Source organism: Anolis carolinensis, chromosome 3 (genome assembly GCF_035594765.1).
Source record: "Anolis carolinensis isolate JA03-04 chromosome 3, rAnoCar3.1.pri, whole genome shotgun sequence".
In the NCBI taxonomy this organism is placed as follows: domain Eukaryota; kingdom Metazoa; phylum Chordata; class Lepidosauria; order Squamata; family Dactyloidae; genus Anolis; species Anolis carolinensis.
The window spans coordinates 288026666-288097958 of record NC_085843.1 but is presented as its reverse complement, the minus strand read 5'-3'; the positions used below and the strand labels follow the sequence as shown (position 1 = coordinate 288097958).

Here is a 71293-nt window from a genome sequence, read left to right as displayed (position 1 = left end):
GAAGTCACTCCGCATTTTATCCGTCAGCCCTGCAAGAGAGCGTCCTTTGATGACCAGAAGGCTTGGTCCAAGGAACAGTGAAGACGAGGGCGGCAGGAAATGCAGTCTCTTCCCAAGAGAGCCTCCCTCCCTCCTCCCCCCCCCCCCCCAGGGTCCCTGCCAGAGGCAGAGAGCACACAGAGGGGTGGGCTCCCTTCAGCGCTCAGGCCTGCGCCTCAAGGGCTGCCTGCCCAGGCATCACCTGCCTTGACCAAAACAGGCACAGGAAAGCTCCCTTGAAGGCACACCTCACACTCCTCCCCCCCAGTCGGTCTCCTCCTCATCCCCCACTTTCCCCTCCGGGGTGCCCCTCTTTTTCTAAAGGACCTTGGGTCCCAGGCTCCTGCTGAGCCCTCCTGGAGGGAGGGGAACCACGACCAAGGCCGCCCCCTTCCTTCCATCCTTCCTACCGGTCAGGAAGCAGAGCTCGGGGACGAGGGCAGCTGGGCCGGGCACTGCGCCTCCGGGGCCCCTCTTCCTCTTTGGCTGGCTCAGCAGCAGAGGCTGGTTCAGGTCCTTGACTTCCTGGTTGTATTGCTGAAGGGAAAGGGCACCGGGAAGCAGGTTCAGGGGCTTCACTTGCAAGACACTGGACTCGAGCAGGGATTTAAGGTTTTTTTTTGGGGAGGACGGGATTTTGGGATATCCGCATTTGCATATATGCACATTATGCAGATGAGACCCAAGCCTAAAAGCAAACTATTTACACTGCACATGCATCGTAAACACATATTCCTGCATTGTTTCTAATTACTCTGAACCTCCACCAATTCTGTGGGCAAGTTTGTCTTCTGATTGGGTTCAGAGTTCTGGCTGAGGGAGGACCACTTGGCCTACATTCCTGGGATCAGAGGGGAAGAGAGGATTGTCCGGCGGGGGGCGGCATGGATCCCTGGCAGAGCAGCCCTCCTCCAGCTCAGGCCGAGCTCCCCCAAGGCCCAAAGGGAGCTCAGAGAGAGAGACAAGTGTCCTGCATAGGGGCCTGGGTGACGGTCCCAGAATCTGTGCCAGGAAGGCTCCTCATATTCCCACAGAACAAAGTGGTGGGGGTTGTGAGGCCTCTGGCTCTTTCTGGGCTGAAAAGACCCCCTGCAGCCCAAGGGTCTGGAGAGAGGTCGCCTAGAGCGCATGGACGAGGCCTCTTCCCCGCCATGCCCTGCTCCAGGTGTTATGCTAGGAACCGGGAGCATGGAAATTCACCTTGAGCACCAAGGTAACCGAGATCCCCGTTCTCAGAGGAAGCCAAACCTCTTTCAGGCCCCCTTTTCCTACTTTTGAGAAGGAAGGAGGGAAGATGCCTCAGTGGGGTCGCAAGAGTTTGCTGAGAGGCAAAAAGGCATCGTGCAAACAAAGCGTTACCAAACTGACACAAACGGGGGAAATCAACGGTTTTGTTACCTCCAACCCTTGCTTTGTTTACAAAACCTAGATGTAGTACCTATTGGAAGGAAGCATTTCTTACCATTTGGTAGTAATCCACAAAGCTGATCTCTGACCCATCGGCCTTCTTGAATCTATCCTTAGGACTGGAATCCCAAGAAATGTCATCCACACGATACGTTTTGTTATTATACCTGCAAGTGTTGGATGTTTGAGTATTTCTTTCCCAAGAAAAATATTCAAAATACTGTGAATAAAAACTCCCATCCAGAATATTTAAGCCTTCTATTATGAAGTGGGCAAGGTTGAAAAGGGGGAGCAGGCGTTCCCTCCCTCCCTGTGGGAGCCTCTTCAGCAGGAGGATCAGGCCCCACTCCCTCCACCTTCTTCCCTCTGCCCTCCCGTCTTCGTTGCTGCCCTTCTCTGGACCCATTCTATACAGAGCAGTTCAAGGACTGTGAGGTGGCACAGAATGGTGGTGGGGAGATGTGAGGAGGGGGCTGTAGGGTCTGTTCCTTGCCCCTCCTCCCTTGGAGTTCCCCCTCTGGGAGGAATACAGGGTCCCAGAGGAAGCAGCCCCCTTCCTTCCCCCAAAGGCTTGGCAGCTACCTGAAAGGCGAGAGGGATGGAGAGGGGAGACCTGGGAGCAGCCCCAAACCATACCCTACCAATCTCTCTGGGTTCCTCCCCATCCATGTTTGTAGGACAAAGTGGCTCCGCCAAATAAAGAGGCTCCAACACGCTGCAACTACCCGAGAGAGACGCCCACCCGACTCTCCTGCTCTGCACATCCTGCCTCAATCAACACTGGTATGACTGGAAACCCACCCAGGTGGTTTTACCTCGTGAGGACAATCAGGCCGACCAGTTCCTTAGCGCACGCCTCCTTGAACCTCTGCTCCCCCACTTGCTCATACAAGGAGTACATGAAGTCCAGGACGGTCTCGCTCCGGAGGACCTTGTGGCTCACGTCAGAGCAGAGCATGACGCTGGTCTCGTACTGCAAGATGGAGGTGGTGAAGCCCGGCCACACCATCAGCCTGTGGTTGCAAACAAGGCACAGCCCTTTAACCCATTACTCTAAGAGAGCGGTCACTGCATGTGGACTCTCAGAGAGGCTACTCCTTTCAAGCAAATGAGAACCACAACATGACAGAAGATCACAATCCCAGGGCCGTTGTTGTCTTACGGCTTTCTGTCTCCGGATGCCTCCTCTGTTCTCAAAGAAAGGCCACAGAATGTCTCCCAAGGCCACACATTCCAATCACTATATAGACCACTTTAGATTATGCTTATTATGCCTTAACTGATGACACAGAATGTATTTTAATACGTTATTGTTCCTCACTACAATCCATGGGCAATAGTCATAGCAACACAACACTTTATAACAAAGGGACAAAGATTCCCAAATCTGTGGCCCATAGAGGCCACGAAGGCAGAGCCCATTCCTTTCTGCTCCACATCATGTGGAGACAGTGACTCCCGCCTCTGGATCTATCCTTAGGGCCCGGTCGTCATCTCACGTCAAGCCCTCTTCCACACTGACCCCCCCCCCCCCCCGATCTGACGAGATGAAGACCTCACTGGAGCTATCAATGTCATTCTGAACTCCAAGACACAAAGCACCATCAGACACATGTTGTAAGTACGTGGTTCAATAAAACTCAAGTATGCTGAAGCCTGCCTCTAGTGCAAATGAGGTGGAACCGTGAGTCCTGGGAAACTCCACTGCCTTAAAGAAAGACATTTCAATATTAAACTGTTTTAAAATCTTATGACTGAGGCCCATTCATTACCGGTGTTTTGGGACACTGATGGGGTCACTGGGATTGTAGTAATTCCGCCCGATTTGTTGCAAATTCATTATTTTCAACACTCTGAAAAAGAAAAACCACAAAGGCTGGTGTTATCACAACGTACCACCACATCCAACGTAACAGGTATGGAAAATGCTTGTTTGGTTAAGGCTTGGCTAAAAGTTTTTGCCCGTCCCTCTATGACAGGAAAGGCAAAAGGCCCTTGGGAGGTCCAGAGAGGCCTCGTGGGAGGGGAAAAGGCGGCGAAGAAGTGGCGGAGAGGTGGTCTCTCCTGAAGAAAGAGCATGAGTGTGCAAAGTGGAGGAGCCTGGCTCTATGGCTCTTGCCTCCAACTGTGAGGCAACCCTCAGGGCTGAGCGCGGCTGCATCTCCAGAACCATGATGGCCTTGAGAAGTGGCCACAGTACGGGGGAACCCAACATGCACAGCAGAACTGAATAAGCCTTTTGGAAACATTAGGTTGGAAGAGGGGCAATAAGAGCAGTTGACTCTTTACTCAATACTCCTCACACAGTTTTTTTTAAAGGAGGCATGCCTACTTCCTGCCCTTATGCAGCCAAGAATCTAGGAAGGCAGAGCTTCAAGGTCAAAGAACATTCACTGTACAGCATCCTCCCATGCATATTGTCAAGAGAACTTTTCTTAATAGACATTCTACGCATCAAAGCCAACCTCCTGAAAATAATGTTGTAGAACTGGAGGCACGTTGGTGAGGTCGATGGCAACTCATTGGTTAAGGTGATGGTAATCTTCACCGTCTCTCCCTGCCGGGTCTGGCTATAAACCTCGGTAACCTAAAGAAAATCAACAGGAGTTTCATTGACACTTTGACTAAACTGTAGGAGTTTGGAAGATTCAAAAGGAAGCAAACATAGACCCAGGGGTGCAGCACTCAGCCAGGTCCTGTGTGCTTGTTACCCTTCCCACCTGAAACACAAAAGCCAGATGCAAACACAGGGGCCTCCCTCCTTCTAGGAACACTATGTTCCTGAAATACTGACGTCAAAATTCCTGACCCTCCAGGTTTTGGGGCGCAAGGCTTGCAAGTGCTGGCCTGCCTGGGCACAAAGCCAGGGCCCCCCCAGCCCCCACCAGAGGGTCATGGCTCCAGAGGCCTCAGGAAGAGGTGCCCTTGCCCTGCCTGCCCTGCTCTTTGAGAGCCTGCTCCTGTGTCCCGAGGGCAAGGAGTGCCCGCTCCTTGAGTAGAGGAGCCAAAGAAGATGGTCTCTCTCCTAGAAGTTAGGAGCCCCTGCTTCAGGTGGAGGCTGAGCCCCATGGCTGCACCTCAGTCCCTGGAGCTCTGAAGAGAAACAAGGTATTTTGAGAGGGCATTTCATGGAAGAGAAGGCCTGGGATGCTGTCCGTATGGAATGGCCAATATGGATGCTGAGGGAGCAGTTGCAATGAAGCGCTCACACTCTATGTCATACTTAGGCTGCATAGAATAATGGGAGAAGATGGGACCCTGGCAGTTCCTCCCAATGCTCTCACATTCTTGTTCTACAAAACCAAGTATTCAAGTACAGACCAAAGGAGCATTGGTCAAAGGTATTCCCATAGATGTGCCAGGCTGTCCTGCCCACTTAGACCCCGAACTGCTGAGCAGGCATCCAACCTTGTTCCCCACTTTCTTTGGCAGAAACAAGATGGTCCCGTCAAAGGCGTGTGTCCTCCCAAGGATGTCCTCATGCTGGAACAGGAGGGCGCAGCGCAGGCGCCGAGACTCCATGGGTGGGCTGAAATCAATGTGGTACTGGTACAAGGTCCACTGGGGGCGCGAAGTCAGGCGGAAGTGGTTGGTGCTCAAGGCGATTGCAGTCCCCGAAACACCTGCAGAGACACATCAGCCCCTATCAGCCACCTATGGCTATGCAGCAGCATTTCAACAGCTTTGCTACCAGCTACCTAGGCACCCAGTAGGTAATAGTTTAACTTCTTCCATTCCTGTCTTGGAAAGTATTAGATATACAGTGCCACCTGGCAGATGCCCGGATGTTTTGATGTTTTTACCATCCTTGTGAGAGGCTTCTCTCATGTCCGCCCATGCAGCTGATAGTCATCCACACTGTTCCTGGGTTGGATTCAAACGGGCAGCCTTCAAGTCAGCAGCCCTGCCGGCACAAGGGTTTAACCCACTGTGCCACCAGGCTCCTAGTAAGAGCAGCTAAATTGATAAAAGCAGCAAAACTGGAGAAGAGATGGAATGCCTTGTTGGAGAATTCCCAGAAATGGGCATTCTGGGCTGGGAAAACAGAGGCGTCCACATAAAACAGCCTTGACAAGAGATCAGTAGGAAAAGTGGCAGATAAAAGGAACCTCTCCCCACCCTCTATGAGCAGAGCAGAAAAGGAAAAGAATGCCCCCTCCCTGCCAACCCAGAATGCGATTTTTCACAAGAATCTAGTAGGGCATTCTCCGCTTTACTCGGGAATCACAAGGTGGAAATGCCCAGTTCTCTTATTAAGATGCAAGGGGCAGCTGAATCTGCTGCTTGAATCTCAAACAGCAATAGACTTTTCTCTGCTGCTGGCATGCCCATCCAGAGGACTTTTAAAGCATGAATTTTAAATGGTGTACTATTTTTAATATGCACTATTATGTTTTGCATTTCTAGTTAAGCTTTTTAATAAGCCAGTTTCCCTCCATCGTATTAAACTTCTGAAGTCTTCATGGCAGCAAATCCTTCCACTGTGGAACAGACTGCCTCAGGGTAATCTGCAAATCCAGGCTGGAACACTAGGCCTCGGGAGCACTTTGACGCTGGGACGGCAGGGCTTGGACAAGATGGCCCTCGTGGCCTAGCGTAGAGTCCTATTATTCCACCAAAAAGAAATACAATAGTCTCGAGCATTGCTGCACCTGTCTGTATACATTTAAAATCTTATGGTTAAATAGATTGTTGACCATAAGATTTTAAATGTATACAAACTACTGCAGCAATGGGCAAGACCACTATATTTCTTTTTGGTGTAACCGTACGGGATTGTTATTGAGATTTGTATCTTGCTATTTGTGTTTACAAAAATAACATCAACCTCCCATACATTTAAAATCTGATGATAGAAACATCACATACCTGTCTTAACCTCCTTGACATGCTCAATCGACCGCCGGGTATAAACACCGATGTCATTGTAATTCCTTCTATACCCGCCTCTCTCACCCAATGTCATTTCTTGAAACCCTGCTGAGATTTCCAGTTCTGGAATGGGAAAGGAAAGCAGTTGTCCCTTGCGTTCCTGATACCTCACCCATTGCCACCCTTCTCAAGCAGGAAAGAGAACAGCCCTCGCCTCTTGGCAGCCCAGAGCTGAAGTGTGGTATTTTAGCATAGCAGCACATTATCACCACTTCTAAACTGAGTCCCAGAGAGGGTCAGTGCTGATGGTTGTGAAGGACTTGGCCATGAATGGATAAGCTTATGACGACGATGAGGCATGCGGAGAAGGCCCAGTAGGAAAGCACTTGCTCCATGCAGTTTTTTTCAGCAGAGGCATTGTACAAACTCCGGAAACAAACAGGAGTTTGAACCACAATGATGGCCTGATTTTCATTTTAATGCTTTGAGTTATATAAGGGTATAAAAGAATACTCGTAGACTTTTTAAAAAAGTCTACCTTAATTTCACAAAAACTGGATAGATTTCTTCCCCTATGAGGACAGAACACATTGCGTAATAGAAGAAGCGTTTTTCCTTTGAGAAATAAATTAGTTAAAGCCTCTGAAGATCAGGTGCAAACCCCTACAATGAGTATTAGAAGATCCCTATGGGATACAAGCCTCTCCTTACCCTTGGAGGGGCCCTGTGCAGGCACCCCTCCTCTCTGGCGCCCGCGACCAATGAGTGGCCCTTCTGCCGGTGGCTCTGGCTGAGGCTGCTGCTGCCCAGGCCGAGGGGCTCCATAACCCAGGAGGGGACGAAGCTGCATCACAGGAAACAAGAGAACAATGGCAGACATACCACTGACACGGTGGCCAGAGGGGTTGCCTCTTCCAGCATTTGGTGCACACAAGGCATCAAATGCTGGAAGAGGCATCCCATGGGGGGCAGAAGACCAAGCATTTTATTCTCAGAATCTACAGAGTTTGCTTTTAGGTCCCCCTTAGATACAACGGAGATGCAAAATGGCACCCCTTATATAAAATGACTAAATCAAGGTTCATCCCCCTTGGAAGTTTTTAATATATTCAAGTTGTGGATGCAGAAATCCAACTGTATTGGTTTTGCAGCAGTGTCGGGGATTATGATGGTGGTTTTCCTTCCCATTACTGCCTTCCTTTCCTCCCTTACCCAAATTCCTTGACACATTGTTCCACAGGTCCACATGGAGGCCACATTTTCTTATTTACTAGCTTAAGTGCCTGGTGTTGCCCAGGTTATTTGAAAAAGTCATTTTTAATGATAAAAAATGCTTAAGGTTGTGGGTAAACTACAAGTCACATCATGCCAGGTTCACCCTGGGAAATTCCATCAGTACAGTAGAGTCTCACTTATCCAACATTCATTTATCCAACGCAATTTGCCTCCCACCCCAATTCACAGCTGTTTCTCTAGGCAGCAAGGTTTGAACTTTTTACGAATTTAATTTCCAACCATGTTGCCACTGTAAGTTCATTTTATGCAATTCTATCTTTATTTGTAGTCAATTTGTTAGTAGCCAATTTTTTTAGTCAATGTTTTCAATATATTGCAATGTTTTGGTGCTAAATTCATAAATACAGCAATTACTACATAATATTACCATGTATTGAACTGTTTTTTCAGTCAATTTGTTGTAAAACATGATGTTTTGGTGTTTAATTTGTTAAATCATAACGCAATTTGATGTTTAATAGGCTTTTCCTTAATCCCTCCTTATTATCCAACATTTTCGCTTATCCAACATTCTGCCAGCCCATTTATGTTGGATAAGTGAGACTCTTTGAATGCGTTTTCTTACTTCTTGGCAGGGGGTTGGACTGGATGGCTCATGAGGTCTCTTTCAACTCTACTATTCTGATTCTATGACTCTACCATACTTAAAAGTTTAGTAAGTTGGGCAGGTTTGTTCTGGATGCATCATGGGTGGGGTTCTGTGGGCTCTCTGGTTGTAGGGTAGACTACAACTCCCACTATGGTGAGTCAGTTCCCACAAACCTCTCCAGTAGGCTGAGATAGTCACAGGGGTTCTTTGTGCCAAGTTTGGTCATTGGTGGAGGTCACAGTTTCCTTGGTTGTGGGTGAACTACAACTCCTGCTATTTCTTAGAATAAGAAATATGAATGATCCCATTAGAGAATGTATAAGGATGTGGATGAACTACAATTCCCAAAAATATCGGGTCAACTCTCCCAAAACTCCCCCAGAATTCACAGTTGGCTATGTGGCAAGTTTGGTCCAGATCTGTGATCTGCTTGATTCGGTATTCTCTGAATACAGGTGAACTATAACTCTCCAATGTAATATATGCAACCCTTCCCCTGGATTAGAAACCAAGGAAACTCACAAAACAATAAACAAAAAATAACCTAAAACACATTATTCTAAAAAAAAACACCACGTTTTATTGATTAGCCCATCGGCCGTATCAAAACATTTAACACATAGACATACATACAACATACAACCCGCGGTAAAAAAAAGAAGTTAAAATAAACAAGCTGTTAACAAGACCCCGTTCAGGTCAAATATCTGCATCACCTGCACAGTTTACCCCAATTGATTCCAGATATGCAATTCTCAGTTGTGTGGCTTTGAATAGGAAAAGGGCTGTTTTGTGTGTTATTTTAGGATTCTGGCCGGCCAACAAAAATGAAATTTTAATATGTGGGTCCCAGTGTGTTTTGTGAATAATGTATGGTCCGAGGCATTGGTGTCTCTCTTTCTTATACAATTCACAGCTGAACAAAACATGTGCGATATCCTCCACCTCTGATGCTCCACAAATACAAAATCGTTCGTTGTATGGAACTTGATTAAACCTTCCGTGTTTGACCATCGTATCCAGCTGCTCAAAACGGGCTCTGGTAAATACCCTCCTGAGGTGTTTAGGCATTTCTGTCTTTAGATACCTGGCTGTTTGGAAAGTATGTTTAAAACGGCTTAACCATTTCAATGAGCCAGCTTTACTCAGGGTAGCAATGTCTTTTTGGCCTTCTATATCCAGTACTCGTTCAGCCACTATTTTTGGGTCTAGTTCTTCTAAGAGATTTGGATACAGAATCGGAAGTCCACAACTACTAATGTATTTTGTCAGATGAACTAGCCAAGAGGACTGATGTTGATTTTCTATCTGCTCTAACAGGCACGGTTTTGGCAGTCTATCATTTGCCATGGCAATCAATTTTATCCAGTACTTGTAGGCCCTGATTTTAGATAAGCCATCAACTGTGTATACTCCCAGTTCCGCTCTTACTGCAGCAGCTGGGGTCGTCCTGTGTACTCCTAGAAAACTTCGCAGGTGCTGTGATTGTGATTGCTCTAATAATGGTACCTGGTTTAGACCCCAAACTTCAGCTCCATATAAAAGCATGGGGGTAACCTTCGCTTTATACACTTTAAGAAGTGGGTCTAAAGATCCTGGTTGGCTGTGAGTTGTTAATTTAAGCAGTTGGTTTACACGTACTCTTGCCCTGACTGAGCTTCTTTGATGATGTGGTAGCCAAGAGCCGGTCTCAGAAAAAACAATTCCCAGGTACGTGAAAGTGCAAACTTGCTCTATTGATTCACCATCCAGGAACCATCTATGTCTGTTATGTCGTTTGCCAAATACCATTATTTTTGACTTTGATTTATTAATAGTTAGAGCGTTGTTATGACAATAAGTGTTAAATCTTCTCAGCAGCCTACGTAGCCCGACTTGCGAGTATGATAATAAAATCATATCATCGGCATATAGTAGGATGTTAAAGTGTGTTTTACACAACTTAGGCATATGTACCTCTGGGTCCTTCAGCTGTTCGGGGAGATCATTTACGTATAAGCTAAATAACAGTGGTGCTAATATACATCCTTGTCTAACCCCTTTGTATGTTTCTACACTGTTTGTCATGGCTCCTTGCGTCCCGAATCGCACTTTCAGGAAGGTGTTTGTGTAAAGTGCTTTGATTAGTGCCAGCAGTCTGGGTTCCATATTGAGATCAGTTAATTTTTTCCATAACGTCTCTCTATTTACAGTATCAAATGCTGCACTAAGATCTATAAAAGCAGCATACAGTTGTTTCCCTCTGCTGACATATTTTGCAATTGTATGATTTAAAACAAAGCAATTATCAATAGTTGATCTATTCTGCCTGAAGCCAGCCTGTTCTTCAACAAGGATATGTTTTTCTTTTTCCCAGCATTCAGCTCTGTTCAGGAGATATCTGGCATATATCTTGGCCACAATATCAATTAGGCTAATTGGCCTGTAGGAACCAGGGTCTTTTTTGTTCCCTTTTTTGTAAACCGGGACAACTATAGCCATCTTCCATCCAACTGGAATCTGGCAGATGTTATTTATGTGTGTAAATAAGCCTGCTAACAGGGGGGCCCACCAATCCAGATGTGTTTTAAATAGCTCAGCGGGTAAATAATCTTCCCCTGGGGCTTTATTGGTCTTCAAATTATTTATAATACATCTGATCTCATCTTCTGTTACTGGTGGCCAAAGGGGCAGGGCTTTTATTGATAGATCTTTACCTCGTGACTGTGTCTCTGTAGGTTCTGTGGAGGCAAACAGGTGGGAGTAGTAATTTTCCCAGTCCTCTGCAGGAATAGGTATGTCAAATGTAAATTTCCTTTCCTTCAAAATTCCAGCTACTGTGTGCCAAAAGATAGCTGAGTTGTGACTCTTAGCTGAGCACTCAAGCCCTGACCAGATCGAGACTGTATGATTTTTCTTTTTTGTTTTTATAAGTTTCTTATATTCTCGTCTCAGGGTTAACATTTCTAATTGAGGATTTACAAGATGTTGTCCCTGAGCACGTCTCATTGCCAATCTCAGCTTTGTTCTCTGAAGTTGGCATTCTTTGTCAAACCAGGGCGCTCTGCTCAAGTAAGGACCTTTAGGAGTGGATTTTGTGACAAGATGTTCCTTTAGACTACCACAGATATTTGTAAATGCATTAGAGACTGTCTGCCAATCTGCTGAGTGTGACTGAATTATTGAGTTCCAGTTTGTAATATCCTCTGTTTTGAGGCTATTGGCTATTGCTGTCATGTCTACTTTGGTCCAGGCAAGTCTTTTGTTTTGTATCACCTCAGTGTTGGCCATAATCCAGTTATCATTCCTATTATTGGGTCTTAAATCTGAGGGGCCCAAGAATTTCACACACACTGGTTGATGGTCACTTTCTTCCCTCAAAAGTACTTTGATCTGTGAAAAAAGATTGGCCTTGCCTGTTGAGACACATATAAAATCTAAGGCACTGCTTGTATGGCTAGAATGAAATGTATAGGGGTATACATAATTATAATTATTGTTATTGTTCTTACCTCCTAGGATTTGTAAATTGCACTTCAAGATCAGTGATGCCAGACTTATACCAGACCTATTGATCTTTTTGTCTCTTGAGTACCATTTTGGGTGATTTTTAATAAAATCATGTGGAAGGCCACCATATTGGGCTAGATCATGTATAGATGGGCCTAATTTAGCATTAAAATCTCCAAGTAAAATAATTATTGCTTGGGTATACGCTACTGTTAGTTCTTCCACTATTATCTCTAGCTGTACCCAGGCATCAGGACTGTAATAGGAGGATGTGAATGGTGGGATATAGACATTTATCAATATAAGCTCCATTTCTTTATAACTAAACTTAATGGCCAATATATTGTGGATATCATCCCCCTTGCACAATCTCTCCCCTTGCCACTGTAATTCCTCCTTAATACATATACATAGGCCCCCTGAGGCACGCCCTTTGTTCCCTCTTTTCTGAGCAGGTGTGTGCCAACATTGAAATCCAGGTAATTGTATTGGGTCAACCCCTTCTACCAGCCAAGTCTCTTGTAGTGCTATTATCTCAAAATCAGATAAGAATCTCACCAGTTCACAATCAACAATCTCTTTCCAGCCAGCTACATTCCAGGTTACAATCTGGATTGGTCTTACTGTCTCTAAGTGTTCTGGTTGGCCAGGTTGTATGAGTATTGAAGATTCTGACAGTCAATTCGTGTCTGAGGCTGGTACGATGCCACCAATATCCCCATTGAAAACACAGTTGTTGTGGGGATCTCTTTTCTCCTTTCTGGTTTGCCGCAGATGTTGTAGTTGTTGTATTTCTTCAGCAGTAGTATTGTTCTGTCTTGATTTTGAGGGTACACTCATTCCTTCCCTGGGAGGTAGATCATGGATAGGGGGTCTGCTGTCATCCCTCCTAGGTACCGAGACCTGAATTGGAGACAAGGTGGGGGTCTCGTCCTCCTCATTCAGCTCCAGTAGGTCATTAACATTAACAGGGCCCACTTCTAAGTCCATCTCAGCCTGTGGGGACTCATCAGTGGACATTAAGCCCACCAATGGCTCAACCATGTCCCCTATGGTGGTCGCTACAGTCTCAAGATGATCCAATCCAAAGTCAATGTCTCGCTGATCACCACAGGTTGCACTGCTCAGGATCGTAGACTGATTCTGTGTTGGTTTACTGTCAGCCTTGGCTGGACTGGACTGTGGCCTATTCCTGCCAGAAGTCTCCCTGGGGGCTAATAGGCTGGGTCTGCCCACTTCCACAGGCATGTCATCACCATGCATGGGAGTTATCAGTGGGCTGATGTCCAGGTCACGGAAAACCCTCATGGGAGCTATTTGGAATTTAAGCAGGAAGAGCTTCATCTTCATCAGCATAGATGGTAATGTTGATTGTTCAAGGGTCATTACGATTTTCTTATCTGCAGATACTTGGGGTAGCCACTCAACTTTAAGCAGGTCAACACTTTGGGGGTGTATATGTAGTAACTGACCCAACGATGTTCTAATAGCTCTGAATGACCTCCATCTGCCCTTATTTATGTTGTTATGAGCAATTCGCAGCATTATCTGGTTTGCTTGTAGGATCCTATTACATTTAGTAGAAGTAAGTGAGTAGCCCCTAGTTGCCTTTGTGCAAGGCTTTTCGTCCGTTGCCTCCCTTCTGGGCCCCATGCCATCAGCCTGAACTGTGCTTTCTCTTAGGGCCGTATTCCTCTGGACAAAAGAGTCAAAAGACAGTCTGAGCTGCTCAATCTGATTTGCTACATTCTTTAGTTTATCAAAAATAAATGTCACTGTTTTAGCAGTCAGTAAACATTGCTGCATCAATGCACTGGTGGAGTTCGTCTGCTGCAACAGCTCAGGTTGTTTTAACTCAGTAATTAGTGAGCTTGTTCCAGGCGTATCTCCTCTACACAAATCCAAGGACACTCCTTCTTGATATGCTGTGGAGTTGTTACCGGAGTTTCTGTTTTCTTTATCCAAGGATAAGAAGCTGTTATCGGTAAATAATGAGTTCAATTCTGGCGTACTCACGGTTTCCACAAATAGATCATCTATCTTGAGTTGTTTAGAAGGTTTTTGATGTTTTAGTGTCTCTGGGCTTGTCCTTGTCCGTTTCTTCTTGTTTTTCTTATTCCCCATTTGCAGAGGCAAAGATTAGTTGCGAGAGATGCGATAAAATAAAATACTAATAAAATAAGGCAAACTTTAAAACTTTAAAAACATAAAAACAACAAAGATACCGGAGCTCAATTAGGCACGTCTGATTACTCCGGCGCCATCTATGATATCCACCATGTTAAACAAGGTACAGTAGAGTCTCACTTATCCAACATTCTGGATTATCCAACGCATTTTTGTAGTCAGTGTTTTCAATACATCGTGATATTTTGGTGCTAAATTCGTAAATACAGTAATTACAACATAGCATTACTGCATGTTGAACTCCTTTTTCTGTCAAATTTGTTGTATAACATGTTTTGGTGCTTAATTTGTAAAATCATAACCTAATTTGATGTTTAATAGGCTTTTTCTTAATCCCTCATTATCCAACATATTTGCTTATCCAACGTTCTGCCAGCCCGTTTATGTTGGATAAGTGAGACTCTACTGTAAAATCACAAAAAAGCATACAAAGATTAAAAAATAAACCACACTCCCCTCCCATATAGGCAACAAAAACATGTTCCATACTTCTCATTATGGCGATCAGGGGCTGCCTGTATCTTCACTTCACTTTATTTCTTAATTAGTCGCTCTCCACCAGAGTGCTCCAAGCGACTTACAATTTAAAATATCATTCCACAATTAAAAAAGTTCAGCATAAAAACATTCAACAGTGACTATTTGGCAAATTAGATCTGATTTACTTAAATACACAACCAAACAGCCAAGTCTTGAGCGCTTTTACAAAAGGTTGCAACGCCGACATTGCTCTAACATATGGAGGCAATGAGTTCCCCAGAATTGGAGCATACAAGAATACTATTCAAGATTCCTCTCATTCCCGCTGGCCTCAGCCTCATTGTTCACTAGGAAGGAGTCCCTTATACATCACTTGGAGATTGTTGGTGCCTCTCTTCCACCAGGGATGGGTCTTGGGATGTAACCCAACCCCCCACCACCACCACATACTGCATGAAAGCATCTCTTGTCTAGGATGCTCCAGTTGCTGAGAAGGACTAACATGGGTAAGTTTTTGTGAGAATCGGCACTAAGGTTTTCACAAATGTATATGTGTAAAGAAAGAATCCACATGCAGGTGCATTGCATATGTCAATAAAGGCAAGTGATTTCTCTTACTACAACGGAGTAGGGTGTAACAGAGATTACAGCATACCATTTGGAGCTCTTTACAAACTCTTTCTGTGGGTTCCAAGCTGTTTTTCCTGCAGATAGTAGGTACTATGCGCTCTGGGAAAGACCATTTGTTTTTGCATGTAAGCTCGCAAAGCTAAATCAAGCTGGGTTGCTGTGAGTTTTCTGGGCTGAATGGCCATGTTCCAGAAGCATTCCCTTCTGACTTTTCGCCCACATCTATGGCAGGTATCCTCAGAGGTTGAGGGATCTGTTGGAAACTAGGTAAATTGGGTTTATGTATCTGTGGAATGTTCAGGGTAGGATAAAGGACTCTTGTTTGTTGGAGGCAAGTGTGAATGTTGCAACTGGCCACCTGCACCGGGCTGTGGTGCAGGCTGGAGAGCAGCTGCAATGAATCACTCTGACCAGGAGGTCATAAGTTCGAGGCCCACTCGGAGCCTATGTTTGTCTCGTCTTTGTTCTATGTTAAAGGCATTGAATGTTTGCCTATATGTGTACTGTGATCCACCCTGAGTCCCCTTCGGGGTGAGAACGGCAGAATATAAATGCTGTAAATAAATAAATAAATTTAATGGCCTTACAGCTTCAAAGCCTGGCTGGCTTGCTACCTGGGGGAAACCTTTGTTGGGAGGTGTTAGCTGGCCCTGATTCTTTCTTGTCTGGAATTTCCGTTTTCTGAGTGTTGCTCTTTATTTACTGTCCTGATTTTAAAGTTTTTTTAATATGCTGGACAGATTTTGTTCCTTTTCATGGGTTCCTCCTTTCTGTTAAAATTGTCCACATGTTTGTGGCTTTCAATGGCTTCTCTGTGTAGTATGATATGCTTTTACAGGCTTTGAAGCTGCAAGGCCATTACATGCTAATCAAGGTAGCCAATTGCAGCATTCACACTTGCCTCAAGCAGGCAAGATCTCATAACCCCTGAGGATGCCTGCCGTAGATGTGCGAGAAACGTCAGGACAGAATACTGCTGGAACATGGCCATACAGCCTGGAAATCTCACAGCAACCGAGTGATTCCGGCTATGAAAGCTGCGTTTTATTTTGCGAACTGAAGGACTGTATTTTCTGCTACGTTTGAAGAAGGCTAAATTATTTTATCTGCTGGAAAGAGTAAAGATTTTGTTTTATTCTCTGCAAGCTTACTGCGACCCTCCTGTTGTTGTCTTCAAGGGGACTGCAGTTGGGAGGGGGGGGGGATTGTTTTCCTGACACTAAACACAACACCTTTCAGGGCACAAGGCTGCAGGTAATTTATTTTTACTTATTTACAACATTTTTACCCCGCCTTTCTCACCCGTAGGAACTCAAGGCAGCTTACAGGGCTGGCAAAATTCAATGTCCCAAAAACAGAATTCAATGAAAACAAACAGCACAAGTACATCAATTAAATACTTAATAAAAACGTTATACAAAGTTTAAAACACATAAATAAGGAGGTAAGGCTCCTCCTTCCTTTCCTTTTTGCTCTGCCTCATCGTTGTTGGAAATAGCAACCTTCCAAGCCTCTTTAAATGGGTATAATTGTTAGGCTATATTGTATGTACGTTTTGGTTTGCCAGTTTAACTGTACGTCTTTGGTATGGCAGGGGCTTCAGACACAGGACTCCAAATTTATTATACAGTATGCTTCTAGATGGATGCAGTTTGTCTATATTTCATATGTGAGTATTGTTATGTTACATGTATACAATATAATTTACAATAATATATAATATATTGTATATGCATATAATATTAATACTATTTTGTAATACAATACTAATAATACAATATAATAATACTAATTATGTATTATATATTTACATATATTATTAATATTATCATTATTAATATTATTAATAATAATTATATTAATATAATATTATATATGGACCGGGCTGTGGCGCAGGCTGTTGAGCAAGCAGCTGCAACAAATCACTCTGACCAAGAGGTCATGAGTTCGAGGCCAGCTCGGAGCCCTGCGTTTGTCTTGTCTTTGTTCTATGTTAAAGGCACTGAATGTTTTGCCTCCTAGGTGTAATGTGATCCGCCCTGAGTCCCCTTCGGGGTGAGAAGGGCGGAATACTGTAAATAAATAAATAAATAATATTACAATATATACACATAGTATAATACGGTAATTTATTGCCAGTATTGTGCTATGCTAATAATATAATATTGTATGTAAATTTAATTTGTAAGCCGCTGTGAGTCCCCTTTCGGGGTGAGAAGGGCGGGATATAAATGTATTAAATAAATAAATAGCAATATTGTTGTAATATACAAGGTTTGGGCCAACTATGGCCCTCCAGGGCTTTTGGACTGCAACTCCCAGCATTCCTCACGGGCTCAGGCCCCTTCCTTTCCCCCCTCAGCCGCTTAAGCGGCTGAGGGGGAAAAGGAAAGGGCCTGAGCCCGTGAGGAATGCTGGGAGTTGCAGTCCAAAAGCCCTGGAAAGGGGGGGGGGCAAGTAGGCCTAGGCCTACAATAATACTGTTATTACTGACCGTGGCTGCGCCTGAGGCGGCGGCGGAGTCCTCCTCCGGCTGAGTAGGCCGCGCTCGACCCCTGGCTCTGGCCCTGGCGCGGCCCGACATGGCGACGAGGCGTGAAAGAAGGCCCTCAAACGGCAAGGGAAGGAGCCTGAAGAGACGTCCTCACGAGGAATCCGAAACGAAGGAAGAACCGCCCGCCAACCGCCGCTTTTTCAAATCCTCTCGCCGGCCCCGCCCGGCTTTTCCGCGCCCCGATTGGTCGCCGCGCCCCTCGTGACCGCCTCCGCCTCCCTGAGGAACCTTCTCGAAGGGAGCAGCCGTTACAACGGCGTGGAAGGAAGGAAGGAAGGCGCATGCGCACTCGCTCTTTTTCGCGTGCGGAGTGAGTCTCCTAAAGGGGGCGGGGCCAATGCAAACGAGGCCTGAGTGAAAAGCCTTGCTGGAGAGAGGGCGTGTCCTTCCGTCTGGCCCCGCCCCTTCCAGGCCCCGCCCCCTTCACTCGACGCCGTTCTTCATTTTCTCATTTCCTTCTTCTTCCCGCGAAACGGAAGCCTCGTGTGGACACGATTATTTATTCCGTTATGAGTGAAACCCAAGGCATCTCCAAATGTAATTAAAGTGTTTGTATGTGTATATATGTGTGTGTGTGTGTGTATGTATGTACAGTAGAGTCTCACTTATCCAAGCTAAACGGGCCGCCAGAAGCTTGGATAAGCGAATATCTTGGATAATAAGGAGGGATTAAGGGAAAGCCTATTAAACATCAAATTAGGTTATGATTTTACAAATTAAGCACCAAAACATCATGTTATACAACAAATTTGACAGAAAAAGTAGTTCAATATGCAGTAATGTTATGTTGTAATTACTGTATTTACGAATTTAGCACCAAAATATCACAATGTATTGAAAACATTGACTACAAAAATGCATTGGATAATCCAGAAAGTTGGATAAGCGAGTGTTGGATAAGTGCGACTCTACTGTATATATATATATATATATGTATTTGCTACATTTATATGCCGCCCTTCTCACCCCGAAGGGGACTCGGAGCGGCTTACAAATTAAATTTACATACAATATTATATTAGCATAGTACAATACTGGTAATAAATTACTATATTGTACTGTATCAATATATTGTAATATTATTAGTAATATTACATGTAAAATATAATATATAATATTATATTGTATTACAATATAATATTATGAATATTATATGTATATACAATATGTTATAATTATTATATATTATTGTAAATTATATTGTATATATAAATATATATATATATAAACACACACACATATATGTGTGTGTGTGTATATATATATACACATATATATATACATATACATATATATAAAACTAGCATAGCATGTTCGATATATATACACACACAATATAATATATAATTAATATTATATTGTATTAGTATTGTATTGTATTACAATATAATATGAATATTATATGTAGATACAATATGTTATAATTACTATATTTTATTGTACATTATATTGTATATATATATGTGTGTGTGTGTGTGTGTGTGTGTATATATATATACACATATATATAAAACTAGCATAGCATACATACATACACATACACACACACACACACACACACACACACAACAGGAAACATTTTCCTGAAAAACAATAGCTGTCTTTCGGCCTTTCTTGAGGTAGAAGCTGCCTCCAAGTGAGGGGACACACGCCTCCATTTGCCTCTTCTGAAGTAAAACATAACTTTTCTGAGGTAAAAATAATTTCCGTTGGCCTTTCCTCCAGTTAAGGTTATTTTTGCTGAGGTAAAAATTAATTTTTATGAGTTAAAATTTACGTTTTCTTGAGATAAAAGTTCATTTTCCTCAGGTGAAAATTCTTCCATTAGCCTTTCCAGGGGTAAAAACGGTCTCTATTGGACCTTTTTTTGAGATAAAACATTGCTATTGGACTTTTTGAAATAAAGGTTACTTTTTCTGAGGTGAAAATGGCCTTCATTGGCGTTTTTTGAGGTAAAATGTATTTTTCCTGGGAGAAAGATGGCTTCCATTGAACTTTCTAAAGGTGAAACTTGCCTCCATTAGACTTTTCTGAGGTAAAACATTCTGTCACTGGACTTCTTGGAATTATGGTTAATTTTTCTGAGGTAAAAATTACCTCCATTTAACTTTCTGAGGTAAAAGTTACTTTTCCTGAGAACATTCTGGGGCCTAGTCTACCTGACGGTCATTATATGGATGGAGGACCAAGACTCTTCATTCTGGCCATAGCCTACCTGGCAGGGTCGTTGTATTGATGGACCAAGGCTTTTAATTCCAAGCCTGGCAGGGTCGTTGTATGGATGAAGGACCAAGGCTCTTACTTCTGGGCCTGGCCTACCTGGTAGGGTCGTTGTATGGATGAAGGACCAAGGCTCTTACTTCTGGGCCTGGCCTACCTGGTAGGGTCGTTGTATGGATGAAGGACCAAGGCTCTTACTTCTGGGCCTGGCCTACCTGGTAGGGTCGTTGTATTGATGAAGGACCAAGGCTCTTACTTCTGGGCCTGGCCTACCTGGTAGGGTCGTTGTATGGATGAAGGACCAAGGCTCTTACTTCTGGGCCTGGCCTACCTGGTAGGGTCGTTGTATTGATGAAGGACCAAGGCTCTTACTTCTGGGCCTGGCCTACCTGGTAGGGTCGTTGTATGGATGAAGGACCAAGGCTCTTACTTCTGGGCCTGGCCTACCTGGTAGGGTCGTTGTATTGATGAAGGACCAAGGCTCTTACTTCTGGGCCTGGCCTACCTGGTAGGATCGTTGTATGGATGAAGGACCAAGGCTTTTAATTCCAAGCCTGGCAGGGTCATTGTATGGAGGGAGAAGGACCAAGGCTCTTACTTCTGGGCCTGGCCTACCTGGTAGGGTCGTTGTATGGATGAAGGACCAAGGCTCTTACTTCTGGGCCTGGCCTATCTGGTAGGGTCGTTGTATGGATGAAGGACCAAGGCTCTTACTTCTGGGCCTGGCCTACCTGGTAGGGTTGTTGTATGGATGAAGGTCCAAGGCTGTTACTTCTGGGCCTGGCCTACCTGGTAGGGTCGTTGTATGGATGGAGAAGGACCAAGACTCTTAATAATAATAAAACTTTATTTTTATTTAGCCCTATCTCCCTGATGGGACTCAGAGCGGATTCCTACAAACAATGGTATACATTCAGTGCCTCCAAAGAACAGATAAACATGGGTATAAAATCCCAACAAGACCCCACATATGAATATAGCGTTAAAAACCTAACATCAAAGTAAAACTATTATCAGTGAATTGAACATAACATCAATAACAAACTAATATAGTCAGACAGAATCAGACAAGAATTATATTGTGACATAAAATCTAAATAAACATTCACAGTAATTTACAAAAACCAACTGAAGTTCAAAACGGTTGTGTGGATTGGATTATGTGGCCTATAGTGGCAAATTGGGCTGACCTAGACTAACAGCGCCTGGATACAGCATAGTTCTCAATCAGGATCTGGAAATGGTCTCTCATTAATTAATCCTCCTCTCCATATGCTAATGAGCAGAAGTAGGTCTTTAGATGTTTTTTGAAGGAGGAGGGAGGGGACCAACCTTATTTCTTTAGAGGGAGTTCCAGAGGTGGGAGGCGGCCAAAGAGAAGACCCTCTCTCTCGTTCCCACCAGTTGTACTTGAGATGGGGGTGGGACTGAGAGCAGGGCCTCCTTTACTGACGATATCCTTGGTATTTGGTGGAAAAGAGTAATAGAGTTGGGTGTTGTCCGCATAAATTTGACACCACACTCCAAAACTCCAGATGATCTCCCAGTGGTTTCATGTAAATATTGGAACAGCATGGAGGACAGAATTGAACTCTGAGGGACCCCACAGGCCACTGGCCAGGGAGTCAACCAGGACTTCCCTAGCTCCACCTTCTGGGTTTGACCCTCCAGGAAAGCCACTGGAGAACAATGCCCCCAAGTCCAATCCCAGAGAGATGGCCCAGAAGGATACCATGGTCAATGGTACTGAAAGCCGCTGAGAGGTCCAGGAAAACTTGCAGGGACACATTCCCATCTAGCTCTCCGTAGATCATCCACCAAGACGTCTTTGTCCCATAGCCAGGCCTGAAACCAGACTTAGATGGATCCAGAAAATTGGGCCTACCTGGCAGGGACGTATCCATGGAGAAGGACCAAGATTCTTAATTCCAGGTGTGGCCTTCCTGGCAAGGTCATAGTATTGATAGAGAAGGACCAAGGCTCTTAATTCTGGGCCTGGTCTACCTGGCAGGGTCATTGTATGGAGAAGGACCAAGACTCTTAATTCTGTGCCTGGCCCACCTGGCGGGGTTGTATGGATGGAGCAGGACCAAGGCTCTTAATGCTGGGCCTGACCTACCTGACAGCGTCATTGTATGGGTAGGAAAGGACCAAGACTCTTAATTCAGGCCTGGCATACCTGGCAGGGTTGTTGTATGGGTGGAGAAGGACCAAGAATCTTAATTCTGTGCCTGGCCCACCTGGCGGGGTTGTTGTATTGAGTAAAAAAGACCAAGACTCTTCATTCTGAGCCTGGCATGCCAGGCAATGTCGTTGTATGGATGGAGGACCAAGGCTTTTAATGCTGGGCCTGCCCTACCTGGCAGGGTCGTTGTATGGAGAAGTACCAAGACTCGTAATTTCAGGCGTGGTCTTCCTGGCAGGGTCACCGTATTGATAGAGAAGGACCAAGGCTCTTAACTCCAGGCTTGTTCTACTTGGCAGGTTCGTTGCATTGATGGAGAAAAACCGAAACTCTTAATGCTGGGCCTGGCGTACCTGACAGGGTCACTGTATGGATGGAGAAGGATCAAGACTCTTAATTCTGAGCCTGGCAGGGTCATTGTATGGGATGAAGAAAGATCAAGGCTCTTAATTCTGGGCCTGGTGTACCTGGCAGGGTCGTTATATCCATTAAGAACCATGGCAATCAGTTCTGAGCCTGGCCTACTTGACAGGGCTGTTGTGCAATGGCAAGAGGCAAAGGTGCTTTTTTTTTTTTAGGTAGAAGGTATTTTTCCTGAGGTAAAACTTGTCTCCACTGGACTTTTCTTATTTTAAAAACATCATTTTTATTTATTATACAATAAACAAATTTACAAATAAACAAGCCATACACTGTCAAGATAAAAACCCCAAATACAGTAAACCAGTAGTGATATTCTTCAAATTCCTTCAGCCTGAACTTCTTATGAATTGTGTCACATGTTAATCCCAAAAGAAAAGCTTCCGGTATATATATTCCCACATTTTAAAAATTGTTTTTGAGATCTTTTCTGGCCTTATCTCTTCCCCCTTTGCTCAAGAACAGAGGAAGACAGACTTGACAAAAGGAATCAAGAAACAAGAGAACATCAGGAAGAAAAAATGTTTGAAAGGATAGGAGGAAGAACTGGACCCATGGTACCTACCCCCCCCCCTTATTGGGCAATACACGAGTCTTCATTCCTTCTCTGCTGGAAAAGGGTCCCTGAAAAGGCCTTCTCCGAGGGCGCGTTTCCCAGAGGGGCAGCCCCATGAGCCCTCCATTGTCCCACCTTTTAAAAGGTCCCAGCTTCCCTCTCGGTCCTCCTACCACTCCCCCCTTTGGCCTCGGTTTCATTCAGAGGCTGCCCACCAAACTGGGGCAGTGGGGCATGGAGGCAAGGGGCAGAGCCAGGCTCTTCCTCCCAGGAGACTCGGGCCAAAGCAGGGCTGGGAGTGGAGCCAGGGGCCAGTGTTGCTCCCTTCTAGGCTCTGCTGCTTAGTCAGGGCTCTCCCTTCTTTCCAGGTCCATCATCAGGTGACAGACTAGAGATTGGAGGGGGAGGAGGTAGCACTATATATATGGAAGGCACTCCCCCCCCCCCCCCCAAATACTCCTGGCTGGGCTGGTCTTCCGTGGTGCTGGAAGGCCAGGGCAATCGTAGCAGTTTTTGGGACCATTTTAAGGGGAGAAATCATAGGGTCCTACTGTTCGAAGGCACCCCAAGGCCAACCAACCCAGCCCCCTTCTGCTGTAAGAGGACCAAGCATTCATACCCTGCTGCTGCCCCACATTTCCAGCTGCCTTTAAAATGTCAGTTTCTCTCCTGATCCCCCTTTCGCTATTGGCTTCCTTCCTTAATGGGGATTGTGGTCCAAAATACTTTCCCATTTGATTGGAAACACAAAGGTTGCTGTTGTTGATGGCCTTCAGGGTCCTTTCTGAGTCATGGCAATGCAACCATCAGGCGGACCTCTCTCAGGGTTTTCTCAGCATGGATGGTTCCGAAGGGGCAGCCCTTGCCTTCCCCTGAGAGTGACCCTCTCTTGGTCGCCTACAATGGGCTTCCATGGCCAAATGATGGGGGCTCAAAGCCTAGGTGTCCAAAGGCCCCAGTCCACCACTGGCACTTTCTGTCATGTTCTGGATGGTCTAGCCTAAAGCACTCCTGGCAGCCTCCCATCTGGGTTTTCACCAGGACTGGCCCTGCTCCACTTCGGAGGTCAGAGTAGTTGGAAGAGCCTCTCTCGGGAGGGATTGCATCCTGCATAGCTGAAGGGGCTTAGCTAGATGGCCTTGGGGTCTCCTAGGTTTGGTGCTTTCCTTGATGTGGGGCTGAACCCCCAAGTCAGGGCCAGACAGGATGCCCGATCAAGAGAGCAACCTTTCTTGTCCTCCTATCAGGCCGGACTGCAGCTGTAAAGTTTCCTGACATCCTTTCTCCCCTTTCAAATCCTTTTTTTATTGGCGGCTTCCAAGATAGTGAGACCAGAGGGGCCTCTAATGGACAGTGACAATGACAGAGCAGAAGGGTCTCGAGGGATCAATGACAACAGATCAGAAGGACTTCTAGAGGACAATGGCAGCAACAGACCAGCTCACTCTTCCCCATGGCCTCACTTCCTGTTGCTCCGCCATGGCAGAAACACATTTGTCTTCTTTACCATGATATTGGTCAGTGTCTCATGGGGCTACTCTTCCATCAGCCATCCTGTCTCAAACCTCCTGCTGGACAGCAACACCTCTTAATTCCTTGATAATGGCCATGGCTTCTTTCTAAAGGCTCTGTGGGGAAAGGTTCCTGGCAACGATGTGCCTCTTGATCGCTGCTCTTCCTTGATGAGGCACATAAGGCTTCATTGTGTGGACACTGACAGGCATTCACACCAGAAGACGAGGAGAAAAGGGAGCAGCCTCCAAGATTAGAAATGACACCCAGAAAAGCCAGGAGTCCGCTGGGAACCAAAGCTAGTAAGTTGACAACTTTACTTAGGAATTTAATTTGTTCTGTGACCAAATTCTTAACTCAAAATGCTCTTATCTCAAAACGAAATCTTCCAAACGGACAGGAGGACGAGACATGGAGGAACAAAGCACTGAGGCTGCTCCCTTGAAGCCCTAAGGCCCTGTACTCCCGTGCTAGTGCTCCCTTTGGTGGTAGCTATTAACTCAAAACGCTGCTTGAATGTCAAAGCGAACGCAAGACCGAGCAACAGTTCTTAACTCAAAACACTCCTAAGTTGGGATGCTCTTAAGGCATGGTTCCAATGTATAGAAAAATAAATGTAATAGGTAAAACAAATGTAAGCAATGTAAAAATAAAATACAGTATATATAATATATAGAAAAAGCTATATAAATGTGATAAAGCTAATACTACATATAGAAAGTGATTTTACACAATAAAAGCACTACATGGTTGTGACACAATAATCACATCGATAATTATAATAATGATCATGATAACAATAGTCACAGAGTGACCAAAAACTCCATTTGGGAATGGTAAAATTAATAATGGGATCATAGAATTCAAAGAGTGGGATTCAAAGAGGCGTTTTCTCCCAGAGTTCTACCCCCTCCAATAATAAAAAAAGGAATGTATATGATGCTTCCTCTCATGATTTTAAAAAAATCCAATACAATTAAAAACACACCAAAAGGGAATATTAAACTGGATTAAAATTTCATTTAGTAATTCCATTCCAATGGCAACTCAGTACCTAACTAATAAAACCCACTGATCAGCATTTAAAATGTTAATTGTGTCCATATTTTTATTCAATTTTTAACATGTCTTCCTAATCTTAGATCTGATGCCAAGGCAGTTGCTGACAATGTTCTGAGTTTTGGTTATATTTCTATTATTGTGTATGTATATTTGATGTATTATAGAGGATATGCAAACCAAAATAGATCAAGTAGTCCAGAAATACCTGGCTACTCTAAACGAATTCAAGTTTCCAGAGCCAGATGAACTGCATCCAAGAATATTGTAGGAACAATCAGAAGTCATTTCAGAGTCACTGACAATAAATAATCTCTTTGAGATTCTTGGAGAATAGAAGTCCCAGCAGAAAGCTGAGGAGGGCAAATGTTGTTCCTCTCTTCAAGAAGGGGAAAAGAGAGGACCAACCAATGACCAATATCCAGTCAGCCTAATATCAAGACCAGGAAAGATTCTGGAGCATATAATTAAGGAGACAAACTGTAATTGCTTGGAAAAGGCTGTGATCACTATAAAATCAACAGGGATTTCTCAAAAATAAGTCATGCCAGACTCATCTCATTATCTTTTTTGAAAGTGTTACACGCTTGGTAGATGCAGGAAATGCTGTGGATGTAGCATATTTTGATTTCAGAAAGGCCTTCGACAAGATCCCCCAATGATCTTGAAAACAAACTAATCAGATGTCAAGGGTTTCTCCCCAGTGTGGGTCCTTTGATGTGAATGTAGATGTGAGGTACGAATGAAGCTCTTTCCACATTCCAGGCATGTATAGGGTTTCTCCCCAGTGTGAGTTCTTTGATGTGAACGTAGATCTGAACTACTAACGAAGCTCTTTCCACACTCCAGGCATGTATAGGGTTTCTCCCCAGTGTGAGACCTTTGATGAGTATTTAGAGCTGAACTCTGAGTGAAGCTCTTTCCACACTCCAGGCATGTATAAGGTTTCTCCCCAGTGTGAATCCTTTGATGTGAACGTACGTATGAACTACTAGTGAAGCTCTTTCCGCATTCCAAGCATGTATAGGGTTTTGCCCCAGTGTGAGTCCTTTGATGTGAATGTAGAGCTGATTTTTTAGTGAAGCTCTTTCCACACTCCAGGCATGTATAGGGTTTCTCCCCAGTGTGAGTTCTTTGATGTAAATGTAGAGTTGACTTTTGATTGAAGCTCTTTCCACACTCCAGGCATGTATAGGGTTTCTCCCCAGTGTGAGATCTTAGATGTATATCTAAATGTGCACTCTGAGAGAAGCTCTTTCCACACTCCAGGCATGTATAGGGTTTCTCCCCAGTGTGAGTCCTTTGATGTAAATGTAGAGCTGAATTTTTAGTGAAGCTCTTTCCACACTCCATGCATGTATAGGGTTTCTCCCCAGTATGAATCCTTTGATGCGAACGTAGAACTGAACTATAAGAAAAGCTCTGTCCACACTCCAGGCATTTATAGGGTTTCTCCCCAGTGTGAGACCTTAGATGTATATCTAAATGTACACTCTGAGAGAAGCTCTTGCCACACTCCTGGCATGTATAAGGTTTCTCCCCAGTGTGAGTCCTTTGATGTAAATGTAGGGCTGAATTTTGAGTGAAGCTCTTTCCACACTCTAGGCATGTATAGGGTTTCTCCCTAGTGTGAGTCCTTTGATGTGAATATAGGCCTCCACTCTCAGTGAAGCTCTTTCCACACTCCAGGCATATATAGGGTTTCTCCCCAGTGTGAGCCCTTTGATGTTTACGTAGTGTTCCACTCTCAGTGAAGCTCTTTCCACATTCCAGGCATTGATAGGGTTTCTCCCCACTGTGAATCCTTTGATGTGAACGTAGGCTTCCACTCTGAGCAAAGCTCTTTCCACACTCCAAGCATGTATAGGGTTTCTCCCCAGTGTGAGTCCTCTGGTGCGTACTTAAAGCTGCACTTTTCGTGAAGCTCTTTCCACACTCCAGGCATGTACAAGGTTTCTCCCCAGTGTGAGTCCTTTGATGTTTACGTAGTGTTCCACTCTCAGTGAATTTCTTTCCACACTCCAGGCATTCATAGGGTTTCTCCCCAGTGTGAGTTCTTTGATGTGAATGTAGGTTTCCACTCTGAGCAAAGCTCTTTCCACACTCCAGGCATGTATAGAGTTTCTCCCCAGTGTGAGTCCTTTGATGTGAATGTAGGCTTCCACGCTGAGCAAAGCTCTTTCCACACTCCAGGCATGTATAGGGTTTCTCACCAGTGTGAGTCCTTTGATGTAAATGTAGGCTTCCACGCTGAGCAAAGCTCTTTCCACACTCCAGACAGCTAGATGCTTTCTCCTTCATGTCAATAGTGATATGGATGTTCAATTGGAATACAGTTAATTGACTCTTCTTTTTTTTCTTTCTTATCTGTAAGATAAAGAAATAAGTGAGATCTTATTTGTAAGCAACATCATCACTTTGAGAGGATTTTTTCTCACCAGTGTGAGAAAATTATTAGTTTTATGTATTCCAGAGCTTGCGCCATAGAATCTCTTCTCTGGTCAAGAAAGGAGGAGATCAAGGATGAAAACCAGAAACTTTCTTTACCTCCAAAGTTATCACCCTTTCTCTTCATGTGCCATGTTGAAGATGGAAATACCAAGAAATGCAAATATGAGGGCCTCAAGGCTATATACAAATATTGTTAACAGTATTAAAAATTCAGTTAAAATCCATTAAAACATATTGAAAGCTAAAAATCACAGGACCACCTGACTTGATCTTAAAAACCTTCTTCTTAAAAAGCCTGTCTGAATAAGGTTTTAGCCTGCCACCAAAAGGACAGCAGGGAAGGGGTCATTCTGGCTTCCCTGGGCAGGGAGCTCCAGAGTTGAGGGGTAGCCACCAAGAAGGCCCTCTCTCTCCTTACCACCAAGTGAGCTTGAGATGGAGGTAGGGCTAAGAGAAGGAAGGGCCTTTCCTGAAAATCTCAGGGTCCGGGCAGGTTCGTACAAGGGGGTGCGGTCAGCCAAATAGCCTGGATCTGAACCATCTAGGGCTTTAAAGTTCATCACCAGCACTTTTAATTCTGCCCAGAAACAGACTGGCAGCCTGTAGAATTTCTATAACAGGAGGGTTTTCTTCTCCCTGCAGTCAGCACCAGTGAGCAACCTGGCTGCAGCTCTTTGGACCACCTGAAGTTTCTGAACATTCTTCAGAGGCAGCCACACATAGAGCGTATTATAGTAATTCAGACAGGATGTAACTATGGTATATACCACCATGGACAGAAAAGGAGATCACAGATCTATTGTTGAAGACTTTCAAGGCTGGAATCACTGGGTTGCTGTAAGTTTTTTGGGCTGTATGGCCATGTTCCAGTAGCATTCTCTTCTAATGTTAACACCTAATTACCAGTGCTAGTTGCTTCAAATGCTTTTAAAAGGCTTCAAAGACTTCTACTCCTGTTGCTGTGTGTTAGAGACCTTTTTTTTAAAAAAAAAAAACCAAAAACTGGAGGCCTTTTTGTTACTGCAGCTGCTATTTGCCATCCACTACAGTTACTGTCATTCTCACTGCCCAGTGCTTCCTTGACTGCTCAATTGTCCTCATTTCGGCATCGTTGCTGCCCTGACTGCCTTGGTACCCTCCAGCATTTCCACCTTGCTGCTGTAGGGGTAATCTGACCACTGGAACATCGCTATTGTCCACCATTGCAATTTTGACGTGGCCTTTAAGAACTACAGCTTACCATCGCTGTTGGCAGCATTGGGGTTGCTGTCCACCTTTTACATTGCCTATCCCCCTAAGGACCTTCATTATGGGCTGATGCAAGGCCTGTTGCCAGCTTGACGTTCGGATGCACTGTGTACCTGTGCCCAACACCATCTTGTGGACACAATTGTAGCTGCCTGTTAGAGCTTCCACCCGCTGCCATTGCTGTCTTCACAGGAACGAGAGAAGTTCTCACATCAAAATTTTATATATATCATTTGTTATATGTTATGCCATTTAATTTATTATATTGTGTAATCAGAGATTGAATTTTGGGGTCAGAGTTGGGAATAAAGAGTTTATAGGATAGACTAATTATTGATCCAAAGATAGTGCCAACAATACAGACTAGAAATTGGGGCCAAGAAATCCTTGTTAACATAAATGAGATAACCCTAGGAAGATTAAGGGTGAAGTGTGTCGATAAGAGGGTGTGTGGAAGTTGCTGAAGGAAGGTATGGCCGGAAGGTCTGAATGAGGAAGGAAGTTGGGAATAGAGTGGAATAATTGGAACTGGACTGGACTGTTATTGAGAGGGATAGAGAGGAAGATATTGTAGAATGGAGTGAGAAGAACATGGATAATTTTGAAGAGTTTAGGAATGTGGAGTTATCTAATCTATGTGAGTTATTAGGAAGATCGTTTTCTTTTATTTTTCAAAATTTAGATTCTATGATTAAGAAACCTGATCTTCTTTTTACGGGGATTTCATTATTGTTAAGAAGTTCGACACCTGAATGCTGCTCATGGAACCTAGAAGATGGGCGGGGTTCAAATTCAATCAGAGACAACCAATCCTGGGTTGGTTAGGATGGGACAAGGTGGGGAGGATAGACAGGGAAAGGAGGATGTTGTGCAGTTAGACTGTGAATTGGGAGGGGAGGAACTACGAGGAAAAGGGAATGGGCAAGAGGGAGCAGCTTTAGGGCCCTCTGAGGACCTCCTACAAGAAGAGCTTAAAGGAAATTTTCCCACCTCAGATGGCCAACAACTTGACCTTTTACAAGAACAATGGTCCTTACACCTCAATATGCTGGCAATCCAGGTCTCCGATTTCCAACTAAACAGGGGCAGATGGTGCTCTCACAGATCAGTGAGGAGGTCCTTGGGCCAGATTTTAAGAAAAAGCCCTGCGGAGGTCAAAATTAGTAACATCAATTGGCTCCGTAGAGATTATCATAGCCAGGATCGCTCTTCAATCCTTTTAATAACATTTGAGGACATTTTACTACCTGTAGAGATCCTGGCTCATAAACCTAAATTAAACATCTGGGTCATTTATATTAAAAGAGTGGTTAGAGACCGAATTATTCGCCCCCTTATCCCAGGACTCAAATTAGGCACTCCAAGCACTGGGAATGTAAGCCGTCCCAAAAGCCCACCAGGTCCATCACAGGAAATCTCTGTGAGAGATTCCGTTAGTCCAATACAGGCCTCAACTCCCTTACAAGAAAAGACCCCTCCCATTCTATGGTTATCATCATCGAATAGCTCTCCTCCACTTACTTCAAACATTCGAAATGACATCTCTCAGCAATCAATATATGAATTTCCCCCGTCAGCTTCTCTTTTTAGTAATACCCTTACTGGTTCGTTAGAATCAGAGAGCTGACTAACCTCCTCAGACCCTAGTCCCATCCATGGGGAGGGGGGAGAGTTCCAGAGCCCAAGGAACACTATCGGGGTTGTGTGGGGTAGGAGAGGGCGCGATCAGTTCTATCAACCCAGGGAGAAGCGCACAAGAGTCCTTGCGACCCTGAGGAGAGATAGGTCAGATAGCCTACATGATGGTCCCCCTGGACTGAAGGTCCTGCTGTTAAATGCCAGATCCGTAAATGGTAAAACAACGGCCATCCAGGATTTAATCCTGGATGAAAAAGCGGATCTGACATGCATCACCGAAACCTGTTTGGATGAGTTGGGAGGGGTCAATCTCACCCAGCTGTGTCCTCCAGGTTTCAGGGGTGCACCAGCAGGCCAGATCTGGAGGGCAGGGAGGCGGAGTTGCGGTGGTCTATCGAGATTCCATCTCTCTGACCAGGTGCCCCGTTCCACAATCTTCTGGGTTTGATTGTGTCTATCTGAGAGTTGGAAACCGGGACAGGTTGGGGATTCTGCTTGTGTACCGACCACCCCGTGACACAGCAGTCTCGCTGCCTGAGCTCACCGAGGTGGTCTCCAGCTTGGTGTTGGAGCCTCAGCACCTTGTGGTGCTGGGAGACTTCAATATCCATGCGGAGTCCATCCTTTCTGGCGCTGCACAGGATTTCATGGTTGCCATGACGGCCATGGGCCTGTCCCAAATGATTTCTGGACCAACTCATCAGGCAGGACACACGTTAGACCTAGTTTTTGTTGTGGACGGAGGAAAAATCAGTGTGGAAGAGCAAAACATTCTTCCATTGTCATGGACTGCTCATCATCTGGTCAGTTTTAGACTAACCACAGCTCAAACCCTCTGCAGGGGTGGTGGACCGATTAAGATGGTCCGCCCCAGGAGACTTATGGATCCAAATGGATTCCTGATGTCTCTTGGGGATTTTCCCGTCATGGCGGCTGGTGATCCTGTCGAAGTCTTGGTTGATCTCTATAACACCGAGATGGCCAGGGCAGTAGACATGATCGCCCCTGAACGTCCCCTATCATCTCGCAGAGTCAGGTCAGCTCCTTGGTTTTCTGAGGAGCTGGCCATGATGAAGCGGACGAGACGGAGACTGGAGTGCATCTGGCGCAGATCTCAGGACGTATCCGACCGAGCACGGGCTAAAGCCTCTCTTAGGGCCTACTCCGCGGCATTGCGGGCAGCCAGGAAAGTTTTCTCGACTGCCCGCATTGCGTCTGCAACAAACAGACCAGCTGAGTTGTTTCGGGTGGTGGGAGAGCTCCTCCACCCTTGTGATGGGGGGGCTGCCCCTTACCACCTGACAACTCGATGTGGTGAGTTTGCCCATCACTTTGCAGACAAAGTCGCTCGGATACGCTCTGACTTAGACACCAGCCTTAATGCAGTATCTGTGGAGATGACCGAGGCACCTGCTTGTCCAGTGTTAATGGATTAGTTTCAGATTGTTCACCCTGATGATGTCAAGGGGATCCTTGGAGCTGTGCGAGCGACCACATGCGCTTCAGACCCTTGCCCATCTTGGCTAATAAAACTTGCCAGCGGGGGGTTGGCAAATTGGTTCGTGGGGATAATAAATGCCTCACTGGATCAGGGACTTTTCCCATCTACCTTAAAGCAGGCATTGGTTAAACCGATCCTGAAAAAGGCGTCCCTTGACCCGTCGGTTCTTAACAACTACCGGCCAATTTCAAACCTTCCCTTTTTGGGCAAGGTTCTGGAGCGGGTGGTCGCCTCGCAGCTCCAGGGGTTCCTGACAGAGACCGACTATCTGGATCCATCGCAGTCTGGGTTCAGACCCGGTCATGGTATGGAGACGGCTTTGGTCGCCTTGGTGGATGACCTCCGCAGAGAACTTGACAGGGGGAGTTGACCCTGTTGGTTCTCTTGGACATCTCAGCGGCTTTCGATACCATCGACCATGGTATCCTGGGACGGCTCTCCGGAATGGGTATTGGGGGTGTTGCTTTGCAATGGCTCCGCTCCTTCCTGGAGGGCCGTTCCCAGTTGGTGAAGCTGGGAGACTCCCGCTCGGACCCCTGGCCATTGACCTGTGGGGTCCTGCAAGGTTCTATTCTGTCTCCCATGCTTTTTAACATCTACATGAAACCGCTGGGAGAGGTCATCCGGAGTTTTGGAGTTGGGTGCCATCTCTATGCAGATGACACTCAACTCTACTACTCTTTTCCACCAAACTCCAAGGAAGCCCCCCGGATCCTTGACCGGTGCCTGGCCGCTGTGATGGACTGGATGAGGGTGAATAAGCTGAGACTTAATCCTGACAAGACAGAGGTCCTCCAGGTCAGTCGTGCAGCCGATCGGGGCATAGGGTGGCTACTTGTGCTTGACGGGGTTGCACTCCCCCTGAAGGCGCAGGTCCGCAGCTTGGGGGTCCTCCTGGACTCATCGCTGACGCTTGACGCTTAGGTGTCGGCGGTGGCCGGGAGGGCCTTCGCACAACTAAAACTTGTGGGCCAGCTGCGACCGTACCTCATGAAGTCTGACTTGGCCATGGTGGTCCACGCCTTAGTCACCTCCAGGTTGGATTACTGCAATGCACTCTACGTGGGGCTGCCCTTGAAGGCGGTTCGGAAACTTCAGTTGGTTCAGAGATCAGCAGCCAGATTAATAACGGGAGCAAATTATAGAGAGCGGTCAACCCTCCTATTTAAACAGCTCCACTAGCTACCGATAAGTTTCCGGGCCCAATTCAAGGTGCAGGTTATTACCTATAAAGCCTTAAACGGTTCAGGACCTGCCTATCTCTGTGATCGCCTCCTCTCCTACGAACCAACGGAAACCCTGAGATCATCCGGGGAGGCGCTCCTCTCGCTCCCACCTTTGTCTCAAATGCGGCTGGTGGGGACGAGGGAGGGAGAGGGCCTTCTCGGCAGTGGCCCCCATCCCGGCTCTGGAACTCTCTCCCTAAGGAGATCAGGTTAGCTCCTTCCCTGCCCACTTTCCGCCGGGAATTAAAAACATGGTTGTTCCAGAGCACGTTTGAATGAACAGGCCCAATACAGCTGGCATTAGAATACTTCTCTCTGTTTAAAAGCGTACGGCACTTTATCACTCATTTCCATGACACAGCACTTTATGAAACCTGTCCCCGCTGGTTTGTTTTTAATTCTCTGATTTTATTGCTTGGATTTTAATGTATTGTCTATTATTTATTTTGTGAATCGTTGGAATGTTTTTGGTCAAATGTCTTGTGTTGTTGTTTTCGGGCTTGTCCCTGTTGTGAGCCGCCCCGAGTCCCTTCGGAGAGATGGGGTGGGATATAAAAATAAAGTTTGTTATTATTATTTTTATTATTTTAATGTTACACTTGCTTTGGTGGCTGGCATCTTTAGAGGTTCTGTTGGCCATGAAGCAAATGGAGTGTATATACAGTAGATTCCCGGTTAACCAACTTCCAGTTATCCAACACTCCGTATTATTTGACGCTCCGGACGTGACTTGCCCCTCCCGGCAGGCGCATAGCACATGGAAAGGTTTGCTGTGCATTGCTGAGAAACAGCTGGGGAGGAAAGGGGGGGAAGAAAGGAGGAAAAGAGTGAAGGAAGGAAAGAAGAAAGTTAGGAAAGGGAAGCTAGGAGGGAGGGAAGGAAGAGTTACAAGCTGGGTAGATGCAGGGAACGCAGTGGATGTAGCATACCTGGATTTCAGGAAGGCTTTCCTTTGACAAGGTCCCCCATGATCTTCTGGCAAACAAGCTAGTCAAATGTGGGCAAGGCAAAACTACGGTTAGGTGGGTCTGTAATTGGTTAAGTCAACGAGCACAGAGGGTGCTTCTCCCCAATGCTTCCTCTTTGTCCTGGAAAGAGGTGAGGAGTGGAGTGCCATCAGCAGGGTTCCGTCCTGGGCCTGGTTCTGTTCATGATCTTCATTCATGACTTAGATGAAGGTTTAGAAGGCACGATCATCGCGTTTGCAGACAGGACCAAATGGGGAGGGAGAGCCAACAGTCCAGAAGACAGGAGCAGAATTCAAAAACGATCTTAACAGATTAGAGAGATGATTGGCCGAAACTAGCACAATGAAGTTCAACAGGGACAAAGGCAAGAGACTCCACAAGCAGAAAAAAATGAAATGTAAAGATACAGAATGGGGGATGATGCCTGGACAGCAGGACATGCGGAAAAGATGTCCTCGTGGGGAGCAGGACATGCGGAAAAAAGTCCTCGTGGGGAGGAAGGGGAACCTGAGCCAACTGTCATGCGCCAGCTAAAAAGGCCAATTAGATTTTGCCCTGCATCAATAAGAGTCTAGTGCATAGATAGCCACAGGGTTCACCCAATTTTTAAGGCTCTCCCCATGATGTTATAGCACCTTAACTTCATGTTTTACAAGTTCCACCCAGTGCATTTTGCCCAGTTCATCTTATGATTTCATCACTGTTTTAATCTGTGTGTTTTAACCTGTGTTTTATAATGATTGTGATTTTATTTTATGCCTTTTAATTATGTGTTTTTCTGTATTTGATACTATTGTATGTTTGTTTTATATCTGTAAGCCACCCAAGTCCCCTTGGGGAGATGGAGGCGGGGTATAAAAATAAAATTATTATTATTATTATTAGATCCAGGGAAGTCCAACTCCTCTTCTATTCCATTCTGCTATGGTCAGACCACTTTACCTGGAATCACACTGTGTCCAACTCTGGACACCACAACTGAAGGGAGATGTTGACTCTAAGCTGCAATGTGTCCAGTGGAGGGTGACTCAAAGGATCAAGGGTCTGGAGAACAAGAATCCCTATGAGGAGCGGCTGAAAGAGCTGGGCATGTTTAGCCTGCAGAAGAGAAGAGGGAGAGACAGGAGACATGATGAGGGCCAAGGATCAAGATGTGAGGTGAAGGAAGTCATGGGGAGGAGCAGGCTTCCTTTCTGCTGCCCTGGAGACTAGGACACCATGGAACAAAGGCTTCAAACAACATGAGGAAGAACTGTTCAGCAGTGGAACTCTCTGCCCTGGAGTATGGTGGAGGCTCCTTCTTTGGAGGCTTTGAAACAGACGCTGGATGGCCATCTGTGGGGGGGTTTTGCATGTGATTTTCCTGCTTTTTGGCAGAATGGGGTTGGACTGGATGGCCCATGAGGTCTCTTCCAACTCTAGGAGTTTATGATTAGTGAATCTAGAGGGCAAAATACATTGATAGCGACCCTGGCACTTTAATGTACGACATTCGGCTGTGGCCGGCATGTTAATTAATAGTAGGTGGTATTGCTGTGTTTTCTTGATCATTCTTTTAAATTGAAACTGTGCCTTTTATATTGTTGTGATGCGTTGTTTTATGTTACAGTAGAGTCTCACTTATCCAACATAAATGGGCCAGCAGAACGTTGGATAAGTTGATTGATTTACTGCTGTATTAACTCTTGTTTTATTGTCTTACTGTTTTATTTTTGTATACTGTTCAATGTATTTATGCTGTTGTCTTTTTAAATTGTGCTAGTTGGGCCTTGCCCCATGTGAGCCGCCCGGAGTCCCCGTGGGGAGATGGTGGCGGGGCATAAATAAAGTTTATTAATTATTATTATTATTATTATTATTATTATTATAAGTGAATATGTTGGATAATAATAATAATAATAACTAATACACTTTATTTATACCCCGCCACCATCTCCATGTACATGGGGTCATGCCCAGAACAATACAATATAACAAAATATAACAGAACAACAAATCATAATACATTAAACAACACAATAAAAGAAAATATACACTACATTAAACAAGATCAAAAGAACAATAAAACCATATAATAAGGAGGGATTAAGGAAAAGTATTTTGGGGTACCAAAAGTATTTCTAATTATAGTGATTTTCGACAAAACTATTAAACATCAAATTACATTATGATTTTACAAATTAAGCACCAAAACAACAAATTTGACAGAAAAAGCAGTTCAATATACAGTAACGTTATGTAGCAATTACTGTATTTACGAGTTTAGCACCAAAACACCACAACGTATTGAAAAGATTGACTACAAAAACATTGACTACTAAAAGGCAGACTGCGTTGGATAATCCAGAACGTTGGATAAGCGAGACTCTACTATAATTGGTGTTATTGTATTGATGTAATTTTACCTGCATTTTTATGTGTATCAAGGCCCCCCGGTGGCGCAGTGGGTTAAAGCGCTGAGCTGCTGAACTTCTTGACTGAAAAGTTGGTGGTTCGAATACGGGGAGCGGGGTGAGCTCCCGCCGTTAGCCCCAGCTTCCCCCAACCTAGCAGTTCGGAAACATGCAAATCTGAGTCGATGAATAGGTATCACTGCCGCAGGAAGGTAACGGCGCTCCATGCCGTCATGCCCATGGTCACGTGACCTTGGAGGTGTCTACGGGCAACGCCGGTTCTTTGGCTTAGCAATGGAGATGAGCACCAACCCCCAGAGCCGGACTAGACACGACGAGACGTTGTGTGACGGGGAAACCTTGACCTTTACCTATGGTACTATTATGTGCGGTTCGGTAAGCCGCCCCGAGTCCTTTTGGGAGATTTTGGCGGGGTACAAAAAAGTTATATTATTGTTGTTATGATTCCTTCCCTCCCCTCTCTTCCCCAAAGGCCGCCTCTCTCACCTCTTTCTTCCCACGAAGCCTTCTTCCTTCTCTCCAAAACAAGCTCGACCTCAGCCTCTCCAAAATGGACGGCCTTCCTTCTTCTCGCTCTGCCCTCAGGGACCGCCTCCCTTCCACATCCGTCAATCAAAGCCTGGAAGCGATGGATAGCCAATGAGGACCGCTCAGTGGGCGGGGCTCGGCGTGCTCGGCCAATGGGAGAACGAAGGAGGAGGCGGGCTTCTTCAGCCGAGTTTCTCCCTCCGCCATTTTGCCTTTTGTGGGGGCTTCTTCAGCCGAGCGTCTCCCGCCGCCATTTCTTCCTTTGCCTCTGGAACCACGAAGAAGCAGAGAGAAAGGTTAGAGCGAGAGAGGTATATTACCAGGCATGGGCAAACTGTTGCCCTGCAGGTGTTTTTGGACTTCAACTCCCACCATTCCTCGCGGCCTCAGGCCTTTTCCTTTTCCCCCTCAGCCGCTTAAGCGGCTGAGGGGGAAAAGGAAAAGGCCTGAGGCCGCGAGGAATGGTGGGAGTTGAAGTCCAAAACACCTGCAGGGCAACCTGTATACTATGATGATTATTATTGCACGGACTCCAGTATTGCAGTCCGTCAATGAAAGACTGACAGCGACGGGCAGCCAATGAGGGCGCCTCGGTGGGCGGGGCTTGACGTGCCCTGCCAATGGGAGGACGTGGGCTTCTCGGGCAGTCTCCGCCGACCTCCCTCCGCCATTTCTGTCTTTCTGAGGTAAATAGTTGGCGGTCGAGGGAGCGCTCCCTCTGATGCTGTGAAGACCTTGAGAGAGAGGTATATTATTATTATTATTATTATTATTAGCTTTGCCCGGCCACGCGTTGCTGTGGCTTATGCTTTCAGAGTGTTGTTCTTTATTTACTGTCCTGATTTTAGAGATGATATTGTTCTGTATTATTATATCACAGTCATTATTTCATATTATATTTATAATCTTATATTATCTGCTTAGAACTGGATTATATGAGGCTCCTTCTACACACCTCTATAAAATGCACACTGAAGTGGCTTATATGGCAGTGTGGAGTCAAGACAATGCAGTTCAAAGCAGATAATATAAGATTATAAATGGGTTATATAGCTGTGTGGAAGGGCCTTGAGTCTACACGGCCATATACTGTAATCCAGTTAAAATCAGATAATCTGTATTTTATAGGCAGTGTGGAAGAGGCCTAAGTGAGGCCTAACTGTGCCTGTCCCCTGGGCTGAGTGGGTTACTAGGAGACCAAGTGGGCGGAGCTTAGCCTTCTAACTGTCAGCAATTGGATAAAAACAATTATTCCTCTCTAATAAGGACTTTATTTTTCTTTTCTTTGTGTTGTATGAACGTAGAGGCATGGATGACGGGTTGTGCTGCCAAGTTTAGTGTTTCTGGGATGAGTAGTTTTGTTGTTTTGTCCTAGGCCGAAATTTCATTACCCTTTTATATATATAGATTGTTGTTGCTGCTGATGGTTATTCGTTCAGTCGCTTCCGACTCTTTCTGACCTCATGGGCCAGCCCAGGCCAGAGCCGTCGCCACCCGCAGCTCCTTTAAGTTGGAGCCAGTCCCTTCAAGGATACCCGCCACCCACCTTGCCCTTGGTCGGCCTCAGGGCTGTAGCCTGGGCGGACGTATAAGGGTTCTAACTCCCCCCCTCCCCGAAACCTGGTTTACTCATGAATTTTAACTGGTTAACCAATTTATAATATTATTATTATTAATAATAATTTTTTTTCGTGTCAGGAGCAACCGGAGTTGCTTCTGGAGTGAGAGAATTGGCCGTCTGCAAGGACGTTGCCCAGGGGACGCCCAGATGTTTTGATGTTTTTACCATCCTTGTGGGAGGCTTCTCTCATGTCCCCGCATGGAGCTGGAGCTGATAGAGGGAGCTCATCCACACTCTCCCCAGGTGGGATTCGAACCTGGCAGCTTTCAGGTCAGCAACTCAACCTTCAAGTCACTTAGTCCACTACGCCATCTGGGGGCTCCAATAATAATAATAATAATAATTTTATTCTTATACCCCGACCCATCTCCCCGAAGGGACTCGGGGCGGCTTACATCAATTAGACAATAAAAGCAAGTCATAAAAAGCCACATACAAAATAAAGTGTTAAAATCATGGATTGGGTTCAAAGGATCTAGGCCAAAGTGCTAAAAGTGCAAATATGTCATCAGGGATGGGTGGTTACTCAGCTATGATGGCTATAAAGTTCCATTATAATACTGGGGAAGGCATACACTGTTAAATGTTAAATTTATAAGTAAACCAGGGTTTTTTTTTGTATTTTTCACATTTTGGAATACAGTAGAGTCTCACTTATCTAACATAAATGAGCCGGCAGAACGTAGGATAAGCGAAAATGTTGGATAATATGGAGGGATTAAGCCTATTAAACGTCAAATTACGTCATATTTTCAAAAATTAAGCACCAAAACATCATGTTTTACAGCAAATTGACAGAAAATGCATTTCAATACATGGTAACATTATGTAGTAATTACTGTATTTACGAATTTAGCACCAAAACATTGCAGTGTATTGAATACACTGACTACAAAAATATTGGCTACTAAAAGACAGACTGCGTTGGATAATACAGAACGTTGGAACGTTCTGTATTATTTGCATTGTAAGATAGCCTGGAGATAGCCTTGTTATTTATTCATTCAGTCGCTTCCAACTCTTGGTGACCTAGACCATCCCTGGCCAGAGCTCCCTGTTGGCCGTCGCCACCCGCAGCTCCTTCAAGGTGGAGCCAGTCGCTTCAAGGATACTGTGATGGCAAGCCGGGGTTAAAAGGAAAACTATAGTGCCTGGCTGTACCTGCCTGGCTATCGGTATACCCTCTGATGTACTTCACTTCTTCAAAATAAAGACTCTTGAGGCAGGATAAACTTAACCAAATAACTTTACTGGAAACAAAAGGCAAAGTTAACTTCAGTCAGGGTTCTTGAAAGGCGAATCAAACTAATATGTTACAAAGACGAAGTTTGTTGGTTGAACTTAGTTACACTGGTAATAAATACTTGACTATATTTGAATAATATGAGGTAAAATACTTGTCTATAATGGTGATAAAATACAGTAGAGTCTCACTTATCCAACACTCGCTTATCCAACGTTCTGGATTATCCAACGCATTTTTGTAGTCAATGTTTTCAATACATCGTGATATTTTGGTGCTAAATTCGTAAATACAGTAATTGCTACATAGCATTACTGTGTACTGAACTACTTTTTCTGTCAAATGTGTTGTATAACATGATGTTTTGGTGCTTAATTTGTAAAATCATAACCTAATTTGTTGTTTAATAGGCTTTTCCTTAATTCCTCCTTATTATCCAACATATTCGCTTATCCAACATTCTGCCGGCCCGTTTATGTTGGATAAGTGAGACTCTACTGTACTCGGCTATTGAAGGTAGAATACTAGACTATATTGTTGGTAAATACTTGGCTATAGCTATAATACAGAACTAAGATGGTAAAGTACAGAACTATGGTGAAGTAGGTAAAGGTAAAGGTTTTCCCTTGACGTTAAGTCCAGTCGTGACCGACTCTTCGAGTTGGTGCTCATCTCCATTTCTAAGCCAAAGAGCCGGTGTTGTCCATAGATACCTCCAAGGTCATGTGGCTGGCATGACTGCATGGAGCACCGTTACCTTCCCGCCAGAGCGGTACCTATTGATCTACTCATATTTGCATGTTTTCGAACTGCTAGGTTGGCAGGAGCTGGGGCTACCTGCGGGTGTTCATTCCGCTCCCGGGATTTGAACCTGGGACCTTTCGGTTTGCTTTAACACACTTTGCCACCAGCCCCCCCCCCCAAGCTATATTGGTAAAATACTATTTTGGTGGTAAAATACTGGACTTTGCTATGGTAAATTCTGGACTATGATGACTATATTGTAAGGTACTCTAGGCTATGTTGGTAAAATACTTGGCTAAGTATTCCTCTCTGGATTGCCAAGGAACCCAGACAATTTCTGACTTTCTCCTCTAAAATTGACACAGAATAGAAAGGAGGGAAAAGCCTTTCAGGGAAGGTCTGGGGCAAAAAGGACTAAACCAACTGAGTCAGGCCTCTAAGGTCCACCCCTAAAACTAAGTACAAATGCAAAAGTCCGCGCCAAAGGGAGAGCTAAACAAGGAAATTAAGCAGAGGAGGAAAAAGCAAGGCCAAGACATCACAGATACCATCCACCCACCGTGCCCTAGGTCGGCCCCAGGGATGTAGCCGGGGCTGGGGTTAAAGGGTTCTGATCCCCCTCAAAAGGGTTCAACCCCCCCTCCCAAAACCTGGTTTACTCATGAATTTTAACTGGTTAACCAATTTATAAGTAAACCAGGTTTTTTTTTCAGATTATGGAATGCAGTACTTGTATTTGCATATACTGTAGAGTCTCGCTTATCCAACCTTCGCTTATCCAACGTTTTGTATTATCCAACACAGTTTGCCTTTCAGTGTTTTTGTAGTCAATGTTTTTCATTACATTGCGATGGTTTGGTGCTAAATTCATAAATACAGTAATTACTACATAAAGTTACCATGTATTTAACTGCTTTTTTCTGTCGATTTGTTGTAAAACATGATGTTTTGGTGCTTAATTTGTAAAATCATAACGTAATTTGATGTTTAATTGGCTTTTCCTTAATCCCTCCATATTATCCAACATTTTCACTTATCCAAAATTCTGCCGGCCTGTTTAGGTAGGATAAGTGAGACTCTACTGTATTTGCATCATAAGATATCGTGGGGATTGGTTGTTGTTGTTTATTCCTTCAGTTGCTTTCAACCCTCGGTGACCTGGACCATCCCATGCCAGAGTTCCCTGCCGGCCTTGGCCAACCCCAGCTCCTTCAAGTTGGAGCCAGTCCCTTCAAGGATCTCACCCACCCACCTTGCCCTTGGTCGGCCTCTCTTCCCTTTTCCTTCCATTTTCCCCAGCATCATGATCTTTTCCAAACTTTCCTGTCTTCTCATGATGTGGCCAAAGATCTTTGCCTCTCATCTCCTTCTCTCCTGTGAGCAGCCGTGCGTTATTTCCTGGAGGATGGACTGGTTGGATCTTCTTGCGATCCAAAGCACTCTCAGGATTTTCCTCTAAGACCTCAGTTCAAAAACCTCTCTCTTCCTTCTCTTAGCCTTCCTTATGGTCCAGCTCTTTCATCCATAGGTTACTATGGAGAATGCCATTGCTTTTTAACTACGCAGACCTTCGTTGCCAGTGTGATGTCTCTGCTCTTCACTATTTTATCAAGGTTGGTCATTGTCACGACCCAGGCTGCAGAGCACCAATAACCATACACAGAGGCCAGAATCTATCTAATATCTTTATTGTAGGAATATATAAAGTTAATAAAAACAAGTGTAGAAAATAGTCCAGAATTAGACCTTTCAGGAAAGGTCAGAATTAGTCCAAAAAAAGCAATGTCCAATAAGAAATATTAAGGTCCAAAGTTGTAATCCAATAACCGAAACACTCACTTTGCCAAGCAAAGTGAGGGGAGATGACAAGGTCCTTTAGTCCATGAAACTTGAGCGAGGCTAGGAAATAACTTGATACTTGAAACAAGGCTTGAACGTGGAACAAGGTAACTAAGAACAAGAACAAGGTCCGTGGAATAACTTGATAAATCCGTGGAACAAGGCAAGGATTGATCCTGGGAAACAAGGCAAAGTCCGTAGATAAACAAAGGCTGGGAAGCAAGGCGAAGGCTGGATAGCAAGGCAAGGCTTGAGCAGGAGCGAGGCTTGAACCGGAGCGCGCTGTCCAGACACAACTCGCTCCGTAGGCTGACGAAATTGACTCCGCGAAGTTACTACGCGGGTAAAACACCTAAATAGAGTCTAGCTTCCCGCCGAAGCAGTTCTCTGGGAATCAGAACCGAAAGCTAACTCTGAGACCAGATGTGAGACTCCCCAAAGATTCTCACGAGAAGCAGTCTTAATTGGCCACATTCTTAGCTGCAATCCTCGCACTCCTGCGCGAAGCTGAATCTAAACTTCTCTGTTGTTTACAAAACTCCCGGCGCAAGAATACGGGAGAAGTAGGCTCTGGGCTTGTTTGACATACTTCTGGGAGACAACTTTCTTGCAGGTGCAAGGTTCCCAGATCTGCCTGGGAAAGATCTGGCTGAGAGGAATCCAGTTCAGACTGGGAAGGTAAAAAACCCAAGTTTTCATCTTCATCCGGAATTACAATGTCCTGAGCAGGACTACAAGGCCCATGAGTCATCACACTATCCCCCTCCTCAAGGCCCCTCCCAAACTGGGGCCCTCTCCCCGAGGCGCGAGGTCGCGGCTTGGCGGGATAGGTCTGATGAAAGCGACGGGTTAGATCAGGAGCATGGACTGTGGAGGCGTCTTCCCAAGAGCGTTCTTCAGGGCCAAAACCCACCCAGTCAATGAGATATTGTAGGCGGCAGCGGTGAAAGCGAGAATCCAAAATGTCCTCAACCTCGAACTCCTCCTCCCCATTCATCAAAACAGGAGGGGGGGCCGGTTGGTCTGTATCAGGACGCACACCATCCGCCGGAAGGAGCAGGGAGCGGTGAAACACTGGGTGAATGCGCATTGAACGCGGAAGTTGGAGTTTGAAAGTCACGGGGTTTAATTGCGCCACCACTGGATAGGGGCCAATGAAACGGGCATCTAACTTCCGGCAAGGGCGGTGGGAGGGCAAAAAGCGAGTGGACAGGAAAACCCGATCTCCTACCTTGATTTCGGGACCCGGCTGGCGATGTTTGTCAGCGTGGCGTTTATAGTCCTCCTTGGCTTGGTCCAGTTGTTGGAGCAAAAGTTGTTGCACCGCTGTGAGTTCCTGCAGCCAATCCTCTGCTGCGGGAACCTCTGAAGTTTCAATGACAGGGGGAAAGAAACGTGGATGGAAGCCGTAGTTTGCAAAGAACGGCGTTTCTTTTGTAGAAGCTTGAACTCCATTGTTGTAGGCAAACTCAGACAGTGGTAACAGCGAAGCCCAATTGTCCTGTTGATAGTTTACATAACAGCGAAGATACTGCTCCAAAGTGGCATTGGTGCGCTCCGTTTGCCCATCTGTTTGGGGATGATGAGCTGAAGATAAGCGAGAGTCTATGCCCAATAGTTTTTGTAGTGCCTTCCAAAAACGAGAGGTGAATTGAGATCCACGGTCTGTGACTAAACTCTTGGGCAATCCATGTAGTCTGAAGACATGTTGAAGAAATAAATCCGCAGTTTCCTTGGCCGTGGGGAGGCCTTCGCAGGGAATGAAATGGGCTAACTTGGTGAATAGGTCCACCACCACTAAGATCGTGGTGAACCCACAGGAAGGTGGTAGGTCAGTGATGAAATCCGCGGAAATTATTTCCCATGGGCGAGATGGGGTAGGAAGGGGGTGTAAAAGCCCTGAGGGCTTCTCCCTTCGTATCTTGGAGCGCTGGCATACTGGGCAGGTGTTGACATATTTTTCCACATCCTTGCGGATCTTGGGCCACCAAAAATCCCTTAGGATCAGATGCATAGTTTTAAATAGTCCGAAGTGCCCTGCTGGTTTGCAGTCATGACACAGACGAAGCGCCTTTTCCCTGCCCGGTCCGGGTGGGATATAGACATGATTTCTATAGCAGAGCAGCCCATCTTTAAGCGAAAAGGGGAAATGCAGACCTTGGCGAAGTTGGTCCTGCGCCCAGGCATCTGCTTGCTGACTAGCCCTGATTTCTTGAGCACAGATGGGTCCTGGAGTAGGGGAAGTTGAACCAATGGGAATGGATTTGGTGTTCCCCACCGTGAGCGTGGCAAAGTTCTCAGGTTGTAGCAGTTGGGATTCAAAGGTCTCCTTGCGTCCTGCAGCGTATTCCGGTTTACGTGACAGGGCGTCTGCTTGCTTGGTTTGGGCTGGGGTCACATAATGGATCTGGAAGTTGAAACGTTCAAAGAATAAAGCCCAACGTTGCTGCCTCTGATTTAGTTTGCGGGCAGTTCTTAGATGTTCTAGATTACGATGATCAGTGTGGACTTCAATGGGAAATTTGGCCCCTTCTAGCCAATGTCTCCAAGTTTCAAAGGCTGCCTTTATGGCCAGTAGTTCTTTTTCCCAAATGGTGTAATTCCTCTCTGGTGTGGTTAGTTGACGAGAATAAAAGGCACAGGGGTGGAGGTGATCTCCCACCGGTTGTAAGAGTACAGCCCCAATTGCCACATCAGAGGCGTCCGCTTGCACCACAAAAGGGGTTCCAGGATTTGGGTGCTGTAGAATTGGCTGGGAGGTGAATAGTTTCTTTAGTTGCTGGAACCCTTTCTCTGCTTGATCAGTCCAGCGGAAAGGCTGCTTTCCACGGATGCAGCTAGTGATGGGGTCGGACCAGCGGGCAAAATCTGGAATGAACTTGCGGTAGTAGTTCGCGAACCCCAAGAAACGCTGCACCTCTTTCTTGTTAGTTGGCGCCCGCCATTCCAATACTGCTGAAACTTTGGCTGGATCCATGGAAAGCCCTAGAGGCGAGATGCGGTAACCAAGGAAATCTACCTCTTGTAGATCAAAAGCGCATTTTTCCAGCTTGGCATAAAGTCCATGATCCCGCAATCGTTGTAACACCATTTTGACGTGGTTCTCATGTTCTGATTGTGATCTGGAAAACACCAAAAAATCGTCCAGGTAGATTATCAAGAACCTGTCTAGATAGTCCTGAAAAATGTCATTGACAAAATGCTGGAACGTTGCGGGGGCTCCGCATAAACCGAAATTCATAACTCGGGACTCAAATAATCCGAATTTGGTCTGGAAGGCGGTCTTCCACTCGTCCCCTTCCCTGATGCGAATTAAGTTGTAAGCCCCCCGAAGATCCAGCTTGGTGTAAACCTTGGCTCCTCGAAGCCGATCCAGTAGATCCGAGATTAAAGGCAGGGGATAGCTGTTCCGCTTGGTGATATTGTTCAATGCTCTGTAGTCCACCACCAAGCGTAGTTCCCCTGACTTCTTCTTCACAAACATCACTGGGGAGGCGGCTGGGGATTGAGAGGGTCTGATGAATCCCTTGCGAAGGTTTGTCTCTAGGAATTCCCTGAGAGCTTCTTGCTCTGGTTCAGTCAGGGAGTAGAGATGCCCTCGCGGGATCGGGGCCCCCTCCACCAAGTCAATGGCACAGTCATAAGGTCTATGTGGGGGTAATTTTTCGGCTTCTTTCTCATTGAATACATCCCAATACTCGGAGTACTTCTTTGGCAAGGTGATGATGGGCTCGGTGTCTGTGGCATGGCATACCTTGGCTACGAGGCAATGGTTTTGGCAGTACGGTGAAGCAAACTGCAGTTCTCTGTTGGACCAGGAGATGTTAGGGTCGTGGAGAGTCAGCCATGGAATTCCCAAAATCACAGGGAAATGGGGAACCTCGGTAACAAAGAAGGAAATCTCTTCCATATGTCCCCTTATCCACATCCTGGTGGGTTCCGACCACTGACTTACGGGGCCCGTCTTGAGGGGACGGCCGTCTATGGCTTGCACCACACGGGCATTCTTGAAATCATGATATTGTAATCCCAGAGAGTCGGCATACTCTCTATCGATGAAATTGTTGGTAGCTCCAGAGTCTATCATGGCGTGGATCATGACGGGTCCCCTTTTTGCTGACCATAATGTGACCACGAGAAGGAACAGGACCCCGGTTGGCGGCTCTTGGATGGGTTTTTTGACCGGGTTGGCGAGCCTCTCTACACCCGGTCGTTGGCTTCCCCCGCCGGCTGTGTGCCAGTCGGCTCAGACGCCTTCGTCTCCGTGGAGGACGCCGCCGCAAGACGGGCGGCAGGCTTCCCTTTGGCTGGGCACTCTCTGGCGAAGTGGCCCCCGTTCCCGCAGTACCAGCAGAGGTTTAAGCGTTGACGACGGGCCTTCTCGGCGGCATCTAGTCTGGGACGCACATTGCCCAACTGCATCGGCACCTCCTCGCCTCCTCTGGGGTATGGGGTTGGCGGTGGGGGTCTCCACACCGGACGTGGCTGAACGCTGGCGGGAGCGGGGGGTTTTGCCCCGGCTCTACTGCCCTGGCCTCGAACCCACTGTTTCCTGTTGGCAATCATGACTTCAGCCCGTAAACATTGATCAATGAGTGCCTCGAGGGTCTGGGGAGGATCCACCTTGGAGATTTCTTCCAGCATTTCAATGTTGAGACCCTCCCGGAATTGTCCCCTGAGGGCTACATCGTTCCAGCCGGTGTTGTGGGCCAGCACTCGGAACTCGGCTATATACTGAGACATAGGTCTGTCTCCTTGGAAAAGGCGACGGAGTTTGTGACCGGCTGCCTCCAAATTGTCCTCGATTCCCCAAGTCTCCTTGAGGTGGTCCAAGAAGTGTTGCGCTGATCTTAGGTGTGGAGAGGCTTGGTCGAACAGTGCCGTCGCCCAGCTGGCCGCTGGCCCGTCTAGAAGACTGTAAACCCATGCCACTTTGATGTCTTCTTGGGGAAACTCGGCAGCACGGGCCTCCAGATAAGCTTGACATTGGCGACGGAAGACATGAACCTTAGAAGCTTCTCCAGTAAACTTGGTTGGCAACGCCATGGCCGGAAGACGAACTCCGCGTTCCTTCAAACCCCTTATTTCTCCATCCTGTGCATTGAGCTTATCACGGATTCGGTCCACCTCTTCCTTGTCGATGGTGTAGGTAATCGGCTGGCCGCTCGGCCCAGGTACGGTTCCGGTAGACATTCTGGCCGAGGTTAATTGGTGCTTAGGGTGGCGGAGTCAAACTGTCACGACCCAGGCTGCAGAGCACCAATAACCATACACAGAGGCCAGAATCTATCTAATATCTTTATTGTAGGAATATATAAAGTTAATAAAAACAAGTGTAGAAAATAGTCCAGAATTAGACCTTTCAGGAAAGGTCAGAATTAGTCCAAAAAAAGCAATGTCCAATAAGAAATATTAAGGTCCAAAGTTGTAATCCAATAACCGAAACACTCACTTTGCCAAGCAAAGTGAGGGGAGATGACAAGGTCCTTTAGTCCATGAAACTTGAGCGAGGCTAGGAAATAACTTGATACTTGAAACAAGGCTTGAACGTGGAACAAGGTAACTAAGAACAAGAACAAGGTCCGTGGAATAACTTGATAAATCCGTGGAACAAGGCAAGGATTGATCCTGGGAAACAAGGCAAAGTCCGTAGATAAACAAAGGCTGGGAAGCAAGGCGAAGGCTGGATAGCAAGGCAAGGCTTGAGCAGGAGCGAGGCTTGAACCGGAGCGCGCTGTCCAGACACAACTCGCTCCGTAGGCTGACGAAATTGACTCCGCGAAGTTACTACGCGGGTAAAACACCTAAATAGAGTCTAGCTTCCCGCCGAAGCAGTTCTCTGGGAATCAGAACCGAAAGCTAACTCTGAGACCAGATGTGAGACTCCCCAAAGATTCTCACGAGAAGCAGTCTTAATTGGCCACATTCTTAGCTGCAATCCTCGCACTCCTGCGCGAAGCTGAATCTAAACTTCTCTGTTGTTTACAAAACTCCCGGCGCAAGAATACGGGAGAAGTAGGCTCTGGGCTTGTTTGACATACTTCTGGGAGACAACTTTCTTGCAGGTGCAAGGTTCCCAGATCTGCCTGGGAAAGATCTGGCTGAGAGGAATCCAGTTCAGACTGGGAAGGTAAAAAACCCAAGTTTTCATCTTCATCCGGAATTACAATGTCCTGAGCAGGACTACAAGGCCCATGAGTCATCACAGTCATTGCTCTCCACCCAAGAAGTAATTGTCTTCTGATTTCCTGACTGCAGTCTGCATCTGCAGTGATCTTCGTGCCTATAAATACAAAGTCTCTCACTGCCTCCATGGTTTCCCCCTCTATTTGCCAGTTGTCAGTCTGGTTGCCACCAGCTTTTGCACTTCCTTCTTTCACCTCGTTTATAAGACTCCTCAGCTCATTATTACGATTGTTATCATAGTACCTCCCTCTGGGGGCCACCAGTCACAAAAACACACACACAACACCCCCCCCCCCCCCCCGGGCAAGGGCATTAACTCCCCCCAAAAGATGTTACAGCATATATGTGAGCCTGTTGTTGCCGCTGCTCCTCCTAGGCTGGCTGGCTGGCCGTGGAGGAAGAAAAAGGGGAGGACAAGTGGGGGCAGCGGAGTCTCCAGGCGAGGAAGAGGAGGAGGAGATGAGGAAGGCATAAAGAGACAGTTGAACCTCTGTCTTCCAAGATTAATTTGTTTCATATTTGATTCAAATCTGTTGTTTGATGTTTCCTGAATGGTGGAAGTTATAACTATTTGTGGAGGCATGAGTCTGTCTTAAGTAGACGTGGCACCACATACACAGATACACATTTTCACTTTTATTATGTGTGCAGAAGAGATATATATATATATATATATATATATATATAGAGAGAGAGAGAGAGAGAGAGAGAGAGAGAGAGAGTGTAGATATAGAAAGAGAGATAGATTATGTATGTATCGGGCATGGGCAAACCTTTTGACCAAAATACACTCAACAGTATTGCAATGGGAGACCCCGAGGGCCATCCAGTCAAAGCACCCTTGACAGGTGGCCATTCAACCTTTGTAATAATAGTAAAACTAGTAGGAGCAACCCAAGAGCCATCCAGTGTGACCTTCTGCCATAAAGGGAAAATACAAAGCATGCCCAACAGATGGCGATTTCTCCCTTTTTTCATTTCTTGTACATTTCCCTTTTAAATCTTAGCTCAATTGAAAGTTCCTTAGACATCCGTTCATTCTGGTTTCTTTTAGCACCTCCTATTTTTCCTCCTCATTGAAACCAATTCACGTTTTGCCTCCAATATCTTGCATTCAAGAAACTTCTATCCATCATGGACTCTTGTGTCCCTTAGTATTCCTGACTATGGGATCGTGCTCTGATTTTCCCTAAACTTACTGAGCCAATGTGTTGTTGAAAGCTTTCATGGCCAGAATCACAGGGTTCTTGTGTGTTTTCCAGGCTGTATGGCCATGTTCCAGAAGTATTATCTCTTGAAGTTTTTCCCATATCTATGGCAGGCATCCTAAGAGGTTGTGAGGTATATTGGGAAAACTAAGAAAGGAAGGTTTATATATCTGTGGAAGGTCCAGGGTGGGAGAAAGAACTCTTGTCAGTTGGAGACCAGTGCGAATGTTGTAATTAATCACCTTGATTAGTATTGAATAGCTTATCAAGCTTCATCTCCTGGCTTCTTCCTGCCTGAGGGAATCCTTTGTTCAGAGTCGCTAGCTGTCACTGGTTGATTCATATCTGGCTACCAGTATTAAAAAACTCTAAAATCAGAACAGTAAATAAGGAACAACACTCTAAAAACAGAGGAATTCCAGACATGATTCAACCAGGGGTAGCTAACGACTCTGAACAAAAGATTCCAAAAATGGAAAGGGCGGGAGAGAAACGAAAAGACCAGCAAAATGGATTCAGAGAGACAACATTTTCTGAAAGAGTTAAGTCCACAAAATACCCGAGGCAGGGGGGTCTGTGGCGTCTTTCTCTCTCTCTGGCAGAAGCAGCCTCCATTTTTTCTTGGAAAGTTACCTCCTCCTTCAGAGAGGGCCTTGAGAACTTGCTTTCCCAGTAGCACTAGTATAGGGTGCCTATTTAAAGCTCCTCTCAGAACATGATGGTAGTTAAAGTTTTTCTCTCTGTATGTCTCTCAGCCAGTAAAAAGCCTGGTGCCATCTACGTATGCTCTGATAGGCTGAGAAAGGACAAAACCAGCGACTATAATTCCCAAATAGTTAAAATTAAAATAATTCTAAAAAATCTGTAGATGGATGAATTGTTTTGAAACTTGGCAGGCCTGCAGTTGTAAACAGGGTCTACAACTGAGGTAGGTTTCATGCAGATAGACCTTAAAATGGCTGAGGACTGAGCGTTTACATTTCCCATTGTAGGCAATGGGCCAAATTTCTGCCGAATGAAAAAACCCCTCTCCTTTCAGGTAATTTTGTGGTAAACAAAATGAGGAGTCAGACAAAAATTGACCTGAAAATGGCATGCCTTTTGGCCCAAACGCACATGCCTAGTGGTTACGTCCAGTTGTTTTAGAGCAGGGACTTTGTATCAGACATCCTTTCAGCCCTGAAGGTAATAAACTTCTGTTCCTGTTTCCTTCAAACCCAACCTGTGTAATACTGTAATCCGATTTAAAAGTAGCAGGCTCTCTGGTTGCCGGAGCCACACTGCTCCTTGAGTGGTTAGTTGAATTTTGGTATTCCAGGGAAGACTGTTTTTTTTCTCCCAAACCCCCAGCTTTCTTAGGATTTCCTTTTGAGAAGGCAGACTTGTAGGCCCTTGTTCTGATGTAATGTATTTTGGGGGGGGGGGGGGGGGGGAATTGGCATATTTGCTTCTCCCTTTTCTCTCTGTTTCATCCATGCTGATAAGACCATTTGTGAGGCAGATTCTATGGGAGGACTAGTCAAAGTAGATGCCTGTTTTTCTCCAGGTCAGGATTTAATTACTTTTATTACTGCAATCATTTCTACATCCCTGTATGGAATTGCTGTGTTTCTCTAGATCTCCTTGAGCTGTTGAAAATCTTCCCCTGGACAGAGGACCAGGGAGGACGGGGCCAGAGTAGAAAACACTTGGCAGGAACGAGGCTTTCCTGATTAAGCTGCGCCTGTTTGTGCATCCGGCAGAGAGGGGACTTAGTTCCGCAGAGAGTAATGAAGTGAATACCCCAATATATTTAAATGTGGGTTTGAAGAATCCACATTCTTGGCTGAATGGAGTATTCATTTGGGAATACCAGGAAATTTGGTAGCAGCAAACTTTCATGAAGGGAAAAGAGGGAAATGAGGTTTTGGACTTCATGCCTAATCTTTTGCTGTTTCTTTCTTGACCAGGAACATAAGGATTCCCTCTTTGGTGCGTTGAGAAACAAACCAGCATCTCGTGGATATTGAGGAATTTGGAAATCAAACATGCCGTAAGGAAAAGAGCCCTATTAGAAAAAAGACATCCTCTAAAAGTGCTGATCTTGCTGAACTGTTCAGAAAGGGAAAAAGAAGACAAGTGTCCATATTGCCATTAAACATATATATATCATTGTCAACATGCAGGAGAAACCTTATATGAGGGTTGAATGAAAAGTAATGCTCCACCTTCGTAACTCCTCAACAGATGGCAGTACTGGTATGCGGCAGGTACCGGCTTGTTCAGTAGACTCTTCTCTACAGTTCCACTTGGCAAGAAGCCTTAGCATTGAATGGTTGTGTTGTTAAAGTGTGAAGTATGGAACCCTGCGCAGACGGTCGGTCAATGGGATTTAAGCAACATGCAGTCATTGAATTCTTGACAGCAGAAGGTGTCACCCCAGAGGAGATTCGTGAGAGAATGCAAGCTGTTTATGGTACATGCCTGGAGTTTGGGAAGAGCTTCACTGACAGTGTAGGTTTATATTTAAACCAAAGAACTCACACCGGGGAGAAATCCTATGAATGCCTGAAGTGTGGAAAAAGCTTCACTAACAGTGGAAGTTTACGTTTACATCAGCAAACTCACACTGGTGAGAAACCCTATAAATGCCTGGAGTGTGGAAAGAGCTTCACTCGGAAGGATACTCTGCAGCAACATGAAAGGATTCACACTGGTGAGAAACCCTATGAATGCCTGGAGTGTGGAAAGAGTTTCACTCGAAGGGATACTCTGCAGCAACATGCAAGGATTCACACTGGTGAGAAACCCTTTAAGTGCCTGGAGTGTGGAAAGAGCTTTGCTCGGAGGGATAATCTGCAGTATCATGAAAGGATTCACACTGATGAGAAACCCTATATATGCGTGAAGTGTGGAACGAGCTTCACTGACAGTGGAAGTTTGCGTTCACACCAACGAACCCACACTGGTGAGAAACCCTATAAATGTCTGGAGTGTGGAAAGAGCTTCACTGAGAGTGGAACACTACGTAGACATCAAAGGGCTCACACTGGTGAGAAACCCTATAAATGTCTGGAGTGTGGAAAGAGCTTCACCAAGAATGGAACACTCCATAAACATCAAAGGACTCATCACATGGGAGAAACCCTATAAATGCCTGGAGTGTGGAAAGAACTTCACTGGGAGTGGAAATGTCCAAAAACATAATAGAACCCACACTGCGGAGAAACACTATGAATGCCTAGGGTGTGGAATGAGTTTCACTCAGAAACATCATTTGCAGCAATATGAAAGGATTCACACTGGTAAAAAACCCTATAAATGCCTGGAGTGTGGAAAAAGTTTCACTGGCAGTGGAGGTTTACATTTACATCAGCGAACTCACACACACACCTATAGCTGTTATCCAGTGTTACTGCAGTTTAGAAGAAGATAAATGGGAAGAATTATTGCCCATCCAGCAACTTACATAACAGAGGGTTGTTGTATGTTTTCCGGGCTGTATGGCCATGTTCCAGTAGTATTCTCTTCTGACGTTTCGCCCACATCTAGGGCAGGCATCCTCAGAGGTTGTGAGGTATGGATAAACTAAGCAAGGAAGGTTTATATATCTGGAAGTTCCTGGGTGGAGGGAAGAACTCTTGTCTGTTCGAGGCCAGTGTGAATGTTGCATTTAATCACATTTGTTAGCATTAAATGCCTTCCCAACCTCACATCCTGGCCTGGGGGAATCCTTTGTTCAGAGTCGTTAGCTGCCCCTGATTGATTCCTGTCTGGAATTCTTCTGTTTTCAGAGTGCTGCTCCTTATTTACTGTTCTGAGTTTTTTAATACTAGTAGCCAGATTTTGTTCATTTTCATGGTTTCCTCCTGTAATGAAGTATGAATTTTGCTTTACAGATGTTATGTTTAATTGTGTGTTTATGTTTTAAAAGGGTAAATACTACAGTTATGGCATCTTAGCATTCTGAGGCAGGTTGCCATAGTAACGAGGGCAGAGCCAACCCCTGTTTGGAGAAAAAGGAGGGAATGTTTTAAAAAAGCAGTCATCTGTGATCTGAGTCACAGGGAAGACACTGATTCCAGGTTAGGGAAACCAGGGAAGCTCAGATCTCTAGTTGTGTCATATTAAGCAAGTTAAGTGACTTGTTTGGGTTTATTCGTAGAGTCTGAGTGGTAAGGGGAAGCAATCCCAGTTAGATCTAAAGTGATCATTTGATAGCTTTGGTTGTAAGAGAAGAAAAAGTTTTAGACTGCTCAAGGAAAGGAGAAAGTATTTTGAAATTGGATTCATCATAGGTTATATTTGCAACGGTTGAAGAAAGTGTAACTCTGAGAAGCAACATTGTAACCACTAAGCTCTGTGCCTGAATAAACTTGTTAGTGTTCTCCAACATCCAAGCCTCTGTCACATATATTCTAAACTAAGTTACGCTACCATCTAAAGTGAAGAAGAGGAAAAAAAAAAACCAAAAAGTAAAAGGTCTCCTCCCTGAGTCTTTGGTGGCTGCCACGTTACACCTCCTTTCTGTTGAAGTTGTCCACATGCTTGTGGATTTCAATGGCTTCTCTGACATGATAATTGTCTGACATGATAATTGTTGGAGTGCTTGAGGATTTCTGTATTCTCAAATAATATACTGTGTCCAGGTTGGTTCATCAAGTCCTCTGCTATGGCTGATTTCTCTGGTTGAGTTGGTCTGCAGTGCCTTTCATGTTATTTGATTTGTGTTTGGGCAGTGCTGTGTTTGGTGGTCCCTATGTAGACTTCTTGTCCACAGCTGCATAGTATACGGTAGACTCCTGCAGAGGTGAGAGGATCCCTCTTGTCCTTCGCTGAATGTAGCATTTGTTGGTTTACTTAGTTTCTCCATACCTCACAACCCCTGAGGATGCCTGCCATAGATGTGGGCGAAACGTCAGGAGAGAATACCGTGTTTCCCCGAAAATAAGACAGTGTCTTATATTAATTTTTGCTCCCAAAGATGTGCTAGGTCTTATTTTCAGGGGATGTCTTATTTTTCCACGAAGAAGAATTCACATTTATTGTTGAACAAAAAAAATAACATTTATTATATACTGTACAGTAGTTGTTATCACAAACCAGCACAACCAGACAAACTGTGAGTCCTATCAAGAATTTTTTGTTACTACCATTATTTCCATGTTCAACACTATGATACGTACATTTATCAATCCTGTTTGCTCTAGTGTTCTGTTTGGCATGCATGCTTCCAAACAAAAACTTTGCTGGGTCTTACTTTTGGGGGAGGCCTTATATTTAGCAATTCAGCAAAACCTCTGCTAGGTCTTTTTTTTGGGGGGGGGGGGAGCCTTATTTTAGGGGAAACAGGGTACTTCTGGAAAATGGCCATATAGCCCGGAAAACATACAAAAATCCTGTGATTCCGGCCATGAAAGCCTTTGACAACACATGACATAACAGAATTTCTTCATTCAGTTTTCTGCTCTTATTTGCTGTTAGTAGTATTCTTCGCAACATTGTAAATGTTTCCTATTAACAATCCAGTTATTAATAAAGTTGATTTTTTTTACATCCTGGGTTGCTTTTTGGGGTGGCCTTTGTGTGTGTGTTTGGGGGGGGGGGGGGCGTGTTGCTTGTCTAAGCAGTATTGGAAGGAAGGAAGGGAGCTACCCCCAAAAGTCAAGGCTTGGGAGACTCAAGCAGAAAGCTGGGTTTTCTTTCTCTCTGTCCCAGGAAAGAAGGAGGCTCTGCTGATACAGAAAGGAAGGAGGGAAGTGGAAAGAAATACGGAGGAGATGGTTGAAGGGAGAAATCCAGCTGAGAAGATGGGACATCTCTCTCTTCTGTGCCTCCATCCCTGGGTTTCCTCGGCCTCTTTTCTTTTGTGGCTCTTGTGGAGCCTGAAGTTTGGCAGAAAACACTTGACTAATAGGAATATCCCTCCCTCTTTCTTCCCCTTCTCTTCCCTTTTTACTTCTTCTTACTTAGCTGGCGAAGCGCCAAGCAGCCCCAGGAGCCAGAAGCCAAGGAGAAGGAGAAAGAGGCGGCGGCGGCGGCAAAGGTGGCCTCCTTTGCCCAGACTCCCCAGGGCCTCCCTCTCAGTGGAGCCATCCTTGGCTCTGCTAACACAGAGCTCCTTTCTTTCTCCCCCTTGCCCCTCTCCCTTTTTCTTCTCCCCCCTTTTCCTCTCTGCAGAGGGACACGCTGGCGAAGCACAAAGCAGCCTCAGGAGCCAGAAGCCGAGGAGGAGGCGGAGGAGGAGAATCTTGCCCCTTCGCGGAGAGGGAAAAAGGAGAGAGAAGGAAAGGGAGAGGGGGAAAGAGAGAGAAGAAGAAGAGCTCTGTGTTAGCAGGGCCAAGGCTGGCTCCACTGAGAGGGAGGCCCTGGGGAGCCCGGGCGAAGGAGGCCACCTTTGCTGCAGCCTCCATGACTTCTGGCTCCTGCGGCCGCTTGGTGCTTCACCAGCTTGCCCCTTTGCCGGCCTCTTCACAGGCTCACCCCTTTGCGGGCTCACCCCTGCCTCTGTTGTGAACCAGCTGGAACCTCAGAGTGACTCTGATGGGGATTATGGGATTCAGGTTCAGAGTGTCCCTGTTGTAGAAGATGAGGAACGGAGTTTTTCCCACAGCAGAGAATGATGTTGATACTGAAACTAGCCAGGTGCAAATTGACTCAGAAAAGGAGGACAGTTCTCAGCCTGATAGTTCTCAGCCTGATAGACAGGTTATTCAAACTGAAAAAATATTGGCTACTGGTTTGTGATATACCGGGATGTGAAAGGCCCCCCATTGTGGCACATAAAAGAACACAGAACTTGAAAGACATGTTGGTACACTCAAATATTGACCATGACAGTATGAAAATTAGACCTAATTTGGTAGGAAATTTTCCTTGCCACCATTGTGCCATATGTCCCCAATTTACTCATACTAAGTTGTTTCAGAATCCTCATACTAAGATAGTTCATCAACTGCAACATTTTGCTACATGCACCACCAAAGGAGTCATTTACCTTATTACTTGTCCCTGTTCCTTGATGTATGTTGGCCAGACCAGTAGACAAATTAAACTCCGTGTAACAGAGCACAAGAGTAAGATTAGGAATCGGGCCACTGATTCAAGCCTGTATAAACATTTCAATGACATGAACCATAGTCCTGAATCATTCAGGGTTCTAGTCCTAAAGGTAGTTACTTCTTCCTCAAACACAGATTTATGCACCAAACTACAACAATGGGAAGCCTTCTGGATATTCACTCTTAAAACAGTTCACCCTAAGGGTCTCAATGATTCGATTTCATTTCAGTGTTTTCTGTGAGCTGGGTGTATACCTTTGGTGAAGTTCAAATAGGTTCTTTTTATGTAAAACGTCTTTCAAATGGCTGATATATAGCCACACCTATATCCATACTGGGCCCCTTTAAAATTCTCTCTATATACAGTGTGTTCTACCTGCTTCTCCTGTGCTTGCCTAAGGAATCAAACCAGTAGCAGAGCACCCATGTAGGAGAGTTTATGTAGGAGAGTTTATGTGAGTATACATGCTCCTGTCTTCTATGCTTTTACTATACTTTGTAATTTGTAATTTTTATCCTGTACAAGTGTTTCTAGCCACTCATATGTATTCTGTCAGAGCGCGCGGTTTGGATAAACACACATGCAGTGGAAGATCAACGAAGCATCACTGGCAACAATAAAGAGGCTGAAGCCTGTTTGGCTATCTACAAAAAGTTTACTAACAAACGGATAACTCTCAAGACGATATATACAAGCAGAGAGCAGAAAGGCAGAGAGCAGAGGACAGAGGGAAAAACAGATAACAGGGAGCTATTTATAACAACCTCTGCTGTCTGATGCAATACACAGTTAACTCTTTACACACTCGCATAGTGGACAGCAGACAGTGCATGATGCAATCTACAGCTCACATTGCAACACTATAACTCAAATTACATTTAAACAACTATATACAATCATTCCCACTTCAACATACTCCCTGTAGGTCCACTCCGTCATTGATAATAACACATTGAAATTATATACTCGAAGAACGAAATTGACTACTCTAGGTTCTCCATACCTGCATAACCACCACTTGAGGAAGACTACACAGTCAAAACCAGTCGTGGATGGTGACTAACCTTGGACTTGTTTAAAACATTGGATTTCATAAAAGGATTCACTTACTTGGACGTTTAAATTTGGACTCACAATTAGTGACTTATACTCCATGAGGAACATGAACTCTGGTGGGCATTGGACTCACAAACTCTGAATATAGAGTTTTACTTTCTATGAATGTATGTGTGTTGGTAACACATGGATTATATTTTGGTTTAATTACTGTTTTATAGTTCATATTATTGGATTACATTTCTAGCTATAGTGGCCTCTTGCCTGGCTGTACCCTGCAATGCCATTCGAGGGGATGCCTTTGGTGGCTCCTCAGCACGGTGGGGTTTAGCAGTTTGTGTAAGTGGACATCTCCGCCACATACACAGATTTTCACTTTTATCATTTGTATAGAAGATACTCTATTCAAGATATGCAACCCTTCTCCCGGATTAGGAACCCAGGGAACTAACAAAAAAATAAGTGTACTTGGTCTCATGTGATATAGGGACCCGCACCAAGGGGGACAAGGCAGCTGCAAAGCCGGTTTGCCTGCTTCATGCGTTAAGAGTCCTCTCGCCATGGAGATCAACAGCAAAGCTCTTTCTTTTATGAATAACTTTTCAATAACTTGAAAGCATAGGTTCTTCAGTGTGAGAGGTATACCAGAAATTTTACAGATCCTTTACACAAAGAACATTAGACATACAGATTTTATGCAACTACATTGGATTCACAAACAACCTACTTACATCGACTAACAAACAGACAAAGGAGGGTTACATTTTCACTCAGCATTCGCACACATCGACATGCATTCATCCTCATGCACACAAAGATTTACCATATCCTTTCTCCCTCCTCGGAGAAGCACCTGCTCAGGCCCGGCCCTGCTTCCTTGTAGCCTGTCAACGCAAAAGGCCAAAACTCCAAAATGCATCCTTTTCCCCCCGAAGAACAATGCCAAGGATCAGACCCCTGTTTCCATACAGCAGAATGGAATTCCTCTTCCCTTGAGAGGAGGCAAGTGTCCAGACTGCTTCCATTGCAGATCTGCCACTCATACACCATCTCCACTGAGCATGGCGGTTGAACAGTGTCTCTGTCTGTCACACTTTATGGATTGTCATAAAATCACTTATATAGCAACTAGCTGTGCCCGGCCACGCGTTGCTGTGGCGAAGTATGATGGAAGGGCCTTGAATCTACACTGCCATATAATCCAGTGCAAATTAGATAATCTGTGGAAGAGGCCTAAGTGAGGCCTAAATCTGCCTGTCCCCTAACTGAACCCTGGCTGTCCCTTGGCTGATATTACTGATATTGTTGATTTATTGTTGTAAATTTATGTGTTTTGATTTGTTTTTATATTGTGATGTTTGGCAAGGCCCCATGTGAGCCGCCCCGAGTCCCTACGGGGAGATGGGGCGGGACACAAGAATAAAATTATTATTATTATTATTGGCTGAGTTGGTTGCTAGGAGACCAAGTGGGCAGAGATTAGCCCTCTAAATTGGCAGCAATTGGATAAAAACAATTATTGCTCTCCTTCTAATTAGGACTTTATTTTTCTTTTCTTTTTGTTGTATCAACCTAGAGGCGTGGATGATGGGTTGTGTTGTCAAATTTCGAGGTTGGGAGGCCTGTAGTTTTGTTGTTTTGTGGGTCGCCGTGATGCCATCACTCATTTATATATATAGATATTTTGTTGATGTTGTCCCAAAGTTGTAAATGAATGATAGACGTCTTCCATCCTGGAACCATCTCAGTTTCCTGGACCAGATGTTGACTCTTCTTGATTGGTGTTGGACTTGTGTTGACTTCCTTCTTAACAGTTGTAAACATTTCCTTAACTTGATGTAAACATTTCTCTTATCAGTGTCACAGTTCTTATCACAGTTAGCAGGCAGGTCAACTATTTCAGTTATCATTGGTAAGTTTTAATTACAATTCAGCAAGCAGGTAGTTAGTCATTGCAGGCCTTAATCTTTTGGAGACTGCTGTCTCCAAAACTTACCTCTCCTTCCTTCCTTCCTTCCTTCCTTCCTTCCTTCCTTCCTTCCTTCCTTCCTTCCTTCCTTCCTTCCTTCCTTCCTTCCTTCCTTTCAGTTCCATTCATACCCACCCATATTTCATGGCATTTCAATCCCTTTCCTTGCAGGCAGGGCTGCCTAACTCCTGTGTGGACTTTGTTCCTTTTTGTCATTCAGGCTTTGTCACTCAGTGCTTTGTCATGGGTTGAAATGAGCCATCCGAAAAGGGTCTTACAACCTGCACACACACATACACACTTTTGCCTGGCCCCAGGGAAGCTCCGTTGAGGCGTTTTGCACCGACTGGAGTTTTTGCAAGCTTGCCCCACGTGACCCATGTGCGGCACATCAGCCCATCAGAGATTGGGAGCTGACTCTAAGCATGAGTCACTTTGGGCAGGGTTGTTTCCTGCAGGAAAAGGTTCTTCTGCTGCACCCACCAAGGGCAAGGCCTTGGCCTCCTTCCGTGCCTCAAAGTGTTCCTGGTGGGCGAAGGCACACAAACACACAAGCCCACGGCTGCCAGCCTCTGACGAAATAATAATAATAATAATAATAATAATAATAATAATAATAACAACAACAACAAAATAATAACACTACAAACTAGAGCTGACAGCTGGCACCACAAAACATTGCATGGAAAGTTCCTTGACAAAATTGAAGGAAAAGCTGATAAGGAGAAGACTTGTCTCTGGCTCACGAATGGGACCCTGAAGAAGGAGACAGAAGGCCTGATCCTTGCAGCCCAGGAGCAAGACATCAGAACAAAGGCAATTGATAATAATAATAATAATAATAATAATAATAATAATAATAATAATAATAGAAGACCTGGCTCTGGCTCACGAATGGGACCCTGAAGAAGGAGACAGAAGGCCTGATCCTTGCAGCCCAGGAGCAAGACATCAGCACAAAGGCAATTAATAATAATAATAATAATAATAATAATAATAATAATAATAATAATAATAGAAGACCTGGCTCTGGCTCACGAATGGGACTCTGAAGAAGGAGGCAGAAGGCCTGATCCTTGCAGCCCAGGAGCAAGCCATCAGAACAAATGCAATCAAGGACAAGATCGAAAAATCAGCTTGGGAAAAATGACCCAAAATGCAGACTGTGCAAGGAAACCTATGAAACCATTGATCATATCCTCAGCTGCTGTAAGAAAATCGCACAGACAGACTACAAACAGAGGCACAACTATGTGGCCCAAATGATTCATTGGAACTTATGCCTCAAGGACCACCTTCCAGCAGCAAAGAACTGGTGGGATCACAAACCTGCAAAAGTATTGGAAAATGAGCACGCAAAGATACTGTGGGACTTCCGAATCCAGACTGACAAAGTTCTGGAACACAACACACCAGACATCACAGTTCTGGAAAAGAAAAAGGTTTGGATCATTGATGTCGCCATCCCAGGTGACAGTCGCATTGACGAAAAACAACAGGAAAAACTCAGCCGCTATCAGGACCTCAAGATTGAAAGACTCTGGCAGAAACCAGTGCAGGTGGTCCCGGTGGTGATGGGCACACTGGGTGCCGTGCCAAAAGATCTCAGCCGGCATTTGGAAACAATAGACATTGACAAAATCACAATCTGCCAACTGCAAAAGGCCACCCGACTGGGATCTGCACACATCATCTGAAAATACATCACACAGTCCTAGACACTTGGGAAGTGTTCAACTTGTGATTTTGTGATATGAAATCCAGCATATCTATCTTGTTTGCTGTGTCATAATAAAATAATAATAATATTTCTTACCTGCCTCTCCTTGTGGCCCAAGGCGGGTCACAGCACAGTCAAAACACTGACCGCATAGGGAAGCTGATGAAGAAACACAACCTACAAATAATCTACAGACCCACCAAGAAAATTCAACAAATGCTACATTCAGCGAAGGATAACAGGGACCCTCTAAGCCAGAGGTTTATTTATTTATTTATTTATTTATTTTTCAAACTTATATGCCGCCACTCCCATAGGGCTCGGAGTGGCTTACAAGAACCGGCTAAAATCAACAATTTAAAAAACATTTTAAAAACATCTTTAAATATATATATATATATGAAATCTTAAAAACATCCTAAAAGCACCTTTTAAAACATCAGTAACAGAAATCAAAAGCCTGCCAAATGCCGTGACCCCTTGATACCGTTTCTCATGTTGTGGTGACCCCCAACCATAATATTATTTTTGTTGCTACTTCATAGCTGTCATTTTGCTCCTGTTATGAATTGTAATGTAAATATCTGATAGGCAGGATGTATTTTCATTCACTGGACCAAATTTGGCACAAATACCCTGTCGGGGGGACGACGGTGGGGTGAGACCCTGGTTGCCGTGCAGAGTGGGTTCCAAAACTCATCATCCCGGTCTCACCTCCTTCTCCAGGCTGTCTTCCCATGTGGAGAATCAGCACTGGTCAACAAAGACTGCAGCAGGCGAAGGGTCAGTTGAAGTCCAACTGTTGTTTAACTTTATTTACATAACTATTTACAGTTGCAGTTATTCACAATAAATCCCGGACACATGGCTGTGTCTCCTCGGCTACAGAGCATAGCATTCATAGTCCATCTCCAGAGAATGTTCACGCCGAACACACACTAAACAGGTGACACTCCCCTGCATTCCACAGACCAAGAAGGAAGTCCCGGTCAAACAAACTTGACCCCATTGGTCCTGTGATACATCAATCAAAGCAGGTTCTTATTAACTCCATAGTTATTGAAATGCCTTGCCGAAACTAACACAGAAAGCATTTCTAATAGCCTAGATTGATTTTAACATTTCACACAATTCACGATACCCTGACAAACCCAATATGCCCAAATTTGAATACTGGTGACGTTGGTGGGGATTGATTTTGTAGTTGCTGGGATTTATAGTTCACCTACAATCAAAAAGCATTCCAAACTCCACCAAGGATGGAATTGAACCAAACATGGCACACAGAACTCCCATGACTAACAGAAAATACTGGAAGGGTTTGGTGGGCATTGACCTTGAGTTTGGGAGTTGTAGTTCACCTACATCCAGAGAGCACTGTGGACTCAAACCAATCTTGGCATGAATCTGCACCATGCCTAAATGTGAACATTGATGGAGTTTGGGGAAAATGGACCTTGACATTTGAGAGTTGTAGTTGCTGAGATTGATAGTTCACCTACAATCAAAGAGCCCCTTGAACCCCACCAATAATAGAATTGGGCCAAACTTCCCACACAGAGCCCCCATGATAAACAGAAAATACGGAGGCATTTGGATTCCTAAGACCATCAGAAATATCTGTTTTCTGTTGGTCTTCGGTGACCCCACTGAAACCCCCCTGGCGACCCCCTCCAGGTTGAGAAACGCCGCTCTAGATTGTCAGCAGTCCTATTTCAAGTCCTGCCTCCCCATCAGACTCACACATGGAAACCTGACATTCATCTTACACTCATCACATGGTCAGTATTCCTTTTTTTAAATTGAGGAAACAACAATATCCCTTGCCCTGCCCAAAGCCCCTTACATTAAAGGAGACCGACACCAGTTTAAAACCACTTCTTACAATTAATTGTAAGATTAATTAATTGTAGTCAATTGTTATGTTTTGTTTTTGTTTTTAATTCTTATAGCGTTTTACAGTGTTTTTATTGTTTTATTGTACAATGTTTTATGCTGATTTTATATTGGAAACCGCCCTGAGTCCCTTTCGGGAGAGAGGGCAGTGTTCTGCCTCCTCGTGGCATGACACTCCCCACCTAAAACTTATTAATAAGTTTTAGGTGGGGAGTGTCATGCCACGAGGAGGCAAAACATTACCTGCTGCCCTGTCTCTTTAAGATTCTAAAGGGGCGGAGCTTAGCCTTGGCTCCTGCCAGCCTGAAATGGCAGTTATTCTTTGTCAGTTAGAATTTGTCAGTTGGTGATGCACTGGAAGGAAGTGTAGGAAGTAAAAGGATCACAGAAATTCACGTCACGTTGGAACTGTACCTAGATAGATTAAAAGCCATACACTTCAGCAATAGAGAAAGTCATGACAACATTGTATTAGTCACGTCAAAGCTACAAAGAATCCAGTCATGACAAGACTTTATACACTGTGGCAAGATCTATCTAGAACTGCATAGACTTAAAGATTTCTTTCCTCACAAGAGACTTCATAGTGGCAACAAGAGGAAAAGAGATCCATTTTGTCTACTAATAAAATATTTTGTTTTACATAACACAGTCTCCGATCTGTCCTTCATGCTATGGTTCCTTCCAGTTCATTTAGTTCAGCATGGAGGCAGAACAGGCAGTATACAAATAAACTTTTACTTACTTTACTTACTTACTTACTTCTTTCCATGGGATAAAATTGCCCTGCTCCAAACCCCGTATGATACAAGAGACAGTGCTCTAGTTTAAAACCATTTATTTCCATGGGATAATACTGTTTTGCCCCAAACCCCATAGGATACAAGAGACTGCTGGGATGGGAAACTTGGATGGTTCCCATCCTACCTGCTTTGCTGCTGGAACCATGCGAGTAAAGTGCGATAGGAGGTCGGAGCTCTGAACAGGATTTTTGACCCATGTTCAGAGTTCCCTTCTTTTGGGACATTTCTGCCTTTTTTCAATCCCAGAAGTAGTTTGTTGTCATGTGATGAGCTCCGTGCCTCTCCACGCTTGAAAAGAGGCCGAGGTGTCCTATGACGGGGACATTTCTCAATGTGATGAGATGCTAGGCCACAATGGAACAATGGATTCTTTATCCAGGAAAAGGGATCCCACCTAAATATTCGGAAGACCTTCCTGATGGAAAGTCCTGTTTGACAGAGGAATGTGCTGCTGCCTGGGAGTCCGGTGGTGCCTCCTTCCTTCTCTGGAGGTTTTTAAGCAGGGGCTGGATGGCCATATAATCTTAGAATCATAGAATTGGAAGAGACCTCACGGGCCATCTAGTCCAACCCCCTGCAAGAAGCAGGAAAATCTCATTCAAAGCACCCCCGACAGATGGCCATCCAGCCTCTGCTTAAAAGCCTCCAAAGAAGGAGCCTCCACCACAGTCCGGGGGAGAGAGTTCCACTGTCGAACAGCCCTTCTCACAGTGAGGAAGTTCTTCCTGATGTTCAGGTGGAATCTCCTTTCCTATAGTCTGAAGCCATTGTTCTGCATCTTAGTCTCCAGGGCAGCAGAAGGGAAGCTTGCTCCCTCCTAACTATGATTTCTCCTAACATATTTATACATGGCTCTCATGTCTCCTCTCAGTCTTCTCTTCTGCAGGCTAAACATGCCCAGCTCTTTCAGCCACTCCTCATAGGGCCTGTTCTCCCAGCAACATCTCCCTTCAAGTGTGGTGCTGCCCAGAATGGGACACAGTGTGTGATTCCAGGTGTGGTCTGTTAGCGTTGTGAAGAAACTTTTGGAGCTTAGAAGCTCTGGAGCAGGGGTCCCCAAACTAAGGCCCAGGGGCCGGATGCGGCCCATCGAAGCCACTTATCCAGCCCCCACGGCACAAGGGCAAAAAGGGGTTGGGCTAAATGATCCTAGGGGTCTCTTCTTCTCTTACAACCCTTATTATTATTATTATTTTATTATGACACAGCAAACAAGATAGATATGCTGGATTTCATATCACAAAATCACAAGTCGAATACTTCCCAAGTGTCTAGGACTGTGTGATGTATTTTCGGATGATGCGCGCAGATCCCAGTCGGGTGGCCTTTTGCAGTTGGCAGATTGTGATTTTGTCAATGTCTATTGTTTCCAAATGCCGGCTGAGATTTTTTGGCACGGCACCCAGTGTGCCCATCACCACCGGGACCACCTGCACTGGTTTCTGCCAGAGTCTTTGAAGTTCAATCTTGAGGTCCTGATAGCGGCTGAGTTTTTCCTGTTGTTTTTCGTCAATGTGACTGTCACCTGGGATGGTAACATCAGTGATCCAAACCCTTTTCTTTTCCACAACTGTGATGTCTGGTGTGTTGTGTTCCAGAACTTTGTCAGTCTGGATTCGGAAGTCCCACAGTATCTTTGCGTGCTCATTTTCCAATACTTTTGCAGGTTTGTGATCCCACCAGTTCTTTGCTGCTGGGAGGTGGTACTTGAGGCATAAGTTCCAATGGATCATTTGGGCCACATAGTTGTGCCTCTGTTTGTAGTCTGTCTGTGCGATTTTCTTACAGCAGCTGAGGATATGATCAATGGTTTCGTCGGTTTCCTTGCACAGTCTGCATTTTGGGTCATCAGCTGATTTTTCAATCTTGGCCTTAATTGCATTTGTCCTGATGGCTTGCTCCTGGGCTGCAAGGATCAGGCCTTTTGTCTCCTTCTTCAGGATCCCATTCGTGAGCCAGAGCCAGGTCTTCTATTATTATTATTATTATTATTATTATTATTATTATTATTATTATTAATTGCCTTTGTCCTGATGGCTTGCTCCTGGGCTGCAAGGATCAGGCCTTCTGTCTCCTTCTTCAGGGTCCCATTCGTGAGCCAGAGCCAGGTCTTTTATTATTATTATTATTATTATTATTATTATTATTATTATTATTATTATTAGTATTAATTGCCTTTGTCCTAATGGCTTGCTCCTGGGCTGCAAGGATCAGGCCTTCTGTCTCCTTCTTCAGGGTCCCATTCGTGAGCCAGAGCCAGGTCTTCTATTATTATTATTATTATTATTATTATTATTATTATTATTATTAATGGCCTTTGTCCTGATGTCTTGCTCCTGGGCTGCAAGGATCAGGCCTTCTGTCTCCTTCTTCAGGGTCCCATTCGTGAGCCAGAGCCAGGTCTTTTATTATTATTATTATTATTATTATTATTATTATTAATTGCCTTTGTCCTGATGGCTTGCTCCTGGGCTGCAAGGATCAGGCCTTCTGTCTCCTTCTTCAGGGTCCCATTCGTGAGCCAGAGCCAGGTCTTTTATTATTATTATTATTATTATTATTATTATTATTATTATTATTATTAATTGCCTTTGTCCTAATGGCTTGCTCCTGGGCTGCAAGGATCAGGCCTTCTGTCTCCTTCTTCAGGGTCCCATTCGTGAGCCAGAGCCAGGTCTTCTATTATTATTATTATTATTATTATTATTAATGGCCTTTGTCCTGATGTCTTGCTCCTGGGCTGCAAGGATCAGGCCTTCTGTCTCCTTCTTCAGGGTCCCATTCGTGAGCCAGAGCCAGGTCTTTTATTATTATTATTATTATTATTATTATTATTATTATTATTATTATTAATTGCCTTTGTCCTGATGGCTTGCTCCTGGGCTGCAAGGATCAGGCCTTCTGTCTCCTTCTTGAGGGTCCCATTCGTGAGCCAGAACCAGGTCTTCTCCTTATCAGCCTTTCCTTCAATTTTGTCAAGGAACTTTCCGTGCCATGTTTTGTTGTGCCAGCTGTCAGCTCTAGTTTGTAGTGTGGTTTTCTTGTACTGGTTTTTTGTCTGCTGTGCTTTGAGGAGTTTCTGATTTTTGACTTATCATCATCATCATCATCATCATTATTGTTATTATTATTCCACCCCACCTTCTTGAAGTTCCAGCTGAACCCAGTTCCTTTCCCCCACCAATTCGGACTGACTCAGGGCCTGGCTTCCCTCCTGGGGATCCCACAAAAAAAGGAGACACAGATTGCATCTACGGTGCAGGATGAGTGCGGTTTGACCTCACTTGAACTGCCATGACTCCGTGCTCTATGCAATCATGAGATTCTATGATTTTTGCCTGGAGGGCAAACTTGGGCCCTCCAGGTGTTTTGGACTTCAACTCCCACTATTCCTAACAGCCTACTGGCTGTTAGGAATAGTGGGAGTTGAAGTCCAAAACACCTGGAGGGCCCAGGTTTGCTCCTGCCCGAAGCAGAGCCAGAAAGGCCGGTCTCTGCTCCATCTGGAAGCGTGGCCAAATTTTGCAACCAGGTTAAAAGTTCCAGAGGCCGAGGAGGAGGAGGAGGGAGCACGGGATCACACAAGACCTGCTTTTCTGCTTCTGTCAAGCGAGCGCTGCCGCAAGTCAGGTAAATCCCATAATCTCCCCAGGCAAAGTATTCCCCCACTTTTGGCCTGTCCCCAGGGCCGGGCAGGCTTGGCAGGGGCGGGGAGCTCTCTCTGTGGGCAAGAACAGGCCGGGTTCCTGGAAGGAAGAAGAAGAAGAAGAAGGCTCTGACCTGAAGCTGAGAGGTTACCTGCCAGAAGCACCAGATGAATCAGGGGAGGAGGAGGAGGGTGCGTCCCGCCTCACAAGGCTCCTCAGGGTGTTTATAAGGTGCTGCTACTCCTGCTCTTTGGTGGCAATGGACAGTTCCTCCAGCTGCCTGGTGCTTTGAGCAAGGAGAGAAGAACCAGGGAAGGAAGGAAGGAGGACAAGAGAAGAACCAGGGAAGGAGAACTTTGGAAGGAAAGAAGGAGGACAAGAGAAGAACCAGGAAAGGAGAACTTTGGAAGGAAGGAAGGAGGACAAGAGAAGAACCAGGGAAGGAGAACTTTGGAAAGAAGTAAGGAAGGAAGGAAGGAAGGAAGGAAGGAAGGAAGGAAGGAAGGAAGGAAGGAGGACAAGAGAAGGACCAGGGAAGGAGAACTTTGGAAGGAAGGAAGGAGGACAAGAGAAGGACCAGGGAAGGAGAACTTTGGAAGGAAGGAAGGAAGGAAGGAGGACAAGAGAAGAACCAGGGAAGGAGAACTTTGGAAGGAAGGAAGGAAGGAGGACAAGAGAAGAACCAGGGAAGGAGAACTTTGGAAGGAAGGAAGGAGGACAAGAGAAGGACCAGGGAAGGAGAACTTTGGAAGGAAGGAAGGAAGGAAGGAAGGACAAGGACATCTGCCCGATGGAGGACCCGCGTGGAGGGAGCCATAGGGCCTTGCTCAACGAGGGAGAAGAGGCCGAGATGGTGAGTCCCACAGCCACAAGGCAAGATCTTCTTTGTGTGGCTCTAAACCAGGCCCGGGCAAACTTCAACCTTCTCTCTAAGTGTTTTGGACTCCAACTCCCACAATAACTCCTAAGAACTGGTAGGAATTGTAGGAGTCCAAAACACCAGGAGGGAGGGCCGAAGTTGGCCCAGGTTTTTAAGCAGAGCCTGGATGGCCATCTGTTGGGAGAGCTTTGATTGTGTTTTCCTGCATGGAAGAAAGAAGGGGGCTGGACTGTATGATCCTGGAGGTCTCTTCTAGCTTGGAGAGTCTATGATTAAACTGAGGTGCTTTCTCCAGGGATGTTGTAGGACTGGATGGCCTCTGGGAGCCCCTTCCAGCTTGTTGATTCTTTGAGTCAAAGAGAATTGGAGGCTGGGAACAAGCAGCCCCACGGATTCCTTCCTTCACAGTAACAGTCATAAGGTGCATCTAGAGTTCGAAAGATCCTTTGCCAACCATTGTGATGGTTTGAATAGTTTGAGAACGTAAATGTGTGCAAAGTGACCTGGGTGTTGAGCAAAAGAAAGGAAGATATTGAGGGCCTGACGCACCACCAACCAGTCAGAAGCAAACAAAACTGAGTCAGATTGAATACAACTGCATACGGCTGGCCATCCAAATCCAAAGATTCTAGATCTGAAGAGCACAAGTGTTGTAGGGTTCTGTCCCAGGCCCAGTTCTGTTCGACATCTTTATTAAAGACTTAGATCAGTAGTTCTCAACCTGTGGGTGTTTTGGCCTACAACTCCCAGAAATCCCAACCAAAACATTTGAAGTGTAAGGGCAAAACATCTGGAGACCCACAGGTTGAGAACCATGACTGAGATGAAGGGTTAGAAGGCACGATCGTCAGGTTTGCAGACGGGACCAAATGGGGAGAGATAACCAAATACTCCAGAAGACAGGAGCAGAATTTAAAATGATCCGTACAGATGAGAGAGATGATTGGCCAAAATGCACACAATGAACCTCAACAGGGACAAAGGCAAGAGACTACTTTGGCTGAGAAACTACCTCTCCCATTTTGATATATTCTGCACCGTAGCCCAGATCCGTGTTTTAGTCTCCCGTTTTTAACATTTTATGCTGTATGTTGATTTTTACGATGGTTTTATTGATGTTGATGTTTTACTGTTGGAATATTTGTTTTATCGTTTTATTGCTGTATGTTTCGGGCTCGGCCCCCATGTAAGCCGCTCCGAGTCCCCTCCAGGGAGATGGGGCAGGGTATAAAAATAAAGTTGTTATTATTATTATTATTATTATTATTATTATTATTATTATTATTATTATTAGACTCCACTTAGGCAGAAACAATTACCTTATATACTTGAGTATAAGGTAAGGTCAAGGTTTCCCCTGACGTTAAGTCCAGTCATGTCTGACTCTGGGGGTTGGTGCTCATCTCCATTTCTAAGCTGAAGAGTCGGCATTGTCCGTAGACATCTCCAACGTCATGTGGCCGGCATGACTGCATGGAGCGCCATTACCTTCCTGCTGGAACGGTACCTATTGATCTACTCACATTGGCATGTTTTCAAACTGCTAGGTTGGCAGGAGCTGGGGCTAACAGCGGGCGCTCACTCTGCTCCCGGGATTTGAAGCTGGGACCTTTCGGTCTGCAAGTTCAGCAGCTCAGCGTTTTAATGCACTTTGCCACCGGGGCTCACTCGAGTATAAGCCGACCCGAATATAAGCCAAGGCACCTAATTTTACCACAAGAACTGGGAAAACTTATTGACTCGAGTATAAGACGGGGGTGGGAAATGCAGCAGCTATGGGTCAATTTCAAAAATAAAAATAGATATTAATAAAATTGCATTATTTGAGGCATCAGTAGGTTAAATGTTTTTGAATATTTATAGAAAACTGTAATTTAAGATAATAACAAGACTTTAACAAGATAAGACTGTCCAACTCTGAATACTGATATACTCAAGTATAAGCTGACCTGAATAGAAGCCGGCCAGGAC

General features: G+C 45.1%; 3 protein-coding genes across 5 annotated transcripts in view; 1 reads left to right on the top strand and 2 right to left on the bottom strand.

Moving 5' to 3' along the window:
• The window catches only part of LOC100554323 (piwi-like protein 1), a 25163-nt gene extending 7405 nt beyond the window's left edge, over positions 1-17758 (bottom strand). Inside the window, exons 1-10 of the mRNA XM_062977553.1 lie at positions 17484-17758; positions 7030-7162; positions 6316-6441; positions 4855-5069; positions 3912-4033; positions 3219-3299; positions 2262-2459; positions 1502-1613; positions 450-576; positions 1-29 (exon numbers count right to left, since the gene is read on the bottom strand). The exon at positions 1-29 is cut by the window's left edge and continues 89 nt beyond it. Coding sequence (XP_062833623.1) covers positions 1-29; positions 450-576; positions 1502-1613; positions 2262-2459; positions 3219-3299; positions 3912-4033; positions 4855-5069; positions 6316-6441; positions 7030-7162; positions 17484-17573 — 1233 coding nt within the window. The 5' untranslated portion in view covers positions 17574-17758. The remainder of the gene's footprint in view (positions 30-449; positions 577-1501; positions 1614-2261; positions 2460-3218; positions 3300-3911; positions 4034-4854; positions 5070-6315; positions 6442-7029; positions 7163-17483) is intronic.
• Positions 17759-20592: 2834 nt separating this feature from the next.
• On the bottom strand, positions 20593-37641 carry LOC100554521 (zinc finger protein 420). The gene is made up of 2 exons (XM_062977564.1): positions 37428-37641; positions 20593-27862 (listed from the first exon to the last, which is right to left on the bottom strand). Exon 2 carries the CDS (start codon positions 27794-27796, stop codon positions 26171-26173), a length of 1626 nt encoding a protein of 541 aa, XP_062833634.1. The 5' UTR covers positions 27797-27862; positions 37428-37641; the 3' UTR covers positions 20593-26170.
• Positions 37642-37644: 3 nt separating this feature from the next.
• Positions 37645-57502, top strand: LOC134298061 (uncharacterized). 3 transcript variants are annotated; one of them, XM_062977567.1, is made up of 2 exons: positions 37645-37780; positions 52260-57502. In XM_062977567.1, the coding sequence occupies exon 2, from the start codon at positions 55797-55799 to the stop codon at positions 56910-56912; it is 1116 nt and encodes a 371-aa protein (XP_062833637.1). In that variant the 5' UTR covers positions 37645-37780; positions 52260-55796; the 3' UTR covers positions 56913-57502. The 3 variants fall into 3 exon arrangements, with proteins under 3 accessions (XP_062833637.1, XP_062833636.1, XP_062833638.1); XM_062977566.1 differs by having other exon boundaries at positions 37647-37765; XM_062977568.1 differs by lacking the exon at positions 37645-37780 and adding an exon at positions 37935-38215.
• Positions 57503-71293: the final 13791 nt, after the last annotated feature.

Coding starts and splice junctions, on each gene's coding strand:
- LOC100554521 (XM_062977564.1), bottom strand. CDS start 27,796: ATGAAGGAGAAAGCATCTAGCTGTCTGGAGTGTGGAAAGAGCTTTGCT.
- LOC134298061 (XM_062977567.1), top strand. CDS start 55,797: ATGTTTCCTATTAACAATCCAGTTATTAATAAAGTTGATTTTTTTTAC.